Raw genomic sequence first — 65,573 nt, 5'->3', positions numbered from 1 at the left:
GAATAGAATAGGTAGTCGTATGGTTCGAAGTGAGAAGAAACACGGTAGAATTTCGAAACCGTCCTTCACGTCCTGCTATTGGTTTCTTTTTTGGGAGAAGGAGAAATTCCTTGTCGAAACGACGTCAACTAATCTGTTGACAAGAACCCCGTTTCCCGGTCAAGTTAAGAGAGAATGCCCAAGAAGCTAAGAAAGCTAGGCCAAGACGGATAGGCAATAGAGCAAAAGCAACGTCGCTCTAGGTGAAATATGATATGTAGATACGGATAGTAACAATGACGATGGTGTGGTGGAGGATGTGTCCACTTAGCGAATAGGATGGAGAATGCTCGGCGATGACGTCCCGCTTCGCAAAATAGAATCAATCGCGTTGCGTCAATGGCAAGACAAGCGACGGACAGGTACCCAGCCGAGCGAGGGCTAGTTACGCTGAACCGGAGGACTAGGAGAATCCCCGTTCAAGGGCTTATGGAGGGATCAAAATGTTCCCTAAAATAAAATAAAATAAAATAGGACCAGGTAAATTGACCTAGGTATTCCGTATTATGTGTTAGTGCGCTTTCTCTTTTCTCCTTCCTAGATCGTTGTCCTCCAGGAACACGAACCAAATGGCACCTGAATCAAGATCAGCCACCCGAGAAATTACGCCGCTATTCTGCCCGTCGCAGGTAGGATCGAACTGTACAGTCGCAATGCCGTCGTGGAGATGGATTAGAAATGCTTCCAAATTCCAGCGTACTATATGTATGTAGTATGCAGTATGCAGTATGTAAGTGCAGTATGTAAGTGGGAATGCGGACTATCAAGTAAGCAATCTATGTAGGTAGGTACCAGAACTGGCGTGTAAGTGTTCAATGGTTCCTGAATCTATTATAGACTAATAAGTGTTAGTGAGTGTCGGTCGGTGCTAATATTGGAAAATCGGATGTTGGCCGCAAGTCGCCCTTTTCATATATTTATTTTGTTGAGCTCTCTACGTAGACATCCCCCAAGTTTCGAATATTTCAACTTCTATCGTGTTGATAGGTAAATATGGAATGTTTTGTCTCTTAACCTTTTTGGAATCTACCAACCATAGTTCCAATTTGGTAACCTGCCAATGAATATTCAAGATAATTACACACGACGAATAGGCTCGTCCCCTCTAATTGTCACCTTAACGCAACACGTAAAGGTGTCTCCAGCACATATTCTTCCGAGGCTTAGAAACTGCCTATTATTATTCTGTCGGCTGCAACTTTCATCATTAATCACACTCTCTCGCCATGGCAACAATAATAGCATAACCAATCGCCAGAACTCATTTCTCCTTTTTTGTCGTCTTCACCTTACAGAGCATATCTCATCCGCCCTCTTGAGCTTGTTGGGATGGTGAGGTCTGGTTCCGAACGCTCATTGGTGCTTATTTTGGTGATTCGGGCTTCAACGCTAACTCGATTGGAACCCAATGGTCCCTCTTCTCTGGCTGCGATATCTTCTTTCAGTCACAATCGTTACTTGGAATTGGTCAGGAAAAGTCACTCAGATTCTAACTCTCGTGCCTCATGCCTAGTGCCTCGTGGCCCGGCCCGATCCTTTGGATCCGGCGTCTCGCCTCGTCTCATGTACATAGTAGACATGCGCTTAGTGGCGCGGAATTCTCGAAACAGAAGGCTATGCATATTCAATCACTTCAGCTGGACGGTTATCCCTAGGTAGTCGAATGTCGTGTTGCCCAACTCGCGATTGATATTAACAGGACTACGCGCATAGGTATTTACCTTGGCTGCTGAAGGACAGTTCGCAGTCTACCGTGGTGAGAGTAAAAAGAAAGCCGCCCAAGTGGCGAATCATTCAACTCCCCTGTATGATTGGGCTGCTATAGTATGTATCAAGGGATGCGATGCTTGACAACTCCTCGGGACCCCTCGCGGCATTTAGCATTACATATATCGCGCTTCTCGTATCAGATGTCATTTATGAGCCAAGGCACATTATGTAGAGCCCGTTTCAAATTGCCTCCCTACAGTTTCCCTACTTATAGTTACCTAATTTAGTAATGGAGATAATGGTTTGAGTTGAGGATGGACATCAGACCGTTTCCATAGTTAAAGGATGGAAGATTCAGAGTCACGAATATTATAACCGCTTTATTTAGTGAGGTTTACCACTGTCATTTATCCCTAACATTCGCACGCATTGTCTATACCTTTACCACCTAGGTACTCATACGAAATAAGGAGACATTGAGAATATACGCCGTAGCAAAAGCTCCGTCGACAGCCGACTCTAAGGTGATCACTGATGTCGATGATACCTAGGGCCCGGCTCTTCATTAATCTAGGGTTCCTAGTCTAGGTTGGGCGGAAATAGCACATTCTAGGCCAAGGAACTGACCGATCCATGGCTATCTGGTTATGCCCGACGATAGAATATAGATGTTCAAATGTGATCCTTCAAACTCTTGGGACCGCGTGTTAGTCACCCTTGCAAGCTGAACACACGTGGTAGATAGTCTGTACAGGCGCGTAGTCGGTTTAAGCGCCGTGTACCCAGGTTAACCTAAGCTTCCCGCTTCTCCAGCCCACTTGAGACCTCGAATAGACCTTGATTTTGATAGGAGTATAATCAACCAACAAAATCAAACATCCAGAAGCTAAGCCTTACCTACCGGACACCAAGCTTTGCCAAAACCCAACGAGAATAGACATCATATGATAGCGGGTGCTATTGGATGTAAGTATCGTGAGATACGGCCGTGTCCAAGGTCAGCAAGTTGTCCTTTGAACGGATTCCGCAGTCCGAAGACTTGCCCTAAACTTCACCGCTCGCTTTCCCCTTAATACAACTTCAAACGGGCAAAAATAAACAATAGGCGCCTTCGTACGGCATTGGATAAAAGACCGTCGAGTCTTATTCTAGCCGCTTGTCCATCATGGTCGGACAACTCAGCGGTCGTGTTTGATTCACCAATGCTGCCCTACCTATTCTCCGATTAGTCCTCGAGTTTTCTAGAATGTTTCTCAAGCGGTCAACTAGCTAAAAGGTGTACCTACGGCTTAAAATCCTGTGACCTTCGACGATGGGTAGCACAGATGCCAGATCATCAGTCCTAGTCGAATCTCATGACTACCTTTATCATCCTGTCACGTTGGGTCAAAAGAAAGGTAAAGCGACGGTTTCAGATAGCCAAGGCGTTTTTTGACAAGGCTCCCAAGATTAACCACTGAGCGGAAAGCATGGCTAAGGGATGTGGCCAGGCTACCATAATTCCCGAGCTTACTATAGCTCTAGCTGATGGATGCAGTAAATGGACGAGCATGCATCATCTATTCGTCTCTATTCCTGCGCCGTGTTACGAGGACGCCTCGTCATCTTTCATATCAATCCCATGTTTCCGATGTCATAACACCCTTTGGCGAAGCGTCCGGTAGCCTCATCTCCCATCTATGTAGGTAGTGAAACCCTATCCTTTACCCCCATGGGTAGATCGCGGGACGCCGCTGACACATGGCGTGCGAAGTGGCTGCCACACACACAGCTCTAGATAATCACCGATATGCTCAGATCAGTCGATCTCCCGGTACCGTCGCCCGGCCAGCGTCCGGTGGCCCCCAATACTGAAGCCGTCGGGCGTGGGGGGACGAAAAGGAGAAGGACGAACCGAACCGAGTCCGACCCAGCTGCGTCTCTCTTTCGTATATGCTTATGTTTGTTGATGATGTGGTATGACGGTGTGACGGAAGCCACTCATATTTGCGGCGTTACACCCGTGAGATGAACACGCTAGCAACGCAGATAGATGGTAGCTTGCGCAATGGCAAATGCCAAAGCATCCAGATCGAGGGACCCTACGTGCATGAGGCTGCACGAGAGCTCCATCTCAAAGCAGTGTTCCAAAACGTGGACCCCTAATATCAAAAGGCCATCTCCGCCCACTGCTGGGGGCGTCGCCGGGAATCTCTTCAATACATATTACTGAAGAGCGGTTGGGTGGAACCGGATGCACAACGGTTTATCCCAAGTGGATCGCGAGAATATCGAAGTTCCGACTCAGGGAAGAAAAGGAGGAAGGGGGAGAGACAACTCAGCGCGTCAGGGCGAATACCAACTTCCACGTTGCCTCCATCGGCTGATGTAAACAAAGGAAATGGCATTTACATCGTTCCCGTAAGATCTCATCCCAACCCGATCGGTTCCGCTGTCAACATCCTAGTATATGCAGTTTTCCCATGCCGGCAATGCCTTCTCCAGGTATTACGCTACCAAGCCGACCCGTCAACCAAAATAGCGTCTTACAATATCCATCTATGAACGAGCCTTCAGCCTATTCTTTCCTTTTTCTGATACTGACTCTCGATGCTAATTCAACCTTTAGCGAGCGGCCCCCATACCGCAACTTCTTTTCCTTACGACATCAATATCGTCCGACTCCACTAGTCCAGTCAAGATAAATCCCATCCCTCCCTCTCGTATGCGCCATCGCCCGGGAGGTATCATACAGTACGTGGACCCTAAGGTAGAAAAGCCAGACATACAGGTGGTTTAGCTCACGCCGCCTAGAAACCTGGCGGCTTACGAGAATGAAAAAAAGAAAAAGTGGAAAAAGCAATGGGTCCAGCTGCCTATCAGGTTGTAAAGGTTCAAGGAACTGCTCTTCCATATTACTTACATATACCAGCCAATCTATATGCCCACTATTCTTACAAACCGGTAAGGAGGCAAGAAGACACCGTACCTATGTAAGTCAATAGACAAGGCCTAGCTATAAACCATATGTAGGCTCGCTACATTATAGGCCCTTGCCAGACCACAAGTCTTCATGCAAGTCACATGAGTTCGTAGTAATGAGTAAACCCATGGATTCTCGTCTACGTAGGGGTTGCCCTTCGAGATGGAGCGGGTGTAGAAATCACTATTAGCCGGAACTCGCCGCCTAAAGCAAGCTGACTGTACGGTCAACAGAGTAAACGGTGACATACAAGGCAATAATCGCAAGTTCATAATAACTTAAAGCTAAGTTTCCCGTAAAGAATAGTCCTATAAAAGCCATCGGCCAAGCTATCCCAACAATCAATGAGATACAGGGAGTCAGCTTGAATGTATTCATGATAGTAGACCGAAACGCTCATACATGTTATCATTACTATGATCATAACCGTAGACTAAATTCCAATCGCCCTCCTTAAGATTTCACTTAAGCCAAGCTCCCCATAGGATCCCATAGGGGCAGCACAATCGGCTCCTTAGTTAGCACGTCTCTAACCTTCCTAGCGAGGAACTTCGGGTCGACCACAGCCTGGTATACGAACTCGTCCATCCATCGGTCGCTCATCACGAACCAACCTTTGGACCCGACGTCCGTGCCCCAGCTATTCTGCACCTTCCAGCGGACGGGCCGGCCGTCGCCGTCGACGTGGACCGCCGTCAGCACCATGGCGTGGGTCATCGCGGACTCGCCGACGCGGAGGCGAGCCGCTTTGTCCAGCTTTCCATAGAGGTTGACATTAAAGCCAAGCTCGTAATCAAAAAGGTCTAGATCCATAATGCCGCTACCCCGCTCGCTGTACTTGCCCACGTCGGACCCGAAAAAGACGGGCAGTCCGGCTCGTAGCATGGATATGCATGCCTGCTTCAAGGTCTCGATATCAACGTTGATGTACGTGATTCCCCTACCGCCTACAATATTGCCCAGACGGTCGACGGTCATCAGGCTTAGAGGCTCGTGGCGCGGGTCGTGAACTAGAGAGACCATGCTAGAGATAGTAGAGCTGGTAATGCGGAACTCCTGCGACGAGATATCCTTGGCAAACTTGTACGGCGTCGAAACGACCGACCGCGCCCTCCCTTCCTTGTCTAGGAAATTCCATTCGAACTCCTCGGAGGTGCTAGGTGGTGGCCCTAAGGTCAACGTCAGGATAAGGTGAACTTCTCGTAGCATCTTGTCCTTGGTAGCCGACAGGCTCGCAGCAGTTGTCGCCGAGCTTTTGGCCAAATCGCGCAAGACAACAGCATACTCGCGTAGCTTAGCGATAACGATAGAGTTGATAGTGCTGCTCGTCATAGCATTCCAGCTATCAGGATACAAAGTCTGGGGTACAAGACCATACTTTTCAACCAGGTTATAAACCATATCCCACTGACCACCATCGCTGATAGGGTCAGCAAGCAGTCTTTGAACCAGTCTCTCATCCAATGGCTGATCAGCAGTTTCGATGATATTCTCAAGAAAGAAATTAGACTTCTCAAGCTTGTCCCAGAAAAATAGATACGCCTGTGACAGCTCGAAGGAGTCTAAGTTGTACTTCTTCATGATAGCGATCCGGAATATATTAGTACTGGCAAATAGCCAGCATCGTCCTGAGGATCGCTGGTTTGTGATAGGAGCGCCCTCGAAAGGGATGCGAACATTGAACACATGCTGGTCCGTAATCTTCGTTGCCCGAGAAGCCAGAACATCTCGTGGGTTCGCGGAGCTGAAGGCCGAGAGAGCTAATCTAATCATGAGAGACAAGACACCATCAGCTCTGGGCATCTATGCCACTAGTAATTATTCCTATGAGTACAAAATTACAAACCTGTTCTTAGGATCCGCGAGCACCTTAGACTGCCAATTCTGCGTAAGTTCAATAGCCAGCTTTTCCGGCTGCCTAGTTATGCCGCCGTTGAAGAGTGCTCCCTTCTCGTTGTCAACATGGACAAAGCCGTCCTCTGAGCTAAGCGCCTGTAGACGTTCTAATATGGCTTTTTCATGTGCGACGGCTGCCATCACCTCAGGCGAGCCTTTAGACTGCTGCGCACCCATGCTGGTTACGATAACTAAAGCGATTACGAGCTTCGACTTGGAGGATCTCCCTTAGTGGACTTGGGGTTTAGGTAGAGTTTTAGTTTATTATTCACCATCGAATAATGGGTTGTATAATACGGTTAGGGATATGAGGTACCTAGTGTATTGGAAATAGCACCCTAGGCACGTAGAGATTGCTAGGTTATCTCAACAAAAGGATCAAGAGGAACAATAGCTATCGGCAACTTGGCTGAGTTGAGAAGGTGGGCATCCTGTTTCTGATTGCGTCTTATGATATTACGTGCTTGATAAGCAGAAGCCTGTACTCTAATTGGTAGAAGGGACACTGGTGCCAGTCCGGTGACCTCGGCCGAACCTTACCTTCGATAGGATAGGATTACATTAGATGCATGTTACCAAGCACCTTGATGACCTTCACACCTTTTAGGTAAAGATGTGCGACCCTGATGATAGGTACGAAATACACAGAGACGAGCGAAGACAACAATCAGATGTGTACGTTAAAGATTTGACATTGTATTACCATCCATATAGGTACAGAGCTATGTATCACCTGATATATGCCAAAATCCGCAACGTCCTTTTTTCCAATCCATACATAATTACGCGCGAAAGATCTGAGAAGCAATCTTTTGAGATCAACCGCGACTCCATCATAAACCATCAGCATAAGAAAACTCCCCTTTTATGATGACATTACATTGACCACAGTTGATCCCACACACTAAGATATCTTTACAAGCTGGAGGCATGGATGACCTTCATGTCAACAACGAGCTCACGACCACCATCGTTCAGGACGAGGACGCGGACACTGCCGTGGCCGGCGTTGAAGGCCTGGGTAAGGCGCTGCCACAGGTTGGACTGATCAATGACGGGTACACCGGTCTTGACGTCACCAGTCTCGGTCATGGCGACGACGGAACCATCCTGGATGTCGAGAACACGGTATTGCTTGAAGACGGGGCCAAGCATGGTCTGGACAACAACGCTGGGAGCAGGGTTGGAGACGAAAGAAGACTCTTCGTGGAGCTGCTTGGTGAAGAGGTCGACACCAAGGTAACGGTGCTGGCCAGTAGCCGACGAGGTCGAGATGCGGATGACCTGGCAGGGACGACCCTGGAGGATCAAGATGTCACCCATGCGGACATGGTGGCAGGGAATGGTAACAGTGTTAGGGACGGAAGGAGCTCCGTTAGACTTGGGGCCGGAGGAGCGAGAGATGTCGGCACGCTCGCCCTCGGAGTGGAAGACACGGTCAGCCATCTTGTGTAGTCCTTCACGTAGTGAGTGGTGGTGTCCTGAGCAAGTTAGCAGTTTGGTCTACAACTATAGTGGGCTAGCACTTGAACTAACCAGTTGAGTCGTAATATCCCATCTCACTCTTCTTAGAGCTGGGGCTAGGGGGCTGTCGAGGATACTCTACGGTTTCCTCGGTAATCTCTGCGTCCCTGTGGTAGGATGAACCGGCCTTAGGGGGATCAACAGTTGATTCGCTGACGCGGATTTCTTCGCTAAAGCTGGGGAAAGACTTGGGAGGGTCGATAGTAGACTCAGAGACGTGAGTATGCTCGCTGGCGAAGTGAGAACTGGGCCTGGGAGGGTCGACAGTACTGGCAGCTACGCTGATGTTGTCTTTATAGACGGATGGTTGAGCTCGAGCGCGATACTCACGTTCGATGCGGTCAATGGAACTAAGGTGGGGATTGTGGCGGTCGACCTCAATTGAAGTCTCTGAGTAAGAGAAGGAAGAGGAGGGACGAGAGGGTTTGGGCTTGAAATGGGACTCAGAGTGAGAAGTGTGAGGTCTATCGGAAGAGGTTTGTTGTCAGTTGAAGATATTTTTACAAGTTACTTAGCCAACGGGGGCGGGGATTGACCAAGGCCCAACCACTTGACCGGGATCCCGGAAAATGAACAATGCACTGGCCTCATGGCCCCATGGCTCCATATTGGCCAATTTAGTTCAATTGAATCCATTGCGGGCCGGAATCGACCCAGACCAGGAGCTCGGGCTCTGATAATGGAGCCAGTTGCGTAATTATTGAAATCCTAGCTCTTTGACGAGGAAAAGAAAGGCTCTAAGAATCAAGAAAATATGGTAGACTGACCTGTGCTCCTCGTAATGCTCACGGTGGGCACCGGGACGGCGGTAACGTTCTTCTTCACGTGTGATGCGGACCTCTTCTTCGCTGAAGTGTGGCTCCTGACGCGGAGGTAGCTGAGCTGAAGCAGAGATAGAAGAGTATTGACCTTCCCGTCCGGCTTTCTCTGGTTTTCCGGGGAGATCGATCTGAATCTCTTCGTGAGTGTGGGTGGTGGTCTCTACCTCAGTCTCCTTGTATGTCCGAGGGAAGATACTAAAGGGGACCGGTACGCGGGCTTCAAAGTCCAGGTTGGCGACCTTTTCGGCGCGAGAGTCCTCTCCTCGACGACCTTTCGACTAAGGGCGAAAGGAAGACAAGAAGATTCCTCTTGCTCTTCTTTCTACTATACTGAAAGAAAGGAAGGGAGGAGAAGCAGGCGGAAATTGCTCGCTTCTGTACTCGATTCTCTCGTTCAGGCTGGAAGAGCGGGGAAGATAGGCTGTATTGGGTTGTGAAAGAGATGTTTGGGTTTGGTGGTTAGAAGAAAAGGAGGTGAAGTGTCAGAACAGTTTATTGGAAGGAAAGAAATAGGAGATGCTGCAGGGAGAAAGATGGGCAGTACCGATGTTATTGTACTGTACTGGGGGGTCACTGTGGGTTACTGCGGGTTGTTGTGGGAGGGAAGGAAGCACTGGCGTGGCAGGTCGTGCTCGCAGGTTGTCCGGAGCTTCTACAGGGGTTGAATGGGAAGGAGCTTGTTTACTTGAGTGGATCACCATGGGTCTGGTGTGTTTATCCTACCCCAAAACAAGTTAAGCGGCTGGGGACTGGGGGATATTACAGAAGACAGGGAAATTGAGACCGTTTTTCGCACGGGGGCGGGAAGTTGCAACCAAGTTCACTCTTACACTGTCTTCTTTTACCAGTTTCCTACTATGTACTGTCTCCTTATTTCCAGCCATTTCTAGCCCCCCCGTTTAACCTCCTCCCTTGATTCCCTGGTTCGCCTGTAGTTTCGCTTTTCACCGTTTGCCGGGGAAGTCCACCCAATGGCCTATCCATATTGGACCACCGGGTCACTAGGCCACCGGTGATGATCAGATCGAACCAACAAACCCCCCAGCCGGTCCAGCCTCCTCTTAGCTTTGATAGCCTACATACATATGTAGTAGGGGTGTCTATCTAGGTGCCAAAACAAAAACAAAGAGGCCAGTTGCCAGCCTTCCTCGGTTGTGACATCTCTCTATTTGCTCGGTTCAAATCGATAGACGGAGATTGAGGACTTACGGTCACGATTTTCAGCCATTAGGAATTATTAGCATCGAGCGTGCGTGTCGCCCATGGAACTCCCATATGTATCGATCTCAATCAGTGTTATGTTTGCATAATAATACGATTTCACCGCTCACTATTGCAGCACATAGGTATCACACATATTACACCTACCGTAAGAAGTTGACAGTTTAGACTGGGTTACGCAGCAGGTATTGATTGCCTGCCGCTGTAGGAAATCGAAGAGGCTGGTATCTCCCGAGAAAAGCTGGCAGAGCGTCTCATTTTCTCATCTTCGAAAAGCTGGGCACTAAGAAACCAACCACTTACAGAGCCGATAGCTGAATCGGTCTTATATGCAAGGACGAATCACGGCTGGGAATGACATGATTCCCAACCACCTTTGCTGACACTTGCAGATTAAAGCAAGGCATCTTCAATTACGCGTAATATCGTGGGTTCCGCTCATTGGGTTATGCAGTGGATTATGGTGTGCGACTCAGCTGAACTTATGCACTCCTAATGCAGACGGGCTGAGCAGTAACATTGAAGTGAGCTTCGCTCTTCCGCTGCACACTGTCAGTCCCACAGTCCCACAGGGCGTCAGATCTCACTCACGTCGGGTGGGGTCTACCTTCAAATCTGGTGCAACTAAGAGTTACCTTTCGATAAATTCAACTCAAACCCTCCTAGATTGTCTTGATGTCACCAATTGATTGACATCGTCCGGTCAATTGCTATGTTCCAAGCCATCAACACGCCCTAACATGTCTCGAATACCGGAAGAAGTGTTCAGTCCACGTTTCCTGCTGACGTCCAATTTACCCCTGATCGCCAACTCTCCAATTCGTTGCTATGACAACCGGTTACTAAAACCGCGCTACTTAATACAGATCCTATCAAAGCGGAGATGCCAGGATTTTTACGAGCCATTAGCTTCCTGATTTGGAGAGATTCGAGAGAAGCTGTTGCTAACTGGTCTTACCACCGTCGTGAATCTATCCGTCACATGTCCGAGCTCGAAGATCTGTTTCGCAATCGATGCTACTAGCTAGTAGATAGCTAATTATACACGAGATCTTGACATTATCGAATTATCGTATCCGAAGATCCCTCAAAAAGCATTGACAAAAGCTTGGATGCAATGTTAGATGTTACGAGGCCAACCCCGTCCCGCAGCTTGGACATTATACCTAGCTTGGGTAAGGTAGGATATACATGGTAAGTTTTTGCCCGATTGGAGCTTCAAACGCGTTCATGTAGCCAGTATGCCGAGACGCCCATCAATTCAGCTCTACGGTTTTAGACAGCTGAAGTTACGATAAGAATAAGAACTTTAGGTATAGGATTCTAAGTGCCTCGGTAATGCCAATTCACTTGTGATGATGTAGCACGGTTGAATCATCACGATATGGTCCCTTCTTCAGCTCTACGGTCTTTGATCGTGCGCCCTGGTTTATGGAGACCGCAGCTACCTATTGGAAATTTGCTTTTAGGGGTTCATGGGCAACATGCAAAGACGGTGACCTACAAGCAGCCAACGTGACCCGAATAATTACGATACAGCTTTAAGGAGGACGATGACAGTAGATTTGGGTCTAGTTCACATGTCAGGATACGATAGGTAGGCTATTCCGAGATGATGTCCTTACCGCTCAAACCATCTCGAAAACGCTTGGCTACCCCTAATGATTTAGAAGACTATTGCCTCTTGGAATAAGCGATCATCCGGCGCCAGCAGAGCACGCCCACATAGAATCATTGTGAGTACCTAAGCTATTCCGGTAAGCGAGTCCGAATGCTGCGGTGTAAGAAATCCTAACGTCGAGCGTTTGCCAAGTAGCCATTAGTCGTGTCATGATAAACCTGAAGCTTCTCAAATTAAGACATTGACGTTCTTTTCCCACCCGTTCGATGCCACGCGATAAGACATTGCATCGCCTTTGTAGCTCAATTCGTAGAGCTATACCTACTGTATGGTGATAGAGCTTCTCGACGCCCCATCTACCACATGCAAGTATACCCGTCCACACTATGATCTCTATATTGCAGATATACACGTTGGCTTGCGCACGAGCCGGACCGTCTATCCACGCGGGCAGCCCGTAGCGAGCTCATTATCGACAGGCTATGGGTCTGTCTCCATACCCGTATGCGTTGTTCGACCCGGTTTCGACGGTTATCCCCACGTGCCGAGACGCCGTATCCGCTTGACCACCGTACGGTGCGTGCGAGAGTGTCGGTCGGGGGGCCGGGTTCAGGCAGTTTTCGCTTCCCGTGCTCGACCATGAAACGCGGCAGTCGTGTCAATCTGCAAAGTCCCGTTCAGAAAGCTGTGGTGGCGCCCCTCGCCTTTAGATACGGGCCCGTAGCTGCATGCTGCAGCGCCTAGGGAAAAGATGGCTTGGAACTTCACATTCGTGTAGCCGCGTGGAACGTCAAGCACACGCCACACTCTGGCCTCCATGATGCAAGATGGTGAATATAGTATGTGGACTTGCCACATATCACATATACGCGGCGAAGTCAGGATTCTTGTAGAAGTTCGACGTCTACTCCGCAACGGGTCCGTCGGGTGGGTATACCGACGGAATGCTTCGTAGGTATTGCCTAGCTTCGGTAGCGAGAGGTGCAGCAATTCTCCACACGTATCCATCATCTTATGCGCAATGGTGGATATAGATTTAATATGGAATCGGAATGTTTGACTTGGGCATCGTTGACTGTTTGCACTATTGAATGTAGAGTAAAATGCTAAGCAATTCCCAAGGCGCCTGAGTAGGTTTCGTCTGGGTAAACAACAAGTCTCTAACATAGACCTGTTCAGCAATATGATATAAGCTGTGATAAAGAAAGAGAATGGTATACAATATCAATCATGTGTGACCTTTAGTATAACATGAGTATATATCGTTTCAACTGTCAGGCAATCATGTTGTACATAGATGCTCCGCTTAAGTTCCCGGATTATAACTCGGTAACGGATGGGTATATATCGTACGCTTCGGTGAAGCATATAACAGGAGGTAGGTATACAACTTTGGCTACCTAGGTACCTGTTAGTCGACTTTAAAGCAAGTTAACTATTCTATTACGAAGTAGCTACTAAAGACATATGTAGTAACGTGACTCGAAAAGGCGCTTAGCAATGCTATTATGCTGTTGGTGATAATAACCTTGAATGGTGTGCTCTATTGTCTCTCTTGAATAATTTTATTGGTGCGATTACCATGCCATTCAGACGTAGTCGGCCAATCCATCTCAACCTGGTTCCTCCATTTAATATAGTGAGAAGTTTCATCAAACGCCTGATGGAACTGTAGGCGCTGTCAAACCAGGTCGTCCCAGATCACTATTAAATCAACTTTATATTAGCGCTGTCTATCAAATCTCGCGCCCTCCGTTCGCTGCGCATTAATCAAGAAACGGACAAATCTAAGGAATATTTCCGGACCAATAACAATATATTATGGGGCTTAAAAACTACTGGAAAGGATTCAGATTTTAACGGTGTTCAAATATACTTAGAAATGGGCAAGAAACGCACCCGTTCGGGAGTATTTAGCTCCCGGAGGGCGCGAGATTCGATAGACAAGCGCTGATATATGAAATGCAAGAAAGAAAGTCATACCGCATAGTTTATAGTCTATCTGGTTCCGGGTGTTGGACTTGACAGTGATTTTGTGTTGTCTAGCCTTCTATAAAGGGAATGCGTCCGCGTCCCGAAACGATCGTCCCTCCGCTACGGTGACATCGACGAAGGGAAAAATATGGAAGCCACTAATTATCCGATCAGGCTCGCCATGTCATTACACCGAGAGCCGGTGGGCGTAGGTGATGCTGTAGATGATGTATATAATGTGGGATAGAGGAGCGAAGATCGGCGTAGCTAGAAGAGTATATACGTAGCAGCACGTGCAAGCTGAATCGCTACTCAATTAGATAAGCCACGACCAAATATGAAGCCATCTTCACTCTTGTGGGCCTACGCGGCAACCGGTGCCCTAGGCGCATCATGGATTGCGCCGGGTGCTGTGTGGTATGACACCGATGGGAACAAAATCGATGCTCACGGAGGAGGTGTCGTGAAGCGTGGCGATACCTTCTACTGGGTCGGTCAGGCAGCTAGCAGTAAATGGCCTCGAAGTTCATAATGTCTAAGCTAGTTGATCACTAACAATATCTTCAAGACCAAACGCCGAACTTGTATTCATCCACTGATCTCATCAATTGGAAGAACCTTGGGAAACAGGCGAGCTCTGTGACTGGAATGTGGCGGCCAAAGATAGCAAAGCCGAACGGTTCGTTTTGGGTATGAGATACCTCGCTTAGAAACGTTCTTACCTATGAGAAACTCACTAATTGGGTGGATGGCGACAGTTATATGGCCAGCAAGACCGTTATGTTCTTTCCCTAAAGTCGGCAAACTTCGTCGGGGGTTATGGCCAGTCAGCCAAGGTTCATATCCCGCCAAACGACTACTCCTATTCGGATACTGGAATGTTCTACGACGAAGACGCAGGTGAAGCAAGCTTATCAAATATAGAGGAGTTCTTTAACTGATGGATATATCATATTAGACACATGGTTCCTCCTAACCAGCGCCGACCACAATGTCGTCCAGGTTAACCGCATCAACAAGGACGGTGCGCTGGGGGACAAAGTTTCAGATCTAAGTAGGTCTTTAGTCTGTAGCAGAGTGTAATAACTGCTAAATGGAGTTAAATAGGAAGCGGAGCATACGAAGCCCCAGGCATAGTGAAAGCCGACGGTGTGTACTTCTTGATCGTCTCGGGGAAAACTGGCTGGCGTGCCAACCCCAACAAGGTCTTCTGGTCAAGTTCGATTAACGGCCCTTGGGCTGGAGGATCGGATATTGCTCCACAGGACCAGAACACCTACGGCTCGCAGAACACATTCGAGTTGACGGTTAAGGGCTCGCAAAAGACCACCTATATTTACATGGGAGATGCTTGGGACTCGAAAGGGGGAGCGAGCTCGAACTATGTGTGGGCACCCCTGAACATTAATGCCGGGTAAGTGATTCGAAAACGTCAAGTCTCCGATAACTAGGCGCTGTGTTGGCTAACTCTAGTTGTGCTTTGTATAGATCGCACTCGGTTCAGATTGACTACCATTCGATGTGGAAAGTCGATGTTAATACCGGAGTGGTTTCTTACCCTAGCACCCTGAAGCGCTACGAGGCCGAGCACGCCGTATTGTCAGGCAGGACAGGTAACGTACTCAAAATCACAACTTCTAAATTCAGAGGCTGACAGTTAGAAGTGGTGAAAGATTGCAACGAGTGTCTAAGCAAGCGTTCTGTACACGGACGTAAGTCATATTACACTCTACCCCGAACGAGACGCGTTAGAGCTGGACTAACCACGCTCGCAGTGGGTGATTCAAGCGAAGTAACCTTCCACAATGTCACCGGCACCGGATCCCGTCAATGGTTCTCTTTCCACTACCGAGTCACCAACCCGGAAGGTAAGCCGTAATACTCTAATGTACCTAATGTAAGAGGTGCGGAAGCTAATAAACCATTGCTCTAGCTGGCGAGGCTCACATATTTGTCAACGATGAGCCGGCCGTCAACATCTCGAGCCTAAACTCTCGCGCGGGATACCACACTTCTACTCCGGTCCAGCTTACTCTGAAGCCTGGTGATGTGAACACTATCACGTTTGGAGCAACAGGCTCCGACGGTAAGTTGTCTCTCAACTAAGCCTAACTTATCGTGATTTCTGCTAACGGTGGCTTTACTAGGATTCGAAGTTGCCGTAGACGGAATCGAGCTCTTTGAAGAGGATGAGGAGTGAAGGCTGTGAAGTAACGGTTTGCTGTTTCATTAGAATGATATCGGTGATATAAGATTCGTAGTACATATTGTGTTGGTTAATATTATGACTTCAATACCTATCAGTTATATCGATCTACCGCCTGCTATCTTAATGGTGATGATTGAGTTAGGTTGGTTCTAAGGCCTATAGCAGCTATAGGTACACATGTATCAATGTTAGGAGCAATGACGTAAATTATAACTGGTTGACGGGATTTATAAAACCCCGCCGTTTCTGCCGGTGATATAGCAATTTATACGTATATTACGGTATAACTACTATCTGCAATAACTTAATTACGGCTAAAAATAACAGTAAGAAGTAGCTGTGGGACCGTTAATTCAACTGCCCCAAAACTATTCCGTTCTTACGTCGTTTCTTTGTCTGTTTGCCCCGCGTATCTTTTCAGTCATCCCACACTGTATTATCTATGCGATCAGGGCATATCCAGGTGAATCACATCGGCAACTCTGTTGTAGGTTGCATGTTGCAGGTAGGTATATGGACGGACAAGGAAGATGAAGCAAAGATTTTCCTCGTTGGACGTCAAGGTAAACCTCCACAGCATTTTCCTTCTCAACCTCAGTTAAGCATCGCATCGCATCGCATCGCTAACCGATATCCCATTCTCTCGTTCTAGGTCATCGCTCACGAATTATCTAAAAGCCTCGTATCACTTCGGGTCTATAACATCTATGACCTATCTTCTAAGATTCTCCTTTTCAAACTTGCGAAACCTGAAGTCAAGAAACAACTCCTTATAGATTCTGGCTTCCGATGCCATCTTACCGACTTTGCGCGGACAACTGCCGCTGCCCCATCCGTTTTCGTCCAGAAGTTGCGCAAGGCCTTGAAAACCCGACGAGTCACCGCTGTTTCACAAATCGGTACTGATCGCATCATCGAATTCCAGTTCAGTGACGGCCAATACAGACTATACCTGGAATTCTTTGCCGGAGGCAACGTCATCTTAACAGACAAGGAGCTCCAGATTCTGACGCTGTTACGACATGTCCCCGAGGGAGAAGGTCAGGAGCCGCAGCGCCCAGGTCTTACGTATTCCCTAGAAAATAGACTGAACTACAGTGGAGTTCCGGCCCTGACGAAGGAGCGTGTACGAGATGCGCTCCAGACCACTATACAAAGGGCTACTGTCTCGGCTGCAGCGGGAAAGAAGATAAAGAGGAAGCCGGGTGATGAGCTGAGAAGGGGGCTTGCTACCACCATCACGGAACTACCTCCGATATTAGTCGACCACGCTATGAAAGTCACAGGGTTCGATTCGAGTGTACAGCCATCTACGGTATTAGAAAATGAAGGACTCCTCGATGACCTACTACGGTCGCTTGGGGAAGCCCTCAAGGTCGTCCATGGTGTGACTAGTTCCGACACTTGTAAAGGCTATATATTGGCTAAAACGAGACCGGGCCTCGATAATAAGCCATCAGGAGATGCAGATGATGGCCAGCAGCGGAAAGGTGCCCTACTATACGAGGATTTTCACCCGTTCCTGCCTCGCCAATTTGAAGAGGACCCTGCTTATACAGTGCTTACTTTCGAAAACTTCAACGTGATGGTGGATGAGTTCTTTTCTTCCGTAGAGGGACGGCAGCTAGAGTCGAAGTTGAACGAGAAGGAAGCCGCCGCTAAGCGCAAACTGGATGCGACCAAAGCCGATCATGCCAAGCGGATCGAGGGCCTTCAAGCAGTTCAGCAACTTAATGTTCGGAAAGCCAGTGCAATAGAAGCTAATGTCGAGAGGGTTCAAGAAGCTATGGATGCGGTGAATGGTCTCATACAACAAGGAATGGACTGGGAAGATATTGGTAAGCTTATCGACAGAGAACGTAACCGGGGCAATCCTGTAGCTTCCATCATTGTACTTCCTCTCAAGCTACACGAAAATACTATCACTGTACTCCTTGGTGAGGCGGAAGAAGAAGAGGAGGAGGAGGAGGATTATGAGGCATCCGATACTGACTCGGTCAGTTCGGATGATAGCGGTTACGCTGGCACGGAGGCATCTGCGCGAAAGGTGCAGGAAACCCGGCTGACAATTGACATCGATCTTGGTATCTCTCCTTTCGCCAATGCAAGAGAATATTATGGAGAGAGAAAGAACGCCGCCGTGAAGGAGCAGAAAACAGTACTGCAATCAGAGACTGCATTGAAAAATGCGGAGCAGAAAATTGCTGCGGAGTTAAAGAAGGGACTGAAGCAGGAAAAGCCAGTCTTGCAACCTATTCGGAAGCAGCTCTGGTTCGAGAAATTCATATGGTTTATCTCGTCCGATGGTTATCTCGTTCTCGGCGGCAAGGATGCCCAGCAAAACGAGATGCTCTATAGACGGTATCTGAAGAAGGGCGACGTCTACGTGCACGCAGACCTCCACGGCGCACCAAGCGTGATCATAAAAAATAGTCCCAGCACACCTGATGCCCCTATACCACCTTCAACTCTGTCACAAGCTGGGTCTTTGGCAGTCTGTGCCTCGTCTGCCTGGGACTCAAAGGCCGGTATGGGTGCGTGGTGGGTGAATGCGGACCAAGTATCAAAGTCGGCGCCAACTGGGGAATTTCTTGGTACTGGTAGCTTTATGGTACGAGGAAAGAAAAATTTCTTACCTCCCGCCCAACTGATAATGGGTCTTGGGTTGATGTTTAGGATAAGCGAGGAAAGCAAGGCCAAACATGTTAAGCACCGTCTTTATGATCTCCCGGAAACCCTACCGAACAAGCCAAGTTCAGACGCTACTAGTAGCAAAGCTATATCCGACTTTGCGAAAGAGTCGAGCGTAGAACATGATGATGAGAGCGGCTCGGAAGACAGCGCTATAGATATCCAGGAGGATGCCGAAAGGAGAGAAAACCCACTCCAACCTTCAGACAGAAATGACGATGAACAAGAGTCTCGGGAACAGGTTGAAGAAAGTCCACCTCTTCAAAAGATGAGTAATTTAACAATCTCCGAGGTACCTGGTACTACTCATACAGCAGAGCTTCAAGAACACGAAATTGGTGATGAACAAGAAGATCTAGACGAGGTGGTAACGGAAGCTGATTCTGCGCCTGTGACAAGGGTAAATAGTCTGCTTCCCGAAACGTCTGGCAAGTCCACACCGCAGCCTCAAAAGAAAGGCCAACAACCTAAGCGAGGTCAAAAGGGCAAAGCTAAGAAGGCCGCTAAATACAAGGACCAAGATGAAGAAGACCGCGCCGCGATTGAAGCTTTGATAGGCGCAGCAGCTGGAAAGCAGAAGGCCGAGGCCGAGGCGAAAGCAAAAGCCGAACGCGAAGCTCAACGAGCGGCTGCGCTTGAACGCCGCCGAGCACAGCACCAACGTCAGCAACGCGAAACAGCTGAACATGAGGAAGTCCGCAAAATGATGCTCGAAGAGGGCATCGAGACTCTCGATGCTAACGAGGCGGCTAACCTAACTCCTCTCGATGCGCTTGTTGGAACCCCACTCCCCGGCGATGAGATCCTTGATGCGATTGCTGTGTGCGCGCCATATAGCGCGCTTGGCCGCTGTAAATATAAGGTCAAAATGCAACCTGGTACGCAGAAAAAAGGCAAGGCTGTGAAAGAAATCCTGGAAGCGTGGAAGGCAGCTTCTACGAAGAAAGGTGTCGTGGACGAGAAGAGCGAGGACAAGGAGAAGATGTGGCCCCGCGAGGTGGATCTTCTCAAGGTCCTCAAACCTGAAGAGGTCGTCAATATTGTGCCAGTTGGGAAACTGAGGGTTATGCTTAGTGGAGGTGCTGGCGGAAGTGGAGGGGACGCGAAGGGGAAAGGTGGAAGTAAGGGCGGTAGTGCAAACCGTGGCAAGAAGCGTTAGGGACGCTATACGATAGGTAGATAATGTATATCGTCCAATTGATGTACATTCCCACCAGCCCTCGGCGACAGGGGTGATTGCTAGTATCCTCAGTGTAGGCGTCAGGTATGAACCGAGACCTGAGTAAAAGGAGATATCATCGAAGCATCTTTCATCCGAAATAATCGACTCAACGATACAGCATACGTTTTCTGAAGATAAAAGTACGTAAAAGGGAAGTCGTATTTTACTTTCATGTGTCACTTCTAATAATTGCTAATTCCAGGACATAAAACATCTATCATATGTTACATTAACTAGTTAACCTAGGGGAATCATACAACTCTATGTTCACTCTGTTATACAATACCCGGCCATAGTCTATACCGAAGAAGGGATTTTACATTACCTATTACGTCTCTACTACCTCCACGGAGGTTACTTTGGGTATGTCGGGTAGAAAGGGTCTCTCCAGTCAATGGTACTATTGTCGTCGTCAAACTCTGTCTCCAGATGCCCACTACGGCCCATATGGTTCTGGAAAAATTGCCGAGCCTCGATGGGAATATTTATAGCTTCCATGACTGGTACCCTGTCCCTTATGATCCGTTCTAAGGTAGACTGATACTGCACTGGTGTTGAGGTTCTCATGAAGTCGCCGATCCCGCAGCACACGATCATCCACGCCATGATGTTCGATGGGTCAAGCGATCCCCCCATTTGTCGGAATTCGAAAACTCCTCTTTGCTTATCTACTTCGAAGAACTTGCCGTCGTAGTCTAGATTTTCCTGCTCCAATTCATTTTCAGGGCCCGGGCTCGCCCTCCCCGCGGCAGTACCTACGCCCCGGCATTTGATCATTACCTCGGTCTTCCGCGACCGGTACCCCGTGCCCACGGCAGCCACGATAGAGTCTACGTCCGTATATTGCCATATCAAGCCTAGGAAAATGCGACCCGCTAGGTTCTCCCTTTGCGTGATTAAGTTGACGGGCAGATGCGCCGCCGCTGTCTGGTTCTGCCGCTCTGTGAGTAGAGGCCCGTGTTTTGGCACGATCGCAGTGTTGTCGAAGTTTTCCACGTACTGGTTTGTCTGCGCCATCTTACCTAGCTGGGAGACTTCGCGGATGGGCCCGCACACCTTGTCGTGCGACGTTCGGGTTCGATACCATCGGTTCAAACGCCGCAGGTCGTTGGAGACGGCCTCGATGGCAAGGAACGAGGTTAGCTTCTGGATTTCTAGGAGTGTAAGACCGTTGGTGTGCGAGATGGAAATCTGCGTCGTCGCGGGGATCCAGGGCGTGTCTCGGTGTACGCGGAAGTTGTCACGTACGACTCTACAGATATCGCGGATCATGCCATCGAGTTTCAACGGCGGCCATTCGAAGCGCAGTACCGGCGACGAGATCTTGATCGTTACCCACCCATATAGATCCTTGGGAGTTGCCTCCGTTTGTGGCCAGTTTCTATAATGTCTGCCTTCCGTACAATCCATGTTTACCTCGTCGATTGCGTAGACGGAGAAGGCTCGATACCGCGGCCGCATGCCATCTAAGGGGACATGGTTCTTATCTCGCTTTTGCAGGTATGATTCCAGGTAAAGTAATTCCTCAAGGCGTTTTTCGGCCTCCCGCCTCTCCGAGGCGGTAGGTATGCCGTGCATGATGGCCCGCTGTGCGGCATCCCGGAGCTCCTCCCGACTTGCTAACATAAAGTTTCTGGCGGGTTCCGAGTTGTTAAAATAGCTCAACTTAAGAAAATCTCGGGCCTGCACTGCCGCGTTCTCAGCTAGCTTGCTTATGGGGGACGCTCCACTCGAGGATCGCACCGGACTGTCGCGCATGATCACGTCTGCCAATAGGGGGAATCCGTGTTCAAGCCTGTGCATATTCTCCATCCTCAGGTCGTGAAGGGCCGAGTCCTCGTCCTCGTCCCGATGGATGAAGACCATGTCGGTTTGCGAGTTGAGCACCTCGATAAAACGGTCCACCGTGATTTTGTGGACCCTTTCCTTTGGGACGTTGTCGGTTACGATCTCCTCGGCTTCCCACCGGGGGTCGCGGGGGTGAGGTCGCTCGGCCATTAGCCCCCCTCTCCTATAAACGGCGACGGGTAGCTCCAGCTCAAAACCTACCGTCCAGTGCCCGGGCGAGTCGTCCTTGTAGATCAGGCCCGGGATCTTCTTTTTCTTACCTGGTTGATTAATTGGCGTGGAGGCCCTGTCCCACTTGATCGTATTGCCCCCGGTCGAGGTGTTAGGAGCCGGCTGTGGAGATATTTCGGGGAGCTCGGGAACACTAGGGAGGTCCGGGGCCGCCTTTACGGGCGATGAAAACATCTTGACCTCATTGGGGAGCCAATCGTGCACGGATTGGGCCTCTGTTCCGAGGTTTCTCTCCTCCAGGTCTCTTCTACGGAGCAATTCTTCGGCCGCGGGACTACGTACAGGCCAGGAGTTCGATGGTATATGGTTCTGGTCGTACTCCGCGTGTAGCCTGGCCAACTGTCTGAGGGTGCCATTCCGTATCTCTGCCCAGGGCACAAGTCGGAAGTTGTGCGTTTGTTGCCGCCAGTCCAAATTTACCCAGTCCGCGTCGAGGAGCAGGCGGTCCCAGTCATGGGTATTGTTATTCATTGTAACAATGTAGTTTACCTTGTCTACTTTAGAATTACTGACTTACCTCGTCTCGTACGTACGTACCTATACGAGGCTCGTATGGGTTCGTTTACTTAATTCGGTTATAGAGCAGTCTTCGTAATTTCGCTTACTTGTACTATTATAAAGTAGCAAAATCATAAATCGAACTTCTACGGGAACGTGTCTGACATAAATACTCTCTATGTAAGACAGGCGACAATAACGACAATGACCCTATTGATGCTCTTGAAGATTAAATAGATACAATGCAATTGTGTCATGTCTAAACAAAGAGTCTGAATGACCTCAGTATAACTCGGTTCCTTTGATCTTTATCATGTTTCTAGTTGACAGAGGATCTAAAACGTCGATAGTTATAATTTTATGATAAATTAGGGATTTGTGTTTTGCCGTAATGGTAATTAGAGCATTTAGATATAGAAGAGGAGGTTCTATAAGTAATCTAAGGAGAGTGAATACGATAAGGGGTTATAAATCTTTAAGGCCTCCTATTTTCCTTATTTATGATATTTCTTGGTCTGTATTATTTTATATGACCTGGTAAATATTGAATGAGGTTATTCGCCATCATTATAGGTATTCATATATAGATTTACGTTCTTTTATATATACCTGCAGGGTAGGTACTAGGAGTGTAAACGCTTCTACGCGGAAGAAACCGGTTATTATATTATAGTACCATTCCGTAGACGGAAGCTTCACATTAAAGCACTGGTTGCCTATCCCTAACAAAAAATCGGTTTAATACCTAGGTACGTTTGCTAATGCACTTGTTGCTATGAAACTGTCATTATATGGTCTTATCGCCTCGTCAGAATTACCGATGATTGAAATATATAGGTCGCTACTAGCAGTGAGGCCCTATGGTAAATGAGTCAAGGGTTAAGATAGGTTAATTAGCAACAGTAAAATATTTCTTTAGGATCTTGATCTACTCAGAAATAATATTTTGATATTCAATTTGCCCAGAAAGAAGAATTAACTACCTCCTAGTTAGTGTGTTCTATAAGATCCAGTAACTACACCAAGTCTTTTTCTTTTCCTTAATCACAACTGGTGGACAATAGGGGGTTATTGCTTTCCTATTATGGAAGAGAAACTACCACCCAAGGCCGAATGCCCATGGACGGCGCGCGGAGTGTGGGGAGGGTAGTATTGTTAATTCGGCCTTTCCGGCACTACCGAGAGCGCTTTGGGGATATGTCGACCTAAAGCATGTAGCAATATTTGGCGACGTCTCCGCTCCTTTTTGATTCTTGAAGCCCCTGCATGCCTAGGCCGGGAACATCTCCCGCTTTAGTATCCGGTGGTCTCCTCCCGCCGATTCCGACGGCGACGGCGACGGCGACGGCCGTTGGACACCAGATCTGGGACTCTGCATTCCATGATCAGAATTAGAACCCTGTTCTGCAAGAGTCAGATTCACGTAGTAGCAACTCCATATAAAAAAACATTTACTAGGTACATCCATCGGCCATAGAACCACATATGTAAGTGCTCTAGTTTGTTTTGCGGGTTGGTAGTAATGTTAATGGATCCTTACTACATAGTAAGTAAATTGTAGGCCATGCAAATCCACCAGACTCGTCGGATTGATGCCGAACGCACGTGGGAAGCCCGGGAGTCGCCGGTTCCATGAAAGACTCCTGGCCCCCAACCTGATACCAAGCGGTCTAGATGGTGACATTAGGGATGTCCGGATTCCTACCTAGACATGTAAGGATATTAATGTATACATTGTAGCATACATTGTGGTATACATGCATTGTGGTATACATGCATTGTAAGCAGTACCTACACATATGAATTAGCTACCAAAATAGCTGGTTTTTCGGACAGCTACTTTTTCTCTTAGTAGAATGTCAAACTTGTTTCTGGAAACTTGAGTTACCAACGTGGATCCCTTAGCTACGCTGAGTGCAACGTTATGCAAGGTACCCAATGGAAAGGAGCTTTCTCCTGGACGGAAAGCTGACAGAGTGACGTGAGCAATATACATAGTAGGGATATGTATAGGAATATGAACGGATGATACTACATAGGGCAAAGAAGCAGAAGCTAATGACTTACCTTTCTACGCTCTAAAACCTCTAGGAGTCTAGGTAGCATTTGGTGAGATGATGAAACGATAATGCATGTAACTGGTTGAATCCTTCGAATAACTGGTTGAGATGCCAAACCTATCGTGAGCACGTGTCTTTCATGCGACAAGATTACGTCTCTCGACGATTGATAACTTTGGAATAGCAACCCTGTTCTAAGCCAAGATACGAGGTTGGTACATTAATAGTTGTAACCCATAACCCCGACTTTTCGACCCAGTTTTCTTGGTGTATCTGCTATGAAAAGATGTGGCTGATTCAACTAGATGAGGCTGAGCTTGGCCGAGCCTCTCTCTCCAGATATGTACGGATTAGCACCCCAAGCTAAGAGCGGGGATGAGAGGGAAAGGCTAATGGCGGGGCTAGAGGGGTTAGTGTAAGAAACGTGGTCGGGTCAGGCACCAATTATGAAACATTAGTATGTTTAGCTCAGCTTAACAGCCAATACTTATATTTGAAGCATTTATCGTACAAACTGAAGTATTTCTGTTATTTAGAAAATACCATCGAGACTAATATGATCCCTGAATATTGAATTGGCGGCGCAGTCTTGGAGAAAACATCTGTATACGGATTGCGCGTAGCTCGCGATTTGAGCCAACCAAATTGCATATGATGGACGGGCCGAATCTTTCTTAACTTCTTTTTCAAGCCCTCGTGGCCGTTGCAAACAAAGGACTCGGCGAGGCCGCAGCAAGAACGAGGGGGAGTCTTTGATTTAGGTCGCATAAAGCTAGCTATCACTACCTGGTAGCTATCCTTTGAAAGGACTACGGAAGGCATTTGGAGGATCTTGCAAGAGAATACTAACTAATCTACCTACTCATTAAAATTAAACCTCAAACAACATCCAATCTTCGCTTAACTATCCAACCTAGAGCGTATAGTAGCTCTTACAATGTTGCTTGTTATCTAACGACTTGGACCAACTAATTCAATTTTGATATAATACGAACGGTTTGAACAGTCGTTCGAGTATAAAATATCCATGTGGTCGTGAGAGTTGCCACAGCGGCAATATCGAATATTGTATCCTTTACGAATCCTTAACGCGCGGGTATGCCTCTTCGAAAGGTATATACCACCGACCAACCACAGGTAGCGAAGCGCTTATTCGCATGATACCTCGCACGAATTTACGAGTAATGAACTACGGGAATTAGTGCGGCCACGTCGACTCTACTCATAAGACATAAATATTAGATTGCTCATCAGTCAAAAAGAAACCTAGGAGTATCGAGATAAAATATTTTACGGCGATTTACGACGATTTACGACACTTGGGTAGCATTGCCACAATCGTCAAGTCTAGCAGTGCAAGCAGTGATATAGGCAGTGTAGTGTAAGTGTAAGTGAATGTGGTTTGCCCCACAGGTCGCATTGTCCACCACTGTCATTGTCGTAATCGTTGCATCGTCTCATTTCTCCTACCCACCTGCTTACAGCCTACAGCCTACAGGTTCCCCTCCTCAAATCTAGGACTTTTTGTTTTTCGACTCCCTTTGCAGGTTGTTAAGAAGAACTCGCTTCAGCCTTATTATCCTGGATTTCCTCCCCCCCAAAAAGTAGCCTAACCGCTAACCGCTAACCGCTAAACTGCATCCCGCAAACCCGCAAACCCGCAAACCCGCAGCCCATACAACAACCAGCCCAACCTAACGCGGTTCAGCTCCGTCATCAGCCACAGTGGAATCGCAAAAAAAAAAAAAGAAACGAACAAGGAACAGGGTCGCAACACTGAAGTTTTAATTCATCTAATTCATCTAATTGATCTGATTGATCCTCCGCGATAATAGTGTCCCACTAACTACTATTTTCTACTATTTTCTTACCTACTGGCCCCATTCAGGCCTGTCCCACCCTGCCCGCCTCTCTTTATTAATCTAAGTCCTAGGTTTAAGGAATTGCACATACACAGCACTAAAGGCAACCGAATGCACCAAAGACAACCAAGGACTTCCATTGCTTCTGGCAGGATTGTACTTTTAACTCGTACCTTAGTGTTACTTTAGGCCTTGGGTACTTTTTTCTCCCCCTTCCCAAACATCCTGCGGCACGCATACTCGGTTATTACATTAGGTTAGGTACTTTAGCTTAGTCTAGGTTAAACCTAAAGGGACAGAACGGGGAACAAGGGATTATTCCTACTACACTTGGGCAAGCAAAGTAAAGCGAAGCGAAGCAGGAACATACCCAAAAGAAACCCGGCAGTAACAACCAGCAACAGGCAGTAACCTTGGAAGCAGCAAGCACCAGCAAGCACCAGCAAGCACCAGCAAGCAACAGCAGCAGCAGCAGCAGCAGCAGCCCCTCTTCTGACGCCGCAACTCACTTCGTATGGAAACGACCCGACGCCTCTCTCTTGCTCGGTTTCTTCTTAGGGAACCTCAGTCAGCATCTTCGTCTTGGCTCAGCTCAGCCCGCCTTATCGCAACCTAGCCTAGAAGCCCAGTGATCCCACATCAATCGGATCACACCTTCGACAAAGTCCTTCCCACCCTTCTTTGATCTACCCTCTTTTTTCCCTTTTTCTTCTTCTTCTTTCCGTTTCCCTAATTCCTTATGAATTCATTGAACAACCTGAATTCCCGTTTTAGAGGCCTAGGATTAGGTAAACGGAAATCCACCGCCAGTATCCCCTCAAGTACGCCTGAACCACAACGGCCTGCGACCTCGACCCCGACCTCAACCCCTCCACCGCAAATAACGCAGCAGTTCCCACAGGCCCAAGCTCAACCCCATCCTTATCCTGGTCCCGCCGCCCCCTCTATAACAGCTTCGTCCTCCCAGACGAGCCTCCCGATAATGAACCATCCCGGCGCTGGACCACGTCCACCTAGTTATAGTACTGCAAATTTCCAACCTGGTCCTCAACCTCCTGTTGGCCGCACAAGCCCTTTAACAACGGGACAAGCTCGCACACCGCCATCGCAAATGGTTGGCGGCCCCCCTCCCATTAACACCGGTGCTCCTGTCTCCGGCTACCCTCCTCAGATGCATGCCCCCCCGGGCTCGCAACCTCCCCCAGGAGTTGCTGGTGGTCCTCCTGGCTACGCTGGTTACCCGCCACCTGCTCCCGCTCCTCAACCGACCAACGCTATGCAGTCCTATGGCAGGCCGGCTGCTGAAGTCGAAGGGAACAGCAGAAGTAAGGCACAGTTAATCGTCGGAATTGACTTTGTACGTCCCCTCCGTTAATTTATTTAAATTTTCTATTTCTTGCTTGTGTTGGTTTTTTTTTTAACTAATCATGCGAGACGCAGGGTACAACGTTCTCTGGCGTTGCTTTTGCGTTTGCGACAAATAACGAGGCGAAGGAGGACATCATCACAGAATGGCCTGGTGCTGGATCGTACACGAAGCAGAAGGTAAGACATCCGAGGAAAGGTATAGCCATCTGATCAAAGCTTGTTAACTTGGATAAGATACCTACTGTTCTTTACTACGACCAATACCAAAAGGTTGTTGGATGGGGTCCAGATATTGCTGATGCCCTGGCACCTACAGGATACCCGAAACCTGGTGTCCAAAAGGTCGAATGGTTCAAACTCCAGCTTATGCTGTCAGGTAACACTTACATCGACCCCATTAACCTTCCGCCACTACCGCCCGGAAAGTCGGAAATCGATGTAGCCGCAGACTACCTGTTTAAGCTGCGGCAAGCTATGCGCACGGCGCTACAAAAGACGTTGGGTGAGGTATTTAATCGAGAGGAACGAAATATTCGCTACTACCTGACTGTGCCGGCTATTTGGAACGATGCTGGCAAGGCTGCTACGCGAGCCGCCGCTATCCAGGCCGGCTTCCTCAGGGACGAGAACGACAACAGATTGACACTCGTTAGCGAGCCCGAGGCCGCATCGCTTTTCTGTGCCAAGACTGGCTTGCTTAATTTGAAAGTTCACGACGCTATCTTGATTGTCGATTGCGGTGGTGGTACTGTTGATTTGATTGCATACGAAGTCGAGGATGAGAATCCATTCACGGTCGCGGAATGCACGGCGGGTTCTGGCGACTCTTGTGGTTCCACTGCCCTCAACAGGAACTTCAGTAACATTCTACGGACTAAGATCCGAAAGATGAAGTTACCAGACGGATCTAAGACGGCCGGTCGCGTGTACGCCAAATGTATTATGGATTTTGAGAACAGAATCAAGGCCGATTTCAGGAATAACGGCCAAAAGTGGGCTGTTGATGTTGGTATTGAGGCTGAATTCCCCGAGGCCGGTATCGAAGAAGGTTACATGACTTTTACTAACGAGGAAATTCTTCAATGTTTCGAACCCGTCGTAAACCGGATTTTGGAACTCGTACGAAACCAAATCATCGCCATCCAAGCCCAAAATAGGACGCTACAAAACATCTTGGTAGTTGGTGGTTTTGGTGCTTCCGAATACCTCTTCCAACAGATCAAACTACACGTCCCTCCCCAGTTCCAGGCCAAGGTTGTGCGACCTATGGACTCCGTTGCCGCCATTGTCAAGGGAGCCGTCACCGCAGGTATTACCGAGCGGGTTATCACGCACCGTGTAGCTCGTCGCCACTATCTTATGGCAACTCTGCAGCCCTTCAAGGAGGGCTACCATCCCGAAGCATATCGTGTGCCATCTCTAGACGGCAAGGACAGATGCAAGTTCACTCGGCAGATTTTTGTGCAAAAGGGCCAGAAAGTCAAGATCGGCGAACCAGTTAAGGTATCATTTTTCCGACAGGTGGCCCCGGGTGCTACGCTTATGTACGAAGACATCCTGTACGCTTGTGACGAGGATGTCTGCCCTGAGTACACCAAAGATCCTCGTAAGTTGTCTAGCTTTTATCGCGATCCATTCTACTCGTGGCTTACATATTATATAGGTATAAAGGAAGTAGTTACTCTCACATCCGATCTGTCACGCAAGAACCTCGAAAAAGATTTCGAGCGTATGGACACGCCACAGGGTACATTTTACCGAGTTTACTTCGACATCTATCTCACTCTCGACGGCTCGGAATTTAGTGCTGAATTAGTCTGTCAAGGAGAGGTTATGGGCCGCTGCAGATCTAGATTCAGGTAGAAGGGCGGAGATGAGTAGATGACGTGAAATTCGTGGTTGGCGTCCTTTTTACTAATGTCTTTGCCTACTGCGTTGCTTTTACTAGCTTTCACATGATACCTCGTTAAGGAAAGAGCAACAGCGTACTTGGACTAATAGGTGATCTAGCAATATGGAAAGGAAGGAAAGATCTCTTCTCTTTGCGAGCTATCACCACTTACGGAAATTCCTTTTCTAGAAATTTAAACCAGCGACATGGGTGGCTATTTGAATAGTTGGCAGATGGGCAGATGGATGGTTGCACGAGCAAGAGATCTTTCCACGCCTCTGATTGCCGTTTACAGATAATTTAAGAACCTGACACAAATACGTGGCCGCCATGGTAAAATTCCAGTTCTGATGTGAATATTATGTGCAAGTCTTGATATACCTGGTTAGGTACTTATAGTGCCATGTAAATAGCCTCATGATTGGCTGTTGATGGATGGTAATAAGGTTGGACTACCTAGTCGCTTGCAATATAAAAGTAATCAAATCTTGGGGAAGGTAGGACAAGGGGGGAAATACCCCTGGAAAATGGCACAAAATCTTGGTAACCAGTCGCAACTGCGTCATCGTCCATTCCTCCAACATCAATGGCAACTTCATCGAAGGCAATTCCATTGGGCCTTCTCTCTCTCACACACACACCTTCTTACCTTTCATGTTCTAAGCAACGAACTTATTCAGCATGGCTTCATTCTGTATCAACAAGCCTCCCTGAGGGTGTCTCTACATTTCATACCTACCTCTTCTTTGCGCAACTTCTAGGATAAATTATTATTATCAACTCCTCTGTGCTTCTGCTCTTTCGATATACCTACATATTCTTCCTCTCCGCGAATTCTGCCCCTACTTACCCTTCAGCATTTTGGCTACTAAGAGTCAATATCAGGACAGGAATATTCGCGGAGCCTGCTCGATCAACCACGACGATTTGCCACCTTGTTATCATTGGCGAATAAAGCTCCTGCATTCCTTTATAGGCTTCATCGGATAATGAGCTACTTACTTCGCTATACTCTACTCCCAGGATATACTCTTCATCGCCCGCTAGTTTACCTATGTAACAGGACAATCGCAGTTATCTAGTCAGAAATAATAAGTCCTGCGGAAGCGAAGCGATTAAGTACAATGCCTAAATGGTCACGGCAATGCGGGCGCCGGCATGATTCTACAAGGACTAGATTGTCGGTTATTGCCGGTCTCTTTTTAACATCACAGCTCCCGCAAGTAAGAGCAGTTGTGTATCCAAGCAACCATAAGCTATATGCTTTCGACTATCTGGGACCCAACAGACAATATTTAGGCACGAGCCGTCCTTTAACCAAGTATGAGAATGCAATCCCCTTGATCATTACCAACAATTGCGGCGATACAATATGGCCGGGAATTGGAACTCAACATGGAGACCCTCCAGACTCTCACGGTTTCGAACTCAAGCCTGGCGAGACGAAAGAACAGACAGTCGGTCCAACATGGCAGGGCAGAATCTGGGGCCGTACCAATTGTACCACTAGTGGGGACACGGCGACATGTAAGACTGGTGATTGTTTTGGTAAATTAGATTGTGAGTATGGGGTAAGTTGAGCCATAACGAGCAACCACAGTGTAGCTACTAATCACAACATAGGGTGCCGTACCTGTTACTCTTGCTGAATTCAATCTTGCTGGTGGCGCAACTGGCAGACAGACCTTTTACGACATTTCACTTGTCGATGGTTATAATCTGCCAATAGCAATAGTCTATCATCCAGCAGACAACACATCATACATCCCGCCAAATCTAGTCAATCCTTCATGCATTGGGACATCCGGGTATCTCGCTGCCTATAGCGAGACCGGACTCACTTATACTAACTCAGCCTATCCTATACCGTATGAAGATATACAGTCCAACGCAGATTTAAGCAATTGGTGTCCTTGGGACCTCCAGGCCTTCCTTCCAGAGAAGCCTGGAGACGGTGTATATCCATATCCAGACGACACTCTACATAGGCCTGTTTTTGACCCGTGCAAGAGTGCCTGCGCCGCTAATAATGACCCCGAGGACTGCTGCACCGGCGAATATGACGACCCGTGGATCTGCGAGCCCAGCCAGTATTCGTACAATGCCAAGGCTATGTGCCCTGACGCATACAGCTACGCGTTTGACGATCAGACCTCCACGTTTATCATCCCCAGCGGAGGTGGATGGGAAATCGTGTTCTGTCCGGCAGGGCGAAGTACCACGATATTGGCAACATTCACAGACGAATTACACAAGATCGCCGAAAGCGGGCAAGTGACCCAGGATATCCTGCTCAAGGCTATGAACATGAGCTATATCGAATCGAAACACAGCACAGCTGCCGGTATATGGGTGTCCATGGCTAGGTTGGCGTTAACTGTCGTGTTGGCGGTCAGTAATATACTGGCTTGACCATAAGAGGGCATTATGAATGAGAAATCACTGTACATGAAATGTATATGATATGCTTGGGGAAGTCTACATAGGGAGGATTCTTGTTTTATTAGTACCCTAGAACTCGACTAGAACTCGAGTATTTGCATACACTGTCGAATATATTCCTAAGAAATCATGGATACCCCTATACGTTGTTAAAGGGGGAAACACAAACTTTCACTTATAACTAGGTAGTTAATGCTTTAAGACAGTACATAGCAGTGTGTAATGCACAGGCCACCTAATGCAATGCATTAGATCTATTAATAGTTAGTAGGCATCACGCAAGCTATGACCTGCGGCATACCCTTGTCACTAACCCTCAGTGGGGGTCATTTAATGGGGTCATTTAATATGCATGCTTCAATCTTAGCACGAACCCGTTTAGATGCGATGCAATCTTGAATCTTGAATCTTGATACAACTCATCCCCCCCCTCCCCCCAAACAACGACCTCACGACGACAGTTCCCTCGTCTCGTCGGGGATCCGACGACCTCCTTTCGCTTCTTTCTCGAATCCAGCGCTGCTAACCGCTAACATTCGAGACGGATTGAGACGGATTGCCATCAGGATGTGAGGTAGGAAATGCCTGTTATCGAAAGCACTCGAGCCGCGACGCGCTGGATCACCCGTACAATTCCAGTCATCCTCGTCGCCGCCGTTAGCTATGCTACTTATGCCGTAGTCGGCCGGGTCTGTTGTATGTTATAGCCTTATCTAACATGGTATTCCTAAATCAATTGGCTTGTTTGCTAACCTAACGTCGCCGATATCTAGCTAACTACCTTATCGGCAAACGAGGCGAGGTCGGGGCAGCCATTGTCATTCTAGTTCTATACTTTATACTTCTCTTATTGATGGTCGGTACCTATTTAAGGACTATACTTACCGTCCTTCTCGATCCGGGAGTTGTGCCGTTCGGGCCGGGGGTAATTGAACGAAAGAAGGCTGCAAGAGACCGGCGAAGACGAAGGCGTCAGGAACCTGACCTCGAGAGCCTACCCTATTACGCCGGTCCCGATTTGAACCCAGATAGTCCAGGCTTAGAGGAATTTTACACAAAAGATGTCTTCATATGCGAAAATGACGGTCGCCCAAAGTGGTGCTCGGAATGTTCCACATGGAAAGCAGATCGGGTTCATCATAGCAGCGAAATTGATCGTTGTGTCTACCGCATGGACCACTACTGTCCGTGGGTTGGCGGCATGATAGGAGAGAACTGTGAGCTTCAATATCTGCTACCCTGCCAAATACTTGGTGTTTACTGATAATCCATAGCCTTCAAGTTTTTTGTGCAGTTTACGACGTATACTGCTTGCTACTGTGGCCTTGTCCTTGGCGCTACAGCTTCAAGTCTTCGAAAAGAAATTAGCGAGGGGTCTCCATTGGATCCCCATTTCATACCTGCCATAGTACTGGCTGCTTTCTTTGGTCTTTTTACTTTTCTAATGACTGTAACGTCGATGCGTTACATCTTCCTCAACATGACGAATGTTGATATGCTCGGATATCAATCCAAGGTATACCAATTAGCTGTCCACGTGCCCCGCGGTACCGAATCGACAGATAAGTTCACCGTGGTGACGTATCCCCTACCGAGACCGGGTGAGGCTGTGAACGGCTGGTCTAACGGAACAGCCCGGCCTGGAACAAATGAGAGCGGCGGCTCGGCTGTGCAGATTCGGCCGTCGGCTCGCGATGACTTGGCAACTCGCACTTTCGCTATACTAAAAACGGAGCCGGGAGAAAACCCATGGGATATCGGGATATGGCGCAATTGGAAAAGTGTCATGGGCACCAACGTCTTAGACTGGATTTTACCCCTTCGAAAGTCGCCCTGCGTCAACCACGAGGGCCACGATAGCTTCTACCCCATGGGCCACGTCTTGGCAGATGTCTTGGCCAGGTACGACCTCGCCGACCTCGCGATGAAGGACGGTTCGGGGCTCGAGATGAGGGAGATTGCAAGAGGGAGCAGGGCTTAGACACACGTGCATAATAGATACCCCCTTTCTAGGCATTGGAGTTGGGGAGATTTCCGGTGGGTTCAAGCTCATAGCATACCTTTGGTAGCTTACCTGGTAGGTATTTTGGTAAAATACTTATTAGCGAGCGTGCTTAATGATATTGTAATCAACACATGTATAATATTAGAAGTCAGAAATATATGTCTACCTTCTAGGAGAAGCTTTGGCTTATATATCATGGATATGTAAGACTGAATTATTAATCGTGGCCTGGCTTGTGTGGTAGTCGGATGAAATAACTTCCCCTTTTCAGCTCCCCCTATTTCCATACTAACTCCTAACTCGACTGTGCCTTATACAGTGGATATAAGACCTTACATAACATCTAATTGACTACATAAAAGTCGAACAATGACATTATGCAAGTAGTTGCCTCCTATCTAATTAATACCTAATAAAATAGAACCGACGTAATGAAATGCGAACTAAAATGAGGGATAGACAAAGGGTAAACGTAAGGTTTGACTAGTCATCAGTCACAGTTATGATTTCCTTGAAGACAGGTTGAATTGCCCTGTCATTTAATTGAAAATGAAGTACCTCGAGGTCTTGTCTATATTAATAAACGAGTGCGGTTTCTATCGCATAGTCCAACAGGACGTTTGGCTATCGGTGCCAGAAAGAATCTAATCAGAACACAGTAACAAGGTAAAAACGACACAGATGAAGCCCATGGATCCAATGGTTTCATAAACGAGTGACAGCCTCCATTCCAATTCCAAGTATAGCCCCGTGCTCTTCAGGGGCTACTTATCGTCCATCTCCCCATAATGATCATACTAGATAGCGTGTGTTGTTTAAGACTCCACGCAGTCTGAACACACGGTGTGGGCGCAGTGCTTGCATAGTGCATTATCAGGGTCGCCGTCGTGTTCAAAATAGTCCGTCTCGTGGCATTCGGAGCACTCGATTTTATTGTCCGTGTCGTAGAGACCGGAGTCGGGAGGAGGACCATACCCGTCAGGGGAGTCGGGGCTATTTTCGTCGCTCCTATAGAGTTTTTTAGACAGTGTATCATAATTATTAACAGATTCTCTTACATTGTAGCGATGAAAACGCGTAGTGTCGTTACGATTGAAGCAAGTGTTAAAGCTTAGAGGAGATACGATTTGAGAACGCTAGAGAGCAGTATAACTTCTCAATGTTAATTGTAGAGGAGAGTAGCTGAGTTCGCTGTGATTCTACACTCTATCTCGACTGACCAAACTCGGAACTCGACGCTCCTTATAGAGGAAGAAAGCCATGACCGTGATACCATAAGTTTCGCTGCATACGAGCCGCAAATCCAAATCATACCGAGTATTCGTAAGTCGAAACTTGAAGATGGCACTTTCTGTTTGAGAAAAGCCGCAGAGCCTCACAAGCACGCATACAATTTCCTTCGAATCTGGTATCCTCTAGAGATATAAGTCGCCTCGGTGACGACTGAGGCGATGATAGGATCACTGTAACACCTGACATACTGAGCAAAGGCGCCGAAAATGCAATGAAGGCGGAGTTACTTCCAAGGATTATTAGAGAGGGAAGATGTCACCGCTATGGTCATTATAGGGAGAGGCCGAAGAACGGAGAGAGAAGCCGGCCGGCCAAAATAAAGGGGATTTCTAAGAAGGAAGCCCAGAGCTTCAAGCCTAGGTAGTTTCTAACCAATAAGAGCATTGATTTATTCAGCGTCCAGCAAGTTCCAAGGCGAAGGGATCGAGAAAGATGGGCCGAAAACACAGGCGAGGCCGAGGGGCACGTTCAATTGCATGTCGTTCCATCAGGGTCAAGTCAATACATATGGAAAGCAAGCTCTATGAGTGGGTACCGGTAGCTTGGTTCGTGATATCACTGCGTTGGAATGATCTAAGCATGTGCAAAATTAAAAGGGCAAGCACAGCATGAGCTCGTAGTCTCCATGCAAGTTTTGACCCCCGGGACGACCAGGCGGCACAAGGCAACTGTTACATTCCTTGTTGTCCAAGGGGAACAGGGGAACGAGGGATTAAGAAAGATACATCGAGTACTCACCGCCGTAAATATCGACCTATGCTCTATCGAAGTGTGAAACCGTGACAGCGCGAGCGGAACCGCATGCGTCAAAGGTCTCGTGAGCAGGAAGTATGGCGCTCTAATTCGGATTGTACTTTCCGATCGCGGACAATCTGATGGAGAATTTTACCGGTAGCCCCTGGCAGATCACCAAGAAAGGCTTCCCCGGGCGAAATGCCATGTGTGAAAGAAGCCTCTACGCCCCCTGTACTACCATAGCCACCTTGATCGTGGACCGGGGAGATCTAATGGTCTTTGGCCAACTTTCCCCTAAAACCACACGATGGGATTCTGAGGACAACAGAACTAAAGCTGTTTTAGGTCTAACAGATACTAGAATCGGCACAAACAAAACATCTGATTTCTAAGCCACATAAGGGGCACGTTATTTTACAGCCTCGACACCCCAGATAACTTACGGATAAGGTGTAGTAATACCGAAACGCTGGACACTCGTTGAGGAGACCCAAGCGGGTGGTTCAGTATGTCTATCGATGCCAGGGTCGAATTTCTTAGCAGTATTTCCCCTTTAAGCTGTCAAGTTAGTTCTACTCTCGCCCCCAACCCCTGACGTAACCGCTCAAATTTTGGGACTCAAAAGGTACGTAACACAAATTAAGCCCTATATAGTAAGATTATACCTCCGGATTGGGATCGAGTTTCACAGAAAAAGGAGGTTTTATCTGGATAGCGCTTATAAAACGGAAATCGGACTGCAAGGGAGCGGCTCATGGCTATTGAGGCCTTACCGGTCACGACTCGGGGCCTCTCTAGTAAGCAACCCGACGGCAGGGAACGGGGTTCTACCGAAGCGGCAAAGGAATAGGAAAATACATGTGCTACATATTAATCTTACGGGCTACTGGGTGGGTGACCGTGGAGGACTAATGCCGACGATGCTGCTCCTCTCGGCACTCGCCCGACGGGAATTTTGGTAGACAAGAATGGGGGACAAAGATGGGGATAAAGATGGGGGATATCATAACCTAAAGTCTATGTACTCGAGGCTTTCACTGTAGGATTTCCCAGATTTATACCTGACGTAGAGTAGACTCTATGTCGTAGAGACTTTCTATTATATACCTATACTTATTAGTAGTAGTAGGACGGCGACGATCGTGGGAGGATAATGAGCATACTGACATCTCTGGTCACTCGCAACGTAGGTCGTGTTGAGAAGTCCCCGAGCAAGGTGATAATGAAAGTCCTACGTCGAGTAACCATCTAAAAATTTTACTCGCCTGGTAAATCCGAACCCCTTAATGTAACCCCTGTTTAAAATTCCCTTACTACAACCGGAGAAACTGCTAAGAGGTAAATGTCGTAGAACCAAGAACATCTCCAGTATTGAAGCCTCGACTGCTCAATGTACAGTACCTAGTTACCCTGTCCAACTAGTTTAACAATCCTTTCTCAGCAGCCACCATGCAACGGAGACTCGTCTAGTTCACTCTATTACGTACGGCGCTTCAAGAAGGAATGTGTTCGATCTTGTTAATCGTGAGCAATTGCTCTTTTTAGGTATCGGTGGGCGTAAAGCCAGCGACTCAGCTCGGCCCAACACTCCGTGGTTCGGACGAAGCCGAAGCCTCTCGAGATATTGCAACCCAATTCCCATCGGGTTGCAGAAATCTAAACCGCTGCCTCGCTTATTGTGCCGATGGCTTGAGGAAGGGTCGCGAACCACTTTGCGCCAGAGGCTTGTGGTTTAGGGCCAGCCTTGCGGCTTAGTCATATAGGGAATTCTAGAACATCACAGTACCTAGCCCATCGTCTATCACCGTCAGACGGTCGTCATAGGAGGAAATGTGCCTCTTTTTTTTTATAGAAAGTTTCCGCGTTCTTCCGTCGTCTTGACCACATAAGCTGAGAAGAAAGATAGTTAGTATATCGGCACGATGCGGGATCTTCTTCTTCAACACGACGATGGGTAAGGGTTAAATACGACTTGAGGATGCAAAGCCTTATTATAACTTATAAGGGCACGGGTAGTATATTGCGGGGGAACACGTTTCTGATGTGTGTGTTCCTGCGCGGAGAATAGGGTTAACGCATGGTTATTGGATGGGGACGGTAAGGCGCGAAGAGCGAACTTCCGGAAGAGGAGATTGATCATTTACTCATTTACTACCTATCGACGAATCGATACGAGACATATACCACGACACAATGGCACGGCACGAGAAAAGTTCGCGTTGGAGTTACATCGTCTTAGATATCCCGGGACCGAATTCTCGGAAAGACATGCTCGAACTGGGAATATTTTATTTATGTCATCTTGAGGTAAAAAGGGGGTAATTTGTATATATAGAGAGAGTTTGACAGGTAACAGGTCAAGAAGGTGAATTGGTGATGGATAATCTTTTACTACGTGAGAGGACCAATCAAAATGTTCAATCCCATCAAAAGTGCTGAGATGCTAATAGGTGTCTGACTTTTCATTCGCTCTCTCTATTGTGACGAGGAGAAAAGAAATACCGGAAAGATGGTAGGGGAAGTATAGGTATAAAAAAGGAGGGAAAAGGGAAAGAATACTAAGAAGAGTCATGTGCTTGTTGTACTGAAGTGCATTACAAAGTACATAGGTACCTACCTATCAAAAGTCCCCACTTTATTATATCACTATGTATGTAGTTCCTTCTACGACGCGGTCCTATGAACGCGTCTTTCCCGGAGTCAATCTTTCCTTATTCATCAAATCCGGTCACTGAACTTCTACATATCACCTCCATCCTCTCCGGGATCCGAACATCTCTATCTCTCACGAACTACCGGGCCGGCCGAATTTCGTCTTGGCCGGGTTAATCTGTGTGACCCTTGTCCAGCTTGTCCGACCATGAATTCTCGGAGCTGTTGTACCCCACCACTCACTCTCCCGACTTAAAGCGTACCGGTATTTCGTCTACATTGCCGTCTGAGCTGCCGACCATGTCTTCGCACCGTTTCCAAGTATCTTCGCCGGTCCACGGCACCGGTCGGCGAAAGTCCCAATTTACATATAGGCAACTAAGTCTCTTGGCATCTTACTCAACATCATCTCCTCTGCGCGTCATCGCCCACATCGATCTAGATGCTTTCTATGCTCAATGCGAGATGGTACGTCTCGGCATCGCTGAAGATCAGCCTTTAGCCGTTCAACAATGGTATTTATTACTTCCCCCATCGTGGCTCTGTCACTTCCCACTTACGAAGCTATAGGCAAGGTCTGATTGCCGTCAACTATCCTGCGCGCGAGTTTGGCATAGGTAGGCACTGCACTGTGACTGATGCAAAGAAACTCTGCCCAAAACTCATGGCCCAGCATGTTGCTACCTGGAAGGAAGGAGACGAGAAATGGTCGTATCATGACGATGCAGCGTCTCATATCGGCACTCACAAGGTCTCTCTCGACCCTTACAGGCTTCAATCTCGTAAAATCCTCGCACTAATCAAAGAGAGTCTACCGCCTAACATGCAGAAGGTCGAAAAAGCGAGTGTAGACGAAGTCTTTCTCGACCTATCTGCGCATATCCACTCCATTCTGCTGCAGAGGTTTCCGGAACTTGCGAATCCTCCCCCGTATGACGATCCCGCGGAGAAGCTGCCTATTCCACCCGTAACCGCTCTCGACTGGCAGGCGGACGCCCTCGTGGACCTCGAAGATGCAGAAGCCGAGGCGGACGATCCAGACTGGGACGATGTAGCTATCCTTATTGGGTCGGAGATCGTTCGAGACATACGCGCTCAGATTCGCCGAACCCTGGGATATACGTGCTCCGCGGGCATAGCTGGTAATAAGATGCTCAGTAAGTTGGGCTCCGGCTACAAGAAACCCAACCAACAGACAGTCATACGGAATCGAGCCGTGCGGCATTTCCTATCTGATATGAAATTTACTAAGATTAGAAACTTGGGGGGCAAGCTTGGCGACCAGGTCGTGTCGACTTTCCATACGGAGACCATTGAGGATCTACTCCTTGTACCGGTGGAGCAGATGAAGCTCAAGCTGGGTGACGACACGGGGGTCTGGCTCTACAATACGATCCGCGGTATCGACACGAGCGAGGTTAACTCGCGCACGCAGATCAAGTCCATGCTCTCCGCCAAATCCTTCCGGCCTAGCATACACAATCAGGAACAAGCCGTCAAGTGGTTACGAATCTTTGCAGCCGACATATTCTCGCGATTGGTCGAGGAGGGCGTTCTCGAAAATAAGAGGCGGCCGAAGACGATCAACCTACATCACCGCCAGGGGGGCCAGACCCGCTCCCGACAGAGTAGCATTCCCCAGGGCAGGACGCTCGACGAGACGACCTTATTCGAACTTGCCAAGAATCTGCTAAGCCAAATTATTCAAGAAGGTAGAGTCTGGCCCTGCACGAACCTGAGCCTGAGTGTGGGAGGATTTGAGGATGGGGTTATAGGTAATAGAAGTATAGGTGCCTTCTTGTTAAAGGGAGACGAAGCACGCGAATCAAAAGGAGCCTCTCGGGAGGCGTCGGCAGAGTCATTCGTGCATGAACGACCGGAGAAGAAACGACGGGTTGATAATCCCGGTATCCAGCGCTTCTTTCCTAAGAGGGAGAGTTCGTTGGGCGGAGATGCTGATGGGAATCTTGACGAAGACGTAGTAGGTACGGGTAAATCCCAGATTCAGACGAAAGAGGCTTCGCCGAACCGATCAGGGAGTCCCCCCAATCCAATCACGAATTACATTAAGGTGTGTACACGATGCGATGCAAGGCTCGAGGGCGCCGAGGCCCTACAGAGCCACCTCGATTGGCATCTTGCCAAAGACATCCAGGAGGAAGAACGTGGCAGGCACACATTTGCTAGCCACCATTCCACGGTATCACAAGGCCAGAAGACTGCAGCTGCATCATCTTCGTCGTCTAAGAAGCTTACGAGAGGTAGTGCCTCTAGTAGCAGTAAGTTCGAGCACGGGCAGCGGAAATTGAAATTTGGGTGAATCGATACCTACCTAGCATGCTACTCAACTCGAAGCGAACGCTACATACTCCCCGGTCAACTCCCACTCCACCCATTCGTCCATACGAAGTGCCTTTTCTCCCTTTGTCTACGGTGTCCAACGGGGGACCAACTTATCTACTACATAGTATCGAGTACGCCGCCTCGGAGTAGGGGGGACCCACACTCTCATGCACTTCCCCTATCTCTTAAGTTAGGCGATATGAACTGACGCCGCATATGGAATTCCGTTGTGGACACTGATGGCTTATGCTAAAGTTCCATGTTGAGTATAGCAGGCGATGCTCAGGCGCCCGGCACGGAACCGAGAAAATATCTTGATCCAAGAGAAATGTCGGTCTAGACGACCCACTATAGCGCCATGGTGGTGCGAACAAGCCTAGTGGGCTGCCCTCGGACTCGCGCTGATGACTTGACTATTTTAAAGTGACTCAGCTTTCAAATGAATGCACAATTCGGGAGGCGAGTACATCGTATGAACCGGACTCGGCGTGACGGTTCATCGGTCTTACGAGCGCTACGGCACACCTACCACCGGCCGTCTCCCAGTAATCCGTAATCACATGCGATATAAGGGAGAGTAAGGTTCTTAGTACATTAGGTACCGAATGTACGTATAATCTTAACCTAGGAGGCTCTAGAAGAAAAGGGTGTACAACAGGACGGAATAGACTACGGTAGTGCGGTAGTAGTGCCTGGTGCGAAGAAGAGAAAAGGGATTCATGCCGCCACCCGTCCTGCAGTTTGACAGGTACGCAGACATAGCAGAGAGATTTGTGTTCAATCTGAAGCATCTAAAGCATCTGAAGCGAATGATGTCGCAAGGCGACCTAATAGTAAACAGCCTACGTACTTGTCCTTTTTTTACCTCAGTACATGTCCTTTTTTTACCTCAGTACATGAATAGGTGTAGGTATGTATTTACCATTCAAGTCATCGTGTCACAAGGAATAAACCGAAGTTGGCATTGATTGGCTGATTGGCCCTTAGGCACCCACGACGCAGCAACCGCTATTTTTTTAGGCTCGGGTGCATTGGGTGCATTGATACCCAACGGCGAGAACAGGCATTTCGAGGTTTTTTTTTTTTTTTTTTTTGTTCACAGTGCCACGTCCTTTGCCCATCCAGCCATCGTGGTGTTAAGTGCCTAATCGCTTCGTGCGGGATGAGACCACTTCAAAGTGGCGGGGCCCCGTTCTAATGTATCTTGGCCAGTAATGTCAAAGCCGCTCTTGATTACGTTCCGGCCACAAACAACGGTGCCGGCTCAGTTGAGAGACGGTGCTTTAATCCCAAAGCAAAAACCTTCTCGTACATAATACACATAATAAAATAGTACCCTCTTTTCATTTGAGAATGAGGTCAGTCGGTATGTAGGGTGTCAACCGAGCCACAAAGGGATGGAACACAAGACATATGGAACATTCCCTCTTGGCCTTCTTGGTGTGGGTTGGCTGGTTGGGATTTTATCCAAACCAAGGGAGAGGGGGACGTGTGCGTGTATAATAGGAAGTCTAGAGACCGCGCCTCGTGCCCGTGAAAGATTTCTAAGAAAGTTTTTGGTCTTCTTTTGGGCGGATTCTTAGATCTCGACGAGCCGACGAGAGAGAGAAATACAGAGTGAGGAAGTCCTCCAAAAAAAAAAAAAAAGATTTACATGAGCCAAAGGCTAAAGCAGCCCAACCCAGAAAAGGCCACCGACAAACAAATTTGCTCCACCGACGGCTTTTATTAAGTAGTCACAAGTTACAACTACGACTCTCAAGTCAAATATTCCTTGTTTAGCTCCCTTGTTCAAAGAGAAATATAACCCAAGTCAACTTCCTTCTACGTTCCAGGATATATTTGTCGATCAGACGGGACAAGTCTGCGATTACATGTTTTGTTGTACGGATTGACCGATCACTAACTAATCCGTACCGAGAGTTGCATCGAAAGAAGCGGTGCGGGTGTTTGTTGCCTCCTAGATGCGAGACATACCAGACATACGGGCACCGGCCATCCATCCCTCCCACATCCGGAAATCCTAGCTTAGAAAGGTTGGCCTGTCAATCCCATCCATCCATCCATCCTGTCTATCAGTCTATCAGTCTATCAGCCACACTTGTTCGGGACTACCTACCCTGGATACCTAGTCTAGAATTCGATTGAGATTTTGGATTTTGGATTGGGGATAACTACCTAGCGACTGTTCTTTTCCCATGTTCAAAGACCCTCCTCTGCTGCAACGAACATATCATTCCCAGCTTGTTGGACCCGTCGCTGCGCGTCAACTCACCCGCCGGGGGATCGATTCTACCCCTTCAGACCGGATGAGTCTTGTCAAACTCATCTACTAGACTACATCTCGAACGCCAGAGGTCTGTAAGCTCACTGCGATACATACTACGTACCTCTCTTACTGTGATACTATTCGATATCGTCTTTATATTACTTATTATTACTTATTATTACCTTTTTTATTTTAATTATCATCTACTCTTATACTTTCTCTCATATAAGACATATAAGGCATACAAGGCATACACTGGAGACATAAGGCATCGTCTCCGCCAACCATTACCTCCCACGCGCCCCGTTCTTGTACAGTGACACCGCTCCACTGTGTCCGCGCGCAAAACAGACAGCTCATTGGTCTTGTCGCCTGTCCGGAGAAAGACATCTTGTCCTCTCAGCTGACAACCAATTCGCTACCCTCCTAATAACTAGCTTATCTCTCTCTCCCTATTCCTCCTATTCCTTGACGTTCTAACAGTTACTGTTACTGTCACTGTTCCCAACAAGTCGCGAACTAGTTTCTTCCAGTGCTACAGTATTGGTATTGTTCCATCGCCAAGAGTACCGTATTATTCCTACGCGACGCAAAGACGCAAAGACGCAAATCTTCAAGCTGTTTGTGACCCTGCAAAGCCCTGTAGGTCACCATCGCCACCCGTTAAGGATTGGACTGCACGCCCGCGCCACCATCCCTGTTCAGGCCAAGTTGGTGTCGCCATTGTGCCTTGTCACTTTCCCCTAATAGGCCCCTCCTTTCGCAGTAGGGACTAGGACTTTTTTTTGTGCCGCGGGTCCATATTCGATACCCACCAGCGAAAGCGTCTGGCCGCCTTTTCTCCTCCCCACCACCCACTTCTCTTCCTTCTCACCATTCTTCTCGACCGCTTGTTCTTTTTACTATTCCCTATTCCCTATTCCCTATTCCTCCTCTACGTTTGTTGTCTTCTACCGTCGACTCATTCTTCCCCTTTTTACCTCTTCTACCTAATCTTCGTCGACCGGTAATTCCTCCCATCATCATTTCCGACAACCATGTCTAGAAGACCAGCACCGTCCGGCAGCAATGCCTTACCCCCTCAAAACCGCCAGAATGAGTACTTCGTACCAAGAGATGGTATCGACCGTGAAGTTATCACGGCCGACATTTGTCGCTACCTTGGAAACGACGCTCTCGTTCGGCCCGGCACATACGAGGTAATGATCACTTCGATCTGCTTCTTTTTTCCAAACTTGACGCTAACGTTGCGTGCGTTGCAGAATCCTCAGAGCGGTCAGATCATTCAGGGCTACTACATAAACGCCTACCGCAACTTAACCACAGTAAGCACCTCTCGCATAGGCGACATGGACGTTCCAATTTGTTCAATTTGTTAACAAGAATTCCGCCGTAGGCTATGATCGAAGACCTGAAGGCAGATTCCGCGCGATGGGATCAAGAAAGGCGGCAGCAATCGGCGAGCCGTAATAACGCCGCCGGAGGTACTATTGCCTCGAGAGATTCGAACGGCTCTTATGTCAGACTCTCTAACTCCCCTATAGTCCAGTACCGCAATTCGGACACGCATCAGTCCCGCCAATACTACGGACCGACTGAAGCCGGATTTGCAGCGGGAACCCCGAACCGCGACCCGTATGGTGATGCCACGCCTAGATACCCAGGAACCGGTTCCGCAGGTTACACGGGAGCCGCTGGCTCCTACACGGCCCAGCAATATCCTCAGGGTGGGTATAGCACCCAGCAAGGATATACTACCCAGGGATCGCAATTCCAGCCCCCGTCTGCAAGTGTGACTTATCCTCCGATGCCCTCGCAAGGAGGATTTGGCCAGGCCGGCCAGGAACCTCCTTTCCAGCTGGTTGGAGCAGACTCGCGAGTAGCGCCAAACCCGTATAATGATCCGTATGCCGGCTCAAGGGTAGATCCCAGGGATCAGAGGACTCCTATTACCACGATACCACCTAGTAGGACTACTTACGCAACCTCAGGACCGCCCGTGCCGCAAGGTTACCCGGCTCCAACGTCTGGCGGCGGTTATTACCCTTCGAACCCTTCGCCCTCAAACCCGCCCTACCCAACTGCGCAGCCTCAAGACCCTTTTCTCGGACGCGGTGCGTACACTAGTGGTTTCTGATTTAACCCTCCCTATTCCAGTTTCTGATTGTTTAGCGTCTCCAGCAGGCACGTCCTACAATCCAGCACAACAAGATCAACAGTATGAGTCAACCCCTGCTCCCTCTCGCAACTCAGCCACAGCATCCAGTACACAACTTACTGGTAGTGGATCGTCGTCGCGACATCGTGAAAGGGATAGTGTTGACCGCCATTCCGATTCCAGGCACGCTCACCGGTCTCACCGCCCAGGTCGAAATTAAACCCGCTGGAGTGTGTGTTCGGCGTGACATACCGTCTTGCCAGTGATGGCTTCCATGATTAATTGTTTCATTGCCCGAGATTCCCAGGATTTGGAGTCCAACAAACCGCATCGTGGTCTTTTTTCCGGATTTTTGCCATGCAAAACAGGATAGACCGGGTTATGAATTTTGCAGACCTTGAAGAAAGAGTCTTGCATAGTTGCAAAGTTTGCGACTTATGAAATAATGTGTTGCTACCCGGACCCTCAACTCCCCCCCTGAGAGACCTGGATTCCAATCAGCATCTACTACTACTACCACTACTACTATTATCTACGTTACTACGTTTAAGGGGCGGCTTTTTACTACGATTACAATCCCGCACATGAATACTTCCTAGGGACCCAGAATGGATACGGCGTACTTATGAACGGAGAGCTTCGTTGTTAACGATTTGCATATGGGTGGGCCTCAATTGACTTGAAATGACGACGACCATTGTTTCTGCTATGCCTTTGTACGGAGTTGGCTTCTTGCCACACACATTTTATACCAGGCTCTTGGCCGGCGGGAAAAGAAGTTCTCTTTTATATCTCGGTTAGTATTTCTACTATCTACGGATCGGCTCCTGCCAACTTGCTGTCCGGATCCAGCCGAAGGAGGCTTACTTTATATTTCATACTTTTCCCGGGTTTGCGAATTCCCAAATGGCCAAAGTTTTCGCGCATGTTGTTGCATTATGGTGAGATGCGGGAATGATTTTTTTTACTTTACTAATAGATAGGGTTGAGATCCGGACAGCAAGGTGAGCACTGGACGGATTGTATATATATGTGCCAACCACTCCTGCGAAGGATATCTTCCAAGATTTCAATACTTTCATGCCTGGCATACCTTCATGGACTTTCTTCTACCTCGCCGTGCATGTACTACTAACTTGATAGGTTTACTAGGAAAGCATTTGGGCTTATCACCTCCAAGGATCATTCCCGGAGGACACCATAGAGGATGCAGACTGGAACACCGGACTGATTGACCATGGCTTCAACAATGACCACATGGACTGCACTTCCACTGGACACAGCACCATCCGGATATCTTGGGGACTCAGACCAGGACATGGACAAATTGGCAAGCCTGCCATGGATCACTAGCCTGAGCAAGGCTACAGTGCAAAAAATATGTCGCTGAAACAAATCAGCTTGACGCGGAGGTAAGATCTCATTCCCTAAGCTACACCACGTGAGGACTACTACCTACCCAAGTCTTGTTCGTGGCCTGTGACATGATCTCATCAACCATGACCAATTGAAGGAATGTGTTCTGATATCTGCCACTGGCAATACATTGGGTAAGTACGAGACTGCTCGATCCCGCTGATCCCCGCAGGCCATGGTTCCAATCCCACAATCCGCTGAGGATTACCGTGGAGAAAAGGGGAGCAAACATTTCCCGGACAGGACTCCAGCAAAGCAAACAACCCAAAGCCTGGTCATGACAGTACAGGCCTAGCCGACCAGTACTTGCCTTTCAGGGGAGCCAAAGCCTTCAAGGAAGAGAACATCGTTAGATGGTCTATCCGGAGATAGGCATGCATCTCAAGGATTTCTTGCAAACCAAGGGAAAATATATATATATATCTATCCTACGGAGAGGATCACATCCCGGACTGGAGCGGAGCTATTCAACCAACAAACAAATATACCTGGCTTTTCTTGCAAATTTGTCTTGTGCGCAATTGCGGGGAAAGGAAAAAAATACCGGTCTTGCTGTCCGTTCGTATCCTAGGAGAGATCTGTGACTCAGGCCAATACCGTGGATGGGGGACTACTGGAATGTCAAAACCCGGAACAACCATTGGGGGATGTCGACTTCTTCCACTATCGCCAGTCAGTAACAGACAGTTCTTTGCCCTTGCAATTCCCGGCGTGTTTTCGGATTTTTTCTGTTTCCCGTCTCCGCTCTGTGATGTCGTTGTGTGTCTCCTACTTCTCTGTTGTGGACTATCCCTGGATTCCTGGACTTGACTTCTCTCCGGATGGAATGGATTGATACTTACTCGAGTAGGATGGATGGTGGACACGTGTGTGGGATGTATCTGCGGTGCCGGGGTGGGATGTATCTGCGGTGCCGGGGTGCGGTTGAGGTTGATTGTGTTCTGGTTTAGGTTCAGCGGGATAGAGACTAGTCGGTTCGGGTGGTATATGTGTAGACTGGAAGAGGTCGTTGTTAAAGGGGGGGCTTCATTATATGTTCCTCTTACCTACTCTCAGTTGGTGGAAGTTGGGTTGTTCTGGCTAGGGTCTGTCTGGGTTGGGCGTTGAGTAATGTCGGGTTTGGATATCAAGCGTGGATTGGCGGGTTTGAAGCAGGGGAGTGAGGAGGCCACATGAGTTTGAACAAATTAGCGGTTTAATAATATAAAGTGCTGTTCTGTTCAGTTATTCGTTTACGCGTCCCCCTTGTGTCGTCTATTAACTTGGCTAACCTACATGGTTATGCCCATTGCATAGGTACCTTATAATTCCCCGTCGACGAGTTGCTTATAGAATAGCAATTGCCACTTACAGCTACCTTAGATACTCCCGCGGTCTGACCTTAAGAGGTAGAGGGCCTTGTCTCATGTCGGTCTGGAGTGTCGACGATGGACGTATTCAGCGAGGACGCATACACTTTTATAATATCGACTTCCCAAATGCTTAAGTCGTAGTGCGATGTGGTATATGTAATCTGGCCTAAGGCTACATACCTACCTTTAGGTAGGTAGCTATCTCGATACTAGCCTAGCATCCTGGTAGCGGTGCGCGACTGAAGAGCTACATTAGGTACCTAATAGGGTAGTTGTGCCTGAGGAGTGTTACTTGGTGCTTATTATCCCCAACCCGAGATCGCTAGCAGCACGTATATAGGTAATTAACTCTACAGTAGTTGGGTATTAGAAAATGCGTTCAGTTCAGTTCAGTTCCTTCTCCGTTGGATCGGTGATATCTCTTCGGTTGGCTATCCAGTGCCGTTTCATAAAGGAAGGGAAGGGCTTTTAAGAGTTAATGATATGATAGGCTTTACCCTTAGGGCTCTAGGTAAAGGGTATACGTTTCACGGGCTTTGTCGTCGGTGCTTTCTGTCGAGTATGATAAGAGATGCTGGGGTCCAAGCTGTGTTTGAGAGGAGCTATGTTAGTGAAAATACCTGAGGTGCGCTTTGTTTATGAGGTTGTGTTATTATTATTATTAGAGTGTTGGGTTTTAGTAAACTGGCAAGTTGTATTGGACTTTAGAGCCACATTGGGGGGGTCAACTACGCAGTTAAGACCTATCACTTATGTAGTCTCTTCATCTAAAACATCTAGACTTCTTGGTATTGTATTAGTTCTAGTTGACTCGTCTTATATCCCGGGTCTGGTTATCTTATATATCTACAATATTGGAGTAGTTAGCTCATTCGGTTCATTACGGGATCGTTTATTCTACATGGAAATTCGTGCTAAGAAGCTCTTTAACATCCTCATGATATGCGACTACTTATTAATAGTGTTTGAAGGATACTGTTGTGTTGTGTACCTACCTCACACCAGCCTTCTATCAAGCCCTATAGGCCCCCCGAACACAGGTAGTCAGTCTCGCATGCCGGACCTCCCCTCGTAGACCTATCCTCGCGTCATTTTATCTCCGCTATCGCGAGAAACAAGAACCTTGATGGAAGGAAAAAGAATTTCAGCAGTGGTTCGGTGTGCTTCGCTGTGTAGCCAGAATATATGAGGCTCTACTGCTTTCTAGCTGGGCGTTAGGCAGCAGTCAGCTTGACTCAGAATCTTCGGTAGCTCGACGGCGCCTAGATTTCCTGCGTCTGTAATATGCATATTCACCGACTGTTACACCAGCATGCTGATAATCAGCATGTTAGCAGTCGGTTCCAAGACTTTGCCTGCCGAGAGTACTGCTACATACCTCACGATCCTTCCGACGAGCGGTGAATCTACCTTGATTGAAAGAACAATGTCGGCCGTAAGACAACTCCGCCGGCCGTGATCACCACATGGCATGTTTTTTCCCTTCAAAATTTCCTGGTGACCTGTGTCCGAAGTGAATCCGGTCAAGAGTGGAGGAGATTATAGATGATTGCAGTGACGTTACGCGGCTGCGTGCCACCGGGATTCAAGTGTCTAACGAGGGTAATCAGAACTATAGCTTTATAAGAGGGACGTGACATCTCTAAGCCAAATGTCTTTATGAATTGAGATATCTATCCCGCCTGTCATAAACTTTTGGGAGGGTCTGATATACTCCACAGGCAATTATATTTCTCCCACTTTACCGTGAGATTCATGGTGTAACAGGTGACCTGCGATGATATAGGTAGAAGAGACGCCGAATTGGTACGGATTACGCGGCTACAACATATCGATAATTCCGGTAGGGAAACGTCCTATACTGCCGTAATCTCCAATGGTTCTCTTACCCTCCGCGGGTGTCTCTTTTCCGCTTCCAAGAACTTCCTCGTCTTATTCCATCTCCAAGGTGTCATGACGTAGCTGCGATTGTCAGCATGCGTCGGTTTACGCCTATCAGAACGCGGATAGGAACGGGTCAATATAAAAAGCAAGCAGGCACGTGGATAATCTGTCTCGCTGGCGGTTTTGCATCTTTGTGAGATGTGATAGGCTGTGATAGGCTGAGGCCGGTCCGGCAGCCGGAGGCACTCGGGTAGTTTGGGCCATTCGTACGTGGATTGGTTCTGTCATCTAATCAAAAATTCTTTACTAATACGGGGGGCAATTACCAAGCCAGTTATGCGTGGTGTTGACAGCATAACAAGATCATTATCCCGGATTCAGGGGCATGTCTCCTGCGGATGGCCGGAGGCTGCAAGATATTAAAGATGAATTTCCTGCTGGCCTCCGCGCGCTTACGTTTCTATCTAAAGCTGTCGTCGTACTGTTGGGAAATACAGCAGTCCTCAAGCCTCCTCATAAGGGAAGCTGATCCGCTCGTCTTCCCATTGGAGAGGTTCAAATGAGAACCATGGCTTTTAATCCGGCAAATGATAAATGATAGGAAAGATAGAATTTTGCAATTGCAAAGAGATGTAGGTAATGTTGTAGCAGGCATAATATTGGTTACGTAGTGGAGATTTTCAGGGGCAGCTTAGGGAATGAATATATTAAGACCAATGAGAACGTCGAGCTAATATTACTCTTTGACTAAAGGAATGATTGGAAAGGAGAATTTCAGTTAATATGATTACTACTTATTAGCTTGTGTATGTGTAATATGTGTAATATGGCTAAGATATATTTTAATCGAGCGGGTGAGGTTATTTACAACGTGGTGGTCGTTAAAATAGTACGGGACTGAAAAGAAAAAAAACTTGAAAAATTATCTGTGCGAACTTCGAAGGTGGGGGAAGACTTAGCAAGCCTGGAGAAATCTGAGTGGTATAACCCTGGAGTAATAGGTACCCAATACCCAATTCGATGGAGACCTAATACCTGTACTTCCCTAAGACTTCTTAATAAGTTCCAAGTACTTCATGTAGCAGGAGGGGCGGCAAGCGTGGCAGCGGCTACCTATGAACCTACGCCAAGTACTAGGCCTACCAAGTACAATGCTCAAAAGTACCTAACTGTACCTACTTTCAAGGTGGTTAAAGTGGGATTCAGCTACAAATTTGAAAAAGCTACTAGGTTAAGGCGGTGACCACTCTCGACTCATGTGCCTTCGGCTTGCCATGTTCAGTGAAATTTTAGCTTCAATTCCGGTTGGACCCTGCTTTTTAACAATACAATAATATCGCATCTATCGTCATACCCTAAATGCTATTTCTATAATTAATGAGATTGTCTTGTTTGTTTCATCTAGTTCCCATGCATCCTCCACGTTCGATTTTAAATAATTACCGATCGTTTTTTCTTTCAATTTCTGTCTCATCTGCTGCACATTCCAATTCCTTCTAGTCATACATTGTGGGGTTGTATTATCCCCTTGTCCCCAATATAGCCATATATGCCTGGGTAGTTGCATATAGACCAACAAAGCCTTTTGAACCGGCACTCGTATAATTTTTTTTTTAAAGAAGCACGTAAGACCGATGGATGTTATGTCACATAAAAACTGGTAGACTGAGCCGCTTGGCTATGTGCCAAAAAAAAAAAACAACAACCATAAAATAGACTTGGCCGGGTTGCCCTATCAAGATGGAGGCATTCCAAACACGTTTTCAGTTGACATTGAATGCGACCTGTATGAGCGGATGAGCGCGTACCACTATACATACAATACGTACATGCCTAAGCACAGTACCTAACCTTCAAGTACCCGCCAAATCTCTAAGCCATAATGAACGTTGAAGCAGGAGCGAGATTTGAATTTTAGAAAGCGGGTAGATTAGTGTATCGAGTCTAATGCATATAGGTACCTGTCTAAACTTTAGCAACCTTGTCGGATTCGTTGATCTAGTATTCCGTATAAATATCAAAGTTTGATAGAGGTGCGCGTTCAGTATACCCTAGCAGCCCTAGGTACCTAATGTCTGTAGGTATGTCCCACGCTAGTACGAAGTATGTTTTGTACAGTTAGGTACCTATCTTAAGTACCTAAGCAAGTATTACGGTACTGATATATTGTACTACTCAGCCAGAAAGAATACAATGGAATACATGGAATACCTTATGGTATTACATGACATTACCTACATGGGCCCTTTGCACGTCCACGACCTTCAAAAGTGCCCCGCCATTTTCGGACGGCGCAAAAATAACGAGTAACCTTTAGAGTCAGTCTAACCTCACATAATTTTTTAAAACCACCACAATTGGGTGCAGCTACGCAGCTGAGCCATCATCATCACAAACTTGTATTTTCGGCGGTTGACTGCCTGTTATTTTTCTTCCTCCTTATTCTCAACCTTCCCCTTCCTTTCTATCGTCGAGTCGACCCGGTCGAACGGGCACAACCCGAGTCCTTGCCGAGCAAGAAAAAAAGATCAACGTCATTCTCGTCACCCTCTCAACATCAATAAATACAATAACAACAGATCAGCATAACGCAGCATACTAGGAATCAATCATGGATGCCGCAGCCGTTCGGGCTCGCATCGCCGCCACCCTCTCCGCCGATATCAACGTGCGAAGAGCTGCCGAGCTCGAACTCAAGCAGGTATGTTTATCGAGGACTATTGTTTGCTTTTGACAATGCCATGCCATGTCATGCCATGTCATGCTGGTTCACGCCGTGTTCTGCCGTTACGGCCCGTGAGTGTTGTGTCATGCTACGCAATGCGATGCGATGCGCCAACTTCCAATCCGCTTCTTCCACTTTAGATGTTTAACGCGTTCGTTCTCGAGTTACAATTGCTAATATAACACTACTTGGTAATGATAGGCCGAAGGCCATCCTGGCTTTATCGATGTCTTGCTCGATGTCCTGACTACCGAAGCCGATGACTCTGTTCGACTTTCGTGTATGAACATATCTGTCCATGTCTACCATCTCGAGTCCACCCTGCTGATACTGTTGATCCTATAGCCGTCATTTATCTCAAGAACAGGACGAATCGAGGCTGGTCCAAAAGTGACCATTATCCCGACGATCCGCAGATAACGGAAGATGAAAAACAACGCTTTCGCGAGCGCGTGCTCCCTATCCTTACCGCTTCTCGCGGGCCTGTCCGCCAGCAGCTGTTACAGCTAATCCAGCGCATCTTACACTTCGATTTCCCTAGGAAATGGCCAAGCTTCATGGACGCCACCTTGCAATTACTGCACGCAAATGACCCCCCTTCCGTTCTTGCCGGCCTGCAGTGTCTCCTTGTCACTTGCCGCGCCTATAGATTCAAACCTCAAGATGATGTTAGGGGGGATTTTGAGAAGATTGTCGAGGCTACCTTTCCGAGACTCCAGCAGGTTTGCAATGAATTGGTCAACCAAGAAAGCGACGAGGCCGGCGAGATGCTACATATCGCCCTCAAGGCTTATAAACACACAATCTGGGTAAGTCTACTCTATACGGTCTGGGTTCCACTCGTTCGAAGACGTCTCTGACCTGAAAATTAGCTCGAGCTCTCTCCATTCTTGAGACAACACGACATAAATATCGGCTGGTGTACCATTTTCCTGCAAACTGTGTCTAAGAAGATGCCCCCGTCGGCTATGAATGAAGACTTAGATGAACGCGAGACACATCACTGGTGGAAGGCTAAGAAGTGGGCCTACTTCAACCTCAATAGGCTCTGGATCAGGTTGGCATTGCCTATGGAATTGGTGGTAGCTGTTTAGGATTACTGACGAACGAGTATTAGGCATGGCAACTACACGGGCACCGCTTCGAAGAACGACGAGATGTCTAGGTACTCTAAGGAGTTCGAGAGTACTATCGCACCCGAAATCCTCAAGCATTACCTCCAGGAGATCGAGAAATGGGTTTCTAAGACGTCCTGGCTTAGCAAACCGTGTTTATCGTACACGCTTATTTTTCTGGACGAATGCTGTCGGCCGAAGTCTATGTGGAGCTTGATGCAACCCCATCTCACCAACTTAGTTACTCATCTGATATTCCCAGTTATGTGTCTAAGCCAAGAGGACGTGGAAAAATTCGAAGACGAACCCGAAGAATATCTTCATCGGAAGCTAAACTTCTACGAGGAAGTTTCAGCCCCCGATGTGGCGGCCACTAATTTTCTTGTTACCTTGACCAAGGCTCGCAGAAAGCAGACCTTCGATATCTTACAATTCGTCAATAGTGTAGTTAACGAGTACGAGCAGGCGCCTGAGGATAAGAAGAATCATATCGCAAAGGAGGGTGCTTTGAGGATGATTGCTACTCTGGCGCCGGTTCTCCTAGGCAAGAAGAGCCCGGTTGCCGACCAGATCGAATATTTCCTGGTCCGTTACGTCTTCCCCGATTTCAAGAGCCCTCTAGGTTATCTGCGAGCCCGTGCCTGTGACACCATCGAGAAGTTTGAACAGCTCAACTTCAAGGATCAGAACAACCTACTCCTCGTTTATCGGCACATCCTAGACTGTATGGCTGATAGCGACCTGCCCGTCAGAGTCACGGCTGCGCTGGCACTGCAACCTTTAATTCGACACGATGTTATCCGCATAAGTATGCAGCAGAGCATCCCTACTATCATGCAACAACTCCTCAAGCTGGCCAATGAGTGTGATATCGATGCATTGGCCAACGTGATGGAGGACTTCGTCGAGGTGTTCGCAGCCGAGCTAACCCCGTTCGCTGTAGCTTTAAGCGAGCAGCTAAGGGATACCTACCTCAGGATTATCAGCGAGCTTCTCGCCAAGACTAATGGTCGTGACGATGACGATTTTGGTGATTACCTGGACGACAAAAGCATAACTGCCTTGGGTGTTCTGCAGACCATTGGCACTCTAATCCTAACATTAGAAAGTACTCCTGACGTGTTACTGCACATCGAGGCTGTTCTAATGCCCGTCATCCAGGTCACCTTGGAGAACAGGTTATACGGTAAATATAGTTGACGTTCTACCTCTGGTCGTTTGGTTAACTAACATTATCTTAGATCTCTATAATGAAGTTTTCGAAATAATTGACAGTTGTACCTTTGCCGCGAAAAGTATCTCGCCCACTATGTGGCAAGCCTTCGAGCTCATCCACGGCACATTCAAATCCGGCGCCGAGTTGTACTTCGAGGACATGCTGCCAGCCCTGGACAACTTTGTGCAATACGGTGCTATCCAACTAGCCCAGAAACCAGAGTACGTCCAGGCTCTATACGGAATGGTCCAAGATATGTTCCTCCAAGATCAGAAGGTCGGAGATGTCGATCGCATCTGTGCGTGCAAGCTTGCGGAAGCTATGATGTTAAGTCTACGTGGTCATATTGACCAATCTGTCACGGGGTTTATCACCACGGCCATGACGGTGCTCAGTGGTCAAGAAATCAGGGTCAAGTCGTATAAGATCCACCTGATGGAAATGGTTATAAATGCCATTTACTATAACCCGCTCTTGACTTTAGCTATCCTAGAGAACAAGGGGTGGACCAACAAGTTCTTCAGCCTCTGGTTCAGTAACATGGATCATTTCAGCCGAGTGCACGACAAGAAGCTATGCATCGTGGCTATCGTTACCTTGCTAAGCTTGAACGCAGACCAGATCCCTGCGAGTGTCAGCGTCGGCTGGCCAAGGCTCTTGCAAGGCATTACTGGTCTCTTCAAGACGCTACCCACTGCCGTAAAGAACCGCGAGGAAGCATTGAAGGAAGACTTTACGTACGACTCGAATGATTACGGGTATGAGGACGAGGACGAATGGGCCGATGAGGATACCAGCTGGGCCGTTGAGGAAGGAGCAGAAGGAGACCAGGGAGATGCTCGCGATGAGAGTACGGCTTATCTGGAATTCCTCAACGAGGAAGCCGCCAAATTCAGCCAAATCGAGAACCAACATGGGGGTCTCGTTGACGAGTCAGATGACGAACTTGGGGAAGACAGCGTCTCGCTTGAATCGCCTCTGAACAAGGTTGAGCCTTATCAACTTTTCCGAACTGTCTTAATGAGTGAGTCCCTACATATTAATAAGCATTCCCTTCCTTATTTGTGGTTGCTAACCCGTTTTCACAGAGATGCAACAAGAAAACCCACAACTCTACTCTAATCTCACTTCGAGTTTGTCGGCGGATGAGCAAGGCGTTATTCAAAATGTCGTCCACCAGGCTGAAGTCAATGCCCAAGCTGCTATGCAATTGGCAGCCCAAGCGGCACAAAATCCCCAAGGGGTCTCGGGAGTACCGGATAGCGGGGCCAGATAAAAACGACGCTGACGTTCATTTTGAGATCACGTAAGGAAAATTAAGTTTAGAGATGGCTTCAATATTCGTGAGACTCGCTACTACTATAACCTCGTAGTTGTTATGCCAGGGACGCAATGCTGGCTTTCTACAACTGTCAAGCTGGTACACGAGGTGGCATTATCGATGGATAGTTGAAGACGGTGTCAGAGTTTATAGCGCAAAGCTGCGATGATGAGCATTTTGGGTATACGGGCATGAACAGCGAGTTCGGTGCAATTATTAGTAGTAAATAGGTAGGTAAGAGGCCCTCATTGATGGCTATTGAGCAGTACCCCTGGAACATGGAGAGGAAACTGGGGAGGATATATCCGGAGGCTGCACGACGATACGTTTGACGACGGGCCAAAGATGGATGGACAGAGCGGCGATTGGCCCCCGGGAAGCCAAAAAGATTTCAGATGGTGCAAACATAATATCCCCGCAACGCCCCCAAGCTAGCCGCAGAGACAGACACTCGAATTTGACCGTATAGTTAGTTCTTTTCATCCCTTTCAGGGGGTTCTTCGTGATTGGTGGTATACGGCTTGTGGATGGAGTACCTATTTTGTAGCGGGTGAGCCTGTAGCAAGCAAACAGTTTAAATGGACATGAACTAAGACCCTGCGGAAGCGAAGGGCCGCCTAGTTAAAATTCGTCATTTTCAAGAGACAAAGCTACACGTTCCTGTAAATTAGTGAGCCAGGAGGTGAGTAGGTACGCATAGATGTAAGATACATGAGTACCTACATATGTACATTGTGTAAGAAGAATAATCAACTTGACTGTGTAAGTGAGAGGGTAGATAGGAAGTACCAGACCAATGAAGGATGTCCTCTTCTTAGCGGTAAATAGACGTGTTGTGTATATATAATTCACGAGGTTACTAGTATCAAACTATTTTCAGCAATAGGAAGATTTGCTTCGAAGCTGAAAATGTTTGGGATACGTTTTGGAACTCGTGTGTGCGCCCTCATAGCTGTTCGATATAAAACGGAGAGCAAGATATAATATTGAAGACTTATGCTTGCTTTGTTACGTTAGAATATATATGGACGGTGAACCGACATATCGCGATGTTTCTGGTATCTTGGGTGTAGGTATCTTGTTTATATTATATCAAGTCTGGTATGATCATACTAAAGTCTTATTTCTTACGGACATATTTAATAAGCTGACATGCATTTATTTTTTCATTTAGAGACCGCTAGCTTTCTTCTTCGGCGTAGATACATCTAACCTAGTGTATTGTGTGCTTCACAGTGGAAGTGTTATGTATTACCATCTCAGTCCATTTATACTTATAGATCAGGCAAGATGTTACGACAAGCATGGGAAGTCAGCCCCTTTCCCCTTAAACACTTTACCCGAATAACACGAAACAGTAGAAATATTTATATGGAGTCTATTATGCTTTATCGGTCCATACATATGCTGGATAGGAGTGTTAGGGTCAGGGATTCTCCTGGTGGGATTCGTGGAGACATGTTATAATTAAGATATAAGTGGTAAATACAACACCATCTATCACGTACGACCATAGGATCTGGAAAACTCGGGATCCCGTCCGCTCTCCCTTAGATAAGCCGGATACCGCCGGATTAGTAGTTGGGTCGGTGACGACCAGCGAATCCCCGGTGTTGTACGTTTTTTATATTTTTATATATTTTTTTATATCCATTTTATATTTTGGCCTTTTTCTCTTAGATGCTCTTATGGGCTAGTTATCTCGTACTTCTAAAACCTTCATCTCACATAAATCCTGTCATCGACATTAATACGGGCTTTGTAGCAACGGGTGATAATATGGGTTTCTTTTTTGTGGATGGTTAATGTCACGATAGTATCCTATCGAGCTCTAAACATGGGTCATCTTTTTTACTTTAACTAACTACTCATCTAACAAGTAAGAATAAAGTGCCTCGCTATTTCCTCGTTGAAGTTGAACTTGTTCCAAGATCTTACCTATGGTAATTAATGCTTTATCCTTTACATTTCTTAAGAAATCTAGTGCCACGTCTCTAGTTGAGTGGAGTAGAGGTGACCTAGGCGTTGGAGCTTAATGGATGAATAATTGCAAATGGCGGTATCATTAACTATCATGGTTTAATGAGATATTTGATCTCTTAATAGGTAGCATGCGAAGGGTGTTTCCTTTGGATATGTATCTAAAGTTTGCGTAGAGAACCACATGGTCTGATGGTACAGGATGGCACAAGGGACTTTACCTAATGAAGATAGTTAACTAGTTAGTGGATATATATATCAAAGTAATTTAATTGACTACCATCACGTGATGGAGAAATCAGATTTTCCATCTCTGCTTCAGGTCGGATGGTGTAGTTGGTTATCACGTCAGTCTAACACACTGAAGGTCCCCAGTTCGAGCCTGGGTTCGATCATTTTTGATTTTTTGCACTCGAGTATAACATACACTATTTCTACTCTAGCACTCTTTTTAAAGCAATAATGCCTTTTTACCGCTCGTCCCACTGATGATCGATAAGTTCATCCTCGTTATATACATGGTAGAATGCAAACTCCAAAACAGCCCCTCCAATGCATAATCTTAGTATGCCTTATCATCGTAATGTTGACGTCCATAATGACACCGTAAGTAAGTAGTTGATATTCGTCTTGTCTTTATATTTGCCAATATCCCAGCTGAAGCGGGGGTGGGGCTATACCGCTCTCCTTCATATATGCCATTAGAGGATTACTTCACTAGTGGAGAGCGATGAGACGTGAGAAGAAACAACTCATAATATAAAAATTGAGGCTTTCAATGGTCTATTGTAATTGTACAGATTTATCCACCACGGTCACCTCGGCCAGCCTAAACTAATATGCTAGCTAGTAGATACCTACCTAGACACTGGAATATATAAAAAATTAAATAAAACGAACGAATGGATAAAATAGAAAAAGAAATGCATCAGCCGCGAATCGAACGCGGGGCCCATCGAATATGCTCATGGCAACGATGGATTTTACCACTAAACCACTGATGCTTATTGGATTGACGATTTTGCTTGGAAATTGTTCCTATATTCTTAATTTGTGAGCTTCTTCTCCGATTGGCTCTTCTGAGCCCTAACCCTCAGTAGGTACGACATATTGGGTGGCATAGTGGGTGGTGCGGGGCATCTCCGCTTGACCTTGGGCGGGGGCAAGGGAAAGAGAAGAAGGTAATAAATGCTCTGTTCCTGTTACATGAAGCCTCTAATCTAGACTTACGATATGGGTAGAACTATGAATGGAATTGAAGTTTAAGATCTTCACTGAACCCTGTAGTCTTCTTTTAGGTCTCTCAAGAGAGGAACTAAGATCGTCATGGACTTATGGGTTTGGTTAATCCATTACGGTGTGACACAGTAGACCTCGTGTCTACGTCATGTTGTGACGTTGGTAGAGTTTAGGGGATACATAGATCGTCCTCTTTATATATGGTGCTGTGGTGGGAGTTTGGCTGTAGAGGAGGTAATTCCTTAACCCCCGCGATTGAACGTAGATCGCCTTGGTTAGAGTTGTTCATCGGCACTGTATCTCCTAAAGAAGTCGTGGTGTCGTTACTAATAATTGGTTAATATTATGGTAGCATCATTTCTTGCTTGGTTAGAGAAGCTTTCTGCTTTCCAAGTTGGTAGGTTGGTCTGCTTTGTACCGTGTAGTAGATCCAATAGACATAAGCAGGATGAAGTCGATTCCGATATTGACAACAGTGGCAACGATAGCCGTTGCACAAATTGGATATGCTGTAAGCTATTCACGTCTATGGTCACTTACCCACGTTACGTTAGGTAGTTTCAGCGAGCTAATATGGGTGTCAGAGCGCGAGCTTCAACGTCCGCCAAGTATCTAGCACGTCGACGTCGACTGATACGCCAACGCCTACCCTACCTGTATCGGACTCTGTAACATCTACCGGGTCGGTGTCTTCTGCTAGCATAACCTCAGAGCCTACAATCTCATCAAATCCATTTGCGAATGTCTCGTCGGTGGGGACGCAGACACTCAGCGGGATCAGGCCTTCGGTAGCTACCGCGAGCTCTTTGATCGAGTCTCTAAGCCTGTCGTCGCCGAATGCGGCCGCTACGCCCGTCAGATTCGGGGCTGGCGTGCTGGCTGGTATATTGGGTGTAGCTGCTGTATTATGAGCTGGCGGTAGCTCGGACGGATTCATTTAGTAGCTATGTCTTATGGGGCCTTGCTCATATTCAAGTTGGTTAGTTGTAGCTAGAATCCGAACAGGATAGCTTACGAATAACGAATAACCCAAGGAATTGGTTAATTCTGCTGCTATATTTGATTTTAATACGAGCCTGGATCTGGTGGACTAATATTTTATCTTCATGGTGTTTTTAGGACTTTTAAACGTATTTTGCAAGAACCTTTAACTGTCCTCTAACATGTGAAAGACGTAACTTACTATGTAGGTGCCTTAGTCATCCCCATAGAACTAAATTCCCCACATAAGCTTTATCAATCTCTCCATCATCCAACTCTTTATTAGCCATCATCGCGAACCAACCCGTATTAAGTCTTTACTTCTACCACATTAATCGTCGCATTATTTCTCAACACACCAATTCCGCCTCTATTTTCTATTTCTATTATTGTGACAATAAGAAGCCCAAATCAACCCAAAATAGACATCGAAATGCAGCAATCCCCACCTCCTCTCCCGGCAGACAACGAGCCGAAATACGGCGGCTTCAGTCGCTTCGAGGTTGAGCTCGAGGTGCGTATACCCTGATCTCATCTTCCACACCACCCCGTATGGTGTGCCAATGCTAACAAGAAAGGCTCTCTAGTTCGTCCAATCCCTTGCGAACCCCTTCTACCTAAACCACCTCGCATCCCAGAAGCTCCTGAACGAACCAGCCTTCGTCGCATACCTCAGCTACCTCCGATACTGGACCCGCCCGCCCTACATCAAGTACCTCATCTATCCGGGCCCGACCCTGAAGCACCTCGAGCTGCTCCAAGAAGAGCGCTTCCGACAAGATATCATCAGCCCCGAGTTGGTGTATGCGCTGGCTGCCGAGGGAGCTAAAGCGGCCGTGGACTGGCACAAGGAATAAGTAGGGGGAGAACGAATTTACTTAGGCTGGTAGTATCATAGGGGCTACACGTGCTGAGTTGGGTTGATATTATATCAAGACATAATGTAGGTAAAAGCAGTAAACTACACATCGGAAGGGATGAAAGCAAATTGGGTATTGGGTATCGGGTATCATGATTCCTGGACGGACATCTCGACACTAGGCCATCTACATTAAAAACTCAAGACCAAGAACTCCAGGACCCTTCGTAACGCCGTCGAGAGCCTTCCAAAACGCCAGGCAGTAGAGTTACCGACACAGACCCTCCTGTTACATATACAGGTATCTAGTTTTCCCTCCATCTATGGCCGCACGTCATGCACTACATCGCCATCAGCATCGTCTCATCTCGTCCCGTCTTATCAACCCCACGATAGCGACAACAAACAAAAAAACTTACCTTGAAGAAACTAGTCATAGGCTCGTCGGCACTGCGGATCTGGATCTGGTAGAAGGCAGCCTCCTTACCGCTGCAGGAGGAGTTGTTGCACTGGACGGGCGTCTTGTCCGCGTTGTCCCAGGCCCCGGCGCCGCCGAAGACGTCTTCGCGTTCCTTCCGCTTGAAATATCGTCGCGAGTACATGTTCTCTTCTATGAGATGCTGGTACGGGCATGTGCGACACTCGAGACGGTTGCGCCCGGCCTCCGCCGACATGGACACCGTTAGGATGTTTGAGCACTGCGGACAGACTGCGGATTGAGTTAGTCGTTACCGTAGTTGGTACGCATACAGGTAGGCTAGAAACACCTACAGAGCAGCATGGTGACTTAATAAAACCTGTATGTGACGCTGGTTTTTATGAAATATCTAAGTGAGTTTACGGGTAGATCAAGTGAGTGAAGTAGGCCTAGAGTGAAGTGAATGACTGAGAAAGTAGATGGATTTCTAAATTTTGGTGGAGCTCCGGCAAGATGCATTAACACTGGAGCGATATGGGACCTTGCAGATACATGATAGGTACTTCAGTCCATACCTACGTACATATGTACTTCCAGTCCCGCCGGAATACGCTCTAACTATTTCCCGAACCACCCCGCGGTAGGTAGCTAGGGCTGTAAGTTCCCAATCCAGCGAATTTACGGATTACATAGTAGAAGACGCGTGGGTTAGTGGGCTGTGGTGGGGTTTCAGGTATCGTAAGGAGTTCAAGGGACGTCACAGCCTCCTTTACGGCGCTTGCTCTTCCCAAGCTTGCTTACCTTATCTAACATTATACCGTTAGGCGCTCTGCCGTACAATCACCATTATTAGAAACAAGAAACAAGAAACAAAGCTGGCTGGCTTATTTCTGACGACTACGTATGTAATTGGGCTTAGTTAGCTTCTTCGTATTCTTCTTCTTCACACTCTGTCTGTTCCATTAAAAACCTAACTAGGTGACAGGTCTTGCCTATTGATTACTCTCCTCCTGAATCCGAAACTAAAAGAAATACAATAGAAAGAATAGTCTGCTGCCAGCCGGGTTCCTTCCTCCTCTGCTTGACGAGTTTGTTCTGCCCTGGAATACAACGGAAGCAGATCGCATAGCATATTACAGCATAGCACAGCATATCATAGTATAGTTTGGTAGAGCAGCCTAGCATGGCGGATGATCACGAACACGAGGTTAGATAGCAGTCCTACAGTCCAAGATTGGAAAGCCAACTGACTTATTGCTTGCAACAGGGCGCCTCCGTAAAGGAGCGGCTGATCGAAGCCTGCCGAAGGAACAATGTCGACTTACTCCACGATGTAATCTCGAATTGCAAGTCAGACGAAGAAATCTCCGCCCTCCTCAACACTACTACAACTGTCATGGGTAATCACCTCTACCACGAGGCTGCCCTACAGGGAAACTGTACGTCCTCCAGCTTGCTCAGACTCATATTACATTAATCAAACCCCTTAATCCTCCCCTCAAAAACACAAACATAAGAAATCCATCACACAGTATTAACACCTCCACCCCAGACGAGATCATCGACACACTTCTGGACCAACCAGATTTTGAATGTGATCCTCTAAACCGTATCGAAGGGGACACGCCCCTGCACAGCGCCATCCGCTGGATCAACAGCGAGCCCCCCGCCCAGCGCGAATTCGGCAACGCCCTCGTACAAATGATGCTCGAAGCCGGATCGTCCACGCGCGTGCGCAACAAGGCCCGACTAACACCCTATCAACTCGTCGACCCTTCTAACACCGGCCTGCGCGACCTCATCCAGAAGCACGAGTATGCCGAGTTGAACGCGGGCGACTTTGTCGACTCCACGTCTGCACCCCCCAAAGAGAACAAGAAGGCGGTGGCGAGTTCGTTTGTTGATGTTAGGCAGGAAGATAATGACGATGATGATGATGCCGAGTTCTCCGGCAGTGACGATGAAGAGCGTGCCGAATGGGAGCGTAGGCGCAAGACCAAGGGCCGGTAGAAGAGAGAAGAGAAAGATGAAAAGACGAAAATTGATTGATATGAGGCAGAAAGAGGGATAGGAGACGCAGAGGGCCACACATATAGACACGCCTTAAGACGTAGGCTTGCTCTGGTCTGTCGAGAAGACCATGAGCATTGCTCATACAATGCGTATGCACATTAAGTCACCATCCTTTGTGTCGTTCTCCTGTGCAGATGATGACAGGAACGTGCACAAACAATCACCAGACAAACGGCGTAGATAAGGTTTTTTTTCTCTTGATAATCCGTTGCTAAGCTCCTTCCAAATTCCTCCAGCTCGATATCGGCATGTACATCATAGGGATATGTCTATATGCATTAGCCGAGCCAAGTAGGTACACGTAAAGCGTGAAGTCGTTAGCGCAGTTGCCGATGCGGAGATCGTTGAAAGAGATCACTGCAGCATCACATAATCCATCTCCTCCCACATGGTGAAACGTCTCCTATGACTTGAGGAAAATTAGTGCAAAAGGGAAAAAATGACTAGATGCAATAAATAAACTTGGAGCGTAATTCTAAGTAGTGAAACGAAAAGAAGTCCACTTGTGACATTCGATAATCTTCAACCAGTTCCTGGTTGCTTGAGAGGCCTAAGGGGTGCTATAGCAAGGCGAAACGAGATAGAATTGCTGATGATGATAAGTGAAGCTTTGCCAGTAGTTGGTCCTTTAGAACTTGCTGTATGTGATAAAGTCTAAACTGTGGAAACATCATCACTCTCAAAGCCGTTGGTGTATTCAGATGGTGCCGGATTGTTAGTAGACTCAGCACTGCCTACAACGGTTCCAGGACAGGCTACAACTTCTCCAGTAGCACGGGATTCGAACTGGTCTTCTTCTCCATTATACCTAATGGCAGTCCATCGATCAGGGACCTTTCCAGTAGTGGTAGATAGGGCGCGCTGTTCTTCATCAGGGATGGTATCTGGCCTGATGTGTCGACAAGTTAGGGCAAATCGATGTTTTCCACGTGGCTCGACGGCATGCTATCCAAATAAGTCAATTCATGGACTAAAAAAGCAAAGGAACTATTGCGAATACGTACGAGATATAGTTTCTGGATTTGTTCTCCATGCATGACCAGCATGTCACCATGCTTCAGCTTCACTGACAAGAACGACCCTCTCTTCTTCTTGCCTAAATCTATCGGGTCCCCAATATCTATTCCTCTCTTGGGGGAAAATTTTATCACCGAAGGAGAACCAAGGGAGAGCGATGCAACATTTGGCCCAAGTTCTTTCTCTCCGTCGTCGTGGGCCTAAGATATATATTAGTACTCCTATGGAAAAGACCAGTTTGGAGAAACACATACACTGATTTTTGACTTTTCGAAATATCCAAGAACCAGCTGCTCATTATACGCTTCGAATGTGCTTGGTATGGAATCTCCTGGGACGTTGATTTTCTCGTCCCGGATGAGTTTACCCGAGGCTTCAACGGCTGCCTTTCCTCCCCAAGTCAGTCGAAGAAGAGTCTCTAATATTGGAGTG

The 65,573-nt window shown here is 47.6% G+C and overlaps 16 protein-coding genes and 2 non-coding genes across 18 annotated transcripts in view; 11 read left to right on the top strand and 7 right to left on the bottom strand.

Annotated features, from left to right (window-relative positions):
• Positions 1-4,949: 4,949 nt before the first annotated feature.
• Positions 4,950-7,273, bottom strand: F4817DRAFT_335269 (peptidase C1B, bleomycin hydrolase). The gene is made up of 2 exons (XM_049303004.1): positions 6,558-7,273; positions 4,950-6,476 (listed from the first exon to the last, which is right to left on the bottom strand). Exons 1-2 carry the CDS (start codon positions 6,782-6,784, stop codon positions 5,177-5,179), a joined length of 1,527 nt encoding a protein of 508 aa, XP_049159944.1. The 5' UTR covers positions 6,785-7,273; the 3' UTR covers positions 4,950-5,176.
• Positions 7,274-7,522: 249 nt separating this feature from the next.
• F4817DRAFT_358238 (translation protein SH3-like protein) lies at positions 7,523-8,165 on the bottom strand (the record flags this gene model as incomplete). Its single annotated transcript, XM_049306001.1, has 2 exons — positions 7,523-8,088; positions 8,144-8,165. The coding sequence occupies 2 exons, from the start codon at positions 8,163-8,165 to the stop codon at positions 7,523-7,525; spliced, it is 588 nt and encodes a 195-aa protein (XP_049159943.1).
• A 5,368-nt stretch (positions 8,166-13,533) lies between these two features.
• On the top strand, positions 13,534-16,030 carry F4817DRAFT_76056 (carbohydrate-binding module family 35 protein). The gene is made up of 10 exons (XM_049307872.1): positions 13,534-14,277; positions 14,337-14,458; positions 14,527-14,668; positions 14,727-14,822; positions 14,876-15,182; positions 15,257-15,381; positions 15,433-15,480; positions 15,544-15,636; positions 15,702-15,854; positions 15,916-16,030. The coding sequence occupies exons 1-10, from the start codon at positions 14,106-14,108 to the stop codon at positions 15,966-15,968; spliced, it is 1,311 nt and encodes a 436-aa protein (XP_049159942.1). The 5' UTR covers positions 13,534-14,105; the 3' UTR covers positions 15,969-16,030.
• A 311-nt stretch (positions 16,031-16,341) lies between these two features.
• Positions 16,342-20,005, top strand: F4817DRAFT_75983 (uncharacterized protein). Its single transcript, XM_049307871.1, has 2 exons — positions 16,342-16,540; positions 16,630-20,005. Exons 1-2 carry the CDS (start codon positions 16,508-16,510, stop codon positions 19,825-19,827), a joined length of 3,231 nt encoding a protein of 1,076 aa, XP_049159941.1. The 5' UTR covers positions 16,342-16,507; the 3' UTR covers positions 19,828-20,005.
• A 30-nt stretch (positions 20,006-20,035) lies between these two features.
• Positions 20,036-23,011, bottom strand: F4817DRAFT_75975 (uncharacterized protein). The gene has a single exon (XM_049307870.1). The coding sequence runs from the start codon at positions 22,438-22,440 to the stop codon at positions 20,245-20,247; it is 2,196 nt and encodes a 731-aa protein (XP_049159940.1). The 5' UTR covers positions 22,441-23,011; the 3' UTR covers positions 20,036-20,244.
• A 4,117-nt stretch (positions 23,012-27,128) lies between these two features.
• On the top strand, positions 27,129-29,620 carry F4817DRAFT_315143 (actin-like ATPase domain-containing protein; the record flags this gene model as incomplete). The annotated part of the gene is made up of 4 exons (XM_049300496.1): positions 27,129-27,746; positions 27,830-27,934; positions 27,992-29,363; positions 29,421-29,620. The coding sequence occupies 4 exons, from the start codon at positions 27,129-27,131 to the stop codon at positions 29,618-29,620; spliced, it is 2,295 nt and encodes a 764-aa protein (XP_049159939.1).
• A 971-nt stretch (positions 29,621-30,591) lies between these two features.
• On the top strand, positions 30,592-32,305 carry F4817DRAFT_75918 (Osmotin, thaumatin-like protein). Its single transcript, XM_049307869.1, has 2 exons — positions 30,592-31,219; positions 31,272-32,305. The coding sequence occupies exons 1-2, from the start codon at positions 30,773-30,775 to the stop codon at positions 32,058-32,060; spliced, it is 1,236 nt and encodes a 411-aa protein (XP_049159938.1). The 5' UTR covers positions 30,592-30,772; the 3' UTR covers positions 32,061-32,305.
• A 15-nt stretch (positions 32,306-32,320) lies between these two features.
• F4817DRAFT_335231 (palmitoyltransferase PFA5) lies at positions 32,321-34,273 on the top strand. Its single transcript, XM_049303003.1, has 3 exons — positions 32,321-32,786; positions 32,864-33,307; positions 33,365-34,273. Exons 1-3 carry the CDS (start codon positions 32,672-32,674, stop codon positions 34,069-34,071), a joined length of 1,266 nt encoding a protein of 421 aa, XP_049159937.1. The 5' UTR covers positions 32,321-32,671; the 3' UTR covers positions 34,072-34,273.
• Positions 34,274-38,420: 4,147 nt separating this feature from the next.
• F4817DRAFT_75785 (DNA/RNA polymerase) lies at positions 38,421-41,321 on the top strand. The gene is made up of 2 exons (XM_049307868.1): positions 38,421-39,290; positions 39,346-41,321. The coding sequence occupies exons 1-2, from the start codon at positions 39,076-39,078 to the stop codon at positions 41,093-41,095; spliced, it is 1,965 nt and encodes a 654-aa protein (XP_049159936.1). The 5' UTR covers positions 38,421-39,075; the 3' UTR covers positions 41,096-41,321.
• Positions 41,322-44,424: 3,103 nt separating this feature from the next.
• On the top strand, positions 44,425-45,524 carry F4817DRAFT_315139 (uncharacterized protein; the record flags this gene model as incomplete). Its single annotated transcript, XM_049300495.1, has 3 exons — positions 44,425-44,586; positions 44,650-44,712; positions 44,784-45,524. 3 exons carry the CDS (start codon positions 44,425-44,427, stop codon positions 45,522-45,524), a joined length of 966 nt encoding a protein of 321 aa, XP_049159935.1.
• A 7,093-nt stretch (positions 45,525-52,617) lies between these two features.
• Positions 52,618-56,885, top strand: F4817DRAFT_75447 (importin-7). The gene is made up of 7 exons (XM_049307867.1): positions 52,618-52,898; positions 53,124-53,202; positions 53,268-53,731; positions 53,795-53,979; positions 54,040-55,223; positions 55,279-56,277; positions 56,342-56,885. The coding sequence occupies exons 1-7, from the start codon at positions 52,809-52,811 to the stop codon at positions 56,527-56,529; spliced, it is 3,189 nt and encodes a 1,062-aa protein (XP_049159934.1). The 5' UTR covers positions 52,618-52,808; the 3' UTR covers positions 56,530-56,885.
• A 1,990-nt stretch (positions 56,886-58,875) lies between these two features.
• On the top strand, positions 58,876-58,949 carry F4817DRAFT_t79. Its single transcript has one exon. It is a non-coding gene; the product is annotated as a tRNA-Val (tRNA).
• A 529-nt stretch (positions 58,950-59,478) lies between these two features.
• Positions 59,479-59,558, bottom strand: F4817DRAFT_t77. The gene has a single exon. It is a non-coding gene; the product is annotated as a tRNA-Gly (tRNA).
• Positions 59,559-59,719: 161 nt separating this feature from the next.
• On the bottom strand, positions 59,720-60,919 carry F4817DRAFT_335204 (uncharacterized protein). The gene is made up of 2 exons (XM_049303002.1): positions 60,378-60,919; positions 59,720-60,304 (listed from the first exon to the last, which is right to left on the bottom strand). Exons 1-2 carry the CDS (start codon positions 60,728-60,730, stop codon positions 60,163-60,165), a joined length of 495 nt encoding a protein of 164 aa, XP_049159933.1. The 5' UTR covers positions 60,731-60,919; the 3' UTR covers positions 59,720-60,162.
• A 119-nt stretch (positions 60,920-61,038) lies between these two features.
• Positions 61,039-61,732, top strand: F4817DRAFT_75422 (SOH1-domain-containing protein). The gene is made up of 2 exons (XM_049307866.1): positions 61,039-61,288; positions 61,362-61,732. The coding sequence occupies exons 1-2, from the start codon at positions 61,208-61,210 to the stop codon at positions 61,629-61,631; spliced, it is 351 nt and encodes a 116-aa protein (XP_049159932.1). The 5' UTR covers positions 61,039-61,207; the 3' UTR covers positions 61,632-61,732.
• A 38-nt stretch (positions 61,733-61,770) lies between these two features.
• Positions 61,771-62,586, bottom strand: F4817DRAFT_75419 (uncharacterized protein). Its single transcript, XM_049307865.1, has 3 exons — positions 62,405-62,586; positions 62,053-62,342; positions 61,771-61,974 (listed from the first exon to the last, which is right to left on the bottom strand). The coding sequence occupies exons 1-3, from the start codon at positions 62,412-62,414 to the stop codon at positions 61,939-61,941; spliced, it is 336 nt and encodes a 111-aa protein (XP_049159931.1). The 5' UTR covers positions 62,415-62,586; the 3' UTR covers positions 61,771-61,938.
• A 163-nt stretch (positions 62,587-62,749) lies between these two features.
• F4817DRAFT_335199 (uncharacterized protein) lies at positions 62,750-64,399 on the top strand. The gene is made up of 3 exons (XM_049303001.1): positions 62,750-63,258; positions 63,319-63,490; positions 63,604-64,399. The coding sequence occupies exons 1-3, from the start codon at positions 63,235-63,237 to the stop codon at positions 64,059-64,061; spliced, it is 654 nt and encodes a 217-aa protein (XP_049159930.1). The 5' UTR covers positions 62,750-63,234; the 3' UTR covers positions 64,062-64,399.
• A 20-nt stretch (positions 64,400-64,419) lies between these two features.
• F4817DRAFT_364589 (uncharacterized protein) overlaps positions 64,420-65,573 on the bottom strand; it is a gene marked incomplete at its 5' end in the record, with an annotated part of 3,006 nt that continues 1,852 nt past the window's right edge. The window contains 3 exons of the mRNA XM_049306772.1: positions 64,420-65,069; positions 65,129-65,341; positions 65,396-65,573. The exon at positions 65,396-65,573 is cut by the window's right edge and continues 59 nt beyond it. Coding sequence (XP_049159929.1) covers positions 64,779-65,069; positions 65,129-65,341; positions 65,396-65,573 — 682 coding nt within the window. The 3' untranslated portion in view covers positions 64,420-64,778. The remainder of the gene's footprint in view (positions 65,070-65,128; positions 65,342-65,395) is intronic.

This window comes from Daldinia loculata (genome assembly GCF_022478755.1).
Source record: "Daldinia loculata strain CBS 113971 unplaced genomic scaffold F4817scaffold_19, whole genome shotgun sequence".
In the NCBI taxonomy this organism is placed as follows: Eukaryota; Fungi; Ascomycota; class Sordariomycetes; order Xylariales; family Hypoxylaceae; genus Daldinia; species Daldinia loculata.
Note: the sequence above shows the minus strand (reverse complement) of the source record. Positions and strands in the feature narration are given on the sequence as shown.

Bases quoted from the DNA above. Each gene is read 5' to 3' on its own strand.
- F4817DRAFT_335269 (XM_049303004.1), bottom strand. From the start codon at position 6,784: ATGGGTGCGCAGCAGTCTAAAGGCTCGCCTGAGGTGATGGCAGCCGTC. The intron at 6,477-6,557 runs GTTTGTAATTTT...TCTCATGATTAG, and splicing joins CTCGCGGATCCTAAGAACAG to ATTAGCTCTCTCGGCCTTCA.
- F4817DRAFT_76056 (XM_049307872.1), top strand. From the start codon at position 14,106: ATGAAGCCATCTTCACTCTTGTGGGCCTACGCGGCAACCGGTGCCCTA. The intron at 14,459-14,526 runs GTATGAGATACC...GGATGGCGACAG, and splicing joins AGCCGAACGGTTCGTTTTGG to TTATATGGCCAGCAAGACCG. The intron at 15,183-15,256 runs GTAAGTGATTCG...TGCTTTGTATAG, and splicing joins CCCCTGAACATTAATGCCGG to ATCGCACTCGGTTCAGATTG.
- F4817DRAFT_75983 (XM_049307871.1), top strand. From the start codon at position 16,508: ATGAAGCAAAGATTTTCCTCGTTGGACGTCAAG. The intron at 16,541-16,629 runs GTAAACCTCCAC...CTCTCGTTCTAG, and splicing joins TTTCCTCGTTGGACGTCAAG to GTCATCGCTCACGAATTATC.
- F4817DRAFT_75975 (XM_049307870.1), bottom strand. From the start codon at position 22,440: ATGAATAACAATACCCATGACTGGGACCGCCTGCTCCTCGACGCGGAC.
- F4817DRAFT_75918 (XM_049307869.1), top strand. From the start codon at position 30,773: ATGCCTAAATGGTCACGGCAATGCGGGCGCCGGCATGATTCTACAAGG. The intron at 31,220-31,271 runs GTAAGTTGAGCC...ATCACAACATAG, and splicing joins AATTAGATTGTGAGTATGGG to GGTGCCGTACCTGTTACTCT.
- F4817DRAFT_335231 (XM_049303003.1), top strand. From the start codon at position 32,672: ATGCCTGTTATCGAAAGCACTCGAGCCGCGACGCGCTGGATCACCCGT. The intron at 32,787-32,863 runs GTATGTTATAGC...GCCGATATCTAG, and splicing joins CGTAGTCGGCCGGGTCTGTT to CTAACTACCTTATCGGCAAA. The intron at 33,308-33,364 runs GTGAGCTTCAAT...GATAATCCATAG, and splicing joins CGGCATGATAGGAGAGAACT to CCTTCAAGTTTTTTGTGCAG.
- F4817DRAFT_75785 (XM_049307868.1), top strand. From the start codon at position 39,076: ATGTCTTCGCACCGTTTCCAAGTATCTTCGCCGGTCCACGGCACCGGT. The intron at 39,291-39,345 runs GTATTTATTACT...ACGAAGCTATAG, and splicing joins CCTTTAGCCGTTCAACAATG to GCAAGGTCTGATTGCCGTCA.
- F4817DRAFT_75447 (XM_049307867.1), top strand. From the start codon at position 52,809: ATGGATGCCGCAGCCGTTCGGGCTCGCATCGCCGCCACCCTCTCCGCC. The intron at 53,732-53,794 runs GTAAGTCTACTC...CCTGAAAATTAG, and splicing joins CTTATAAACACACAATCTGG to CTCGAGCTCTCTCCATTCTT. The intron at 55,224-55,278 runs GTAAATATAGTT...ACATTATCTTAG, and splicing joins CTTGGAGAACAGGTTATACG to ATCTCTATAATGAAGTTTTC.
- F4817DRAFT_335204 (XM_049303002.1), bottom strand. From the start codon at position 60,730: ATGAATCCGTCCGAGCTACCGCCAGCTCATAATACAGCAGCTACACCC. The intron at 60,305-60,377 runs CTGACACCCATA...TGAATAGCTTAC, and splicing joins CGGACGTTGAAGCTCGCGCT to AGCATATCCAATTTGTGCAA.
- F4817DRAFT_75422 (XM_049307866.1), top strand. From the start codon at position 61,208: ATGCAGCAATCCCCACCTCCTCTCCCGGCAGACAACGAGCCGAAATAC. The intron at 61,289-61,361 runs GTGCGTATACCC...AAGGCTCTCTAG, and splicing joins GCTTCGAGGTTGAGCTCGAG to TTCGTCCAATCCCTTGCGAA.
- F4817DRAFT_75419 (XM_049307865.1), bottom strand. The intron at 61,975-62,052 runs GTAAGTTTTTTT...ATGGCGATGTAG, and splicing joins CTATGACTAGTTTCTTCAAG to TGCATGACGTGCGGCCATAG.
- F4817DRAFT_335199 (XM_049303001.1), top strand. From the start codon at position 63,235: ATGGCGGATGATCACGAACACGAG. The intron at 63,259-63,318 runs GTTAGATAGCAG...TGCTTGCAACAG, and splicing joins CGGATGATCACGAACACGAG to GGCGCCTCCGTAAAGGAGCG. The intron at 63,491-63,603 runs GTACGTCCTCCA...CCTCCACCCCAG, and splicing joins GGCTGCCCTACAGGGAAACT to ACGAGATCATCGACACACTT.